Consider the following 61,684-nt stretch of genomic DNA (forward strand, 5'->3'; position numbering starts at 1 on the left):
TTCTTTCATTTGCAGCATTTGCTCTGGAGCTGATACCATTCGCTTTGAAATTGCCCTTGGCAATGTACAGTGGTTATTATGGTTGGCTTTCCTTTTAGTTTAAAATTAATTAAATTTCTCAGTTATGTGTCAATTATTGTTGGTTTATTTTTTAAATGAAATACTTCATTTAGGTTTTATTTCATTTTAAATAAATTGTAAATGCATTAGTAATAGAAATGTTAAAATAATAAGTCTTGGGTTTTTTTCTTCTCTTAATTCCTACGATTCAAGATTTTTACCTTGGTTATTAATATTTTATTTTTTAGTGGGGAAGGAGTTGTCGTGATTCCCAAATATTCAACTATATTTTACAACTCTTGGCACGATTGCAATATTTCCTCCTACTCAAAGCTCACGAAGCCATTAAGCATTTCCTTCTTAGTTTGTAGCCAACTAATTAATAGCGACTTGATTGGAAATCTCACCCACGGTGCGGTGGTTTGACATCGCGAACCACTGCGGTGGATCCACCGTCGAGTACTTTTGCTCTGGACGCCATCGCCATTCGCTGGATTCTTTCTCTGCTGGTGGCATTAATATGCAAAGTATGATATGCTGTTGAGCTGCGATTTGTTGCACTCGATTGGGCGAGCTAAAATTTACATGCAAATATTGAAACGCAAGCCACGTGCCGCACAGCGGGTTAAAGGGGCGGGGGTAAGGGTTAAGGAGCTTTGGAGAGGACAAATATTTGCAGTTCATTAATGTTGTGCCAGCGAGTGTCAATGAAATTGGATTTGTCAATTCTAATCGCATTATTATTGAGCAATGTCAGCGGGACATTTACCCCTTTGAGGCGTTTTAAAACTTTAGTTTACACTTGACTAGTCACACATATGCAATAGTTCACTCAGCAAAAGAGAAATGGAATGAGGAACAGTACTCATTAAAATCAAACTACATTTTATTCAATCTTTTAAAGGAAGGATAACTTCTCCGGAAATTATTTTCAGCGGCTGCCAGACTAATATGGTCAAAATCAAGTATGTATTAAACCTCTTTAAACACGAACTTATAAGTAACGGGTAAACAAATTAAATGCTTACCAAATCCATAGAAGGTTACTTGAGGTAAAGGTGTATTTTAATAAAAATGTATGCCTCTTGAGTTAAAGGTGGATCTTTTGTACAACTGAACGAACGGTGTTTTCAAGTGTGGAGCCCTCGTATTGCATTTCAATTAGAGGTGCACGTGTTTGGCCCCCGTTTTGTGGCCCGCATTCGAGGTTTTTTTGGTGGCCAAGAAGTCACCTGGCGGAGCAGCGCGTGCCTGGCCAAGTTAAGCGGCACACGACCTGCGGGCAGTGCAACAATTGTTACCTGTTGCAGGGACACGTGTGCCGCCTAATCCGCCTCGGGGTGGAAAGGCGGGAAAGTCGCAGGAAAAGAGGTAACGTGCTGTTATTTCACTCCCCCCGCCTTTCCCCTTTGCGACGACTTAGTCCGAGGTGCGAAAATGCAATGAACTCGGAAAGTATGCCCGGCATGAATGGATATTCATTCAAATGCCTGGCATATGACGCTTAGCCAGGGATTTGCATGAGATAAAAAGCATTTCAATATCGCAGCTGGAGGTTATTCCCTATATTTAAATATGCTTCGGGAGGCATGCGAGGCATTCGAGCGAGTGAAATTGCACTGGCTTTAAGGAAGGAGGCGGCAAGTCATCAGGTAGCCGTGAATGCAAACAGGATGCGCATTGTTTCAGGGCAAACGGCCGCACAAAGCCACACACAATTGGCCAGGACTTCGCCTCACTAAACTGGCCAAAGCCCGTGTAAATCCCCAGGCACTAATGTGTTCCTCATGACCTATTGAACATAGCCGACGCTCGGCTAATAGGATTGCAGGACTCTGGCTTTGAGCTCTGGCTGGAGTCCCGAATCCTGGGTAGTGAGTCCTGAGTCCTGGTCGGCATCATGAATGGAGCGGGCAGAACGAGGAAGTTGTCTAATCTGTGAGCGCTCGCCTTACGCTTTTGTAGCTTACACTCGCATTTGCATTTGCATCTGAATGCAATTTTAATTATACAATGCCTCCGGCAGGACCTGTATCTGCAACCTCTACCCGTCGCTTTCCCTGTTCGCATCCTTGTTTCGTGACTCTGTGTGTGTGTATGTGTGTGAGGGTGTATTTGTGTGGGGGCCCCGTTCGTTATCCTTATGTTTTATGCATGCGGCAACTGCGCGTTAACCGTTGCCGGTGGCTGCCATTGCAGTTACCGGTTCTTAGAGCCGCTCCTTGTTATCCCGCTGACCTGCTTCCTGTCCGCCTGTCCGCTTGTCTAGTGTCCAATGTCCCGTGTCCTGTGTCCTGTGTCCTGTGCCCCGTGTCCGGGGTCCTTTGTCCTTTGGCCCGATTGCCCTTGCAAATGCATGCAAATTTAAACAGTGATTTCTGGCCATTCAATTGACATACAATTTTCCACTCACTGCCAAGACCAGCAAACAAGCCACCAGTGATGGTCAACGCCATTTGTGGCTTTTTGTACCCCAACCTTAATTTTCGTACTTTTTTTAGTACCTTTCAGCTGAGGTTATTGCGATTAACCATTCCGAAATTTTATAGTAAATCGAATTTAGTTGTCGCTGTCACTTCATCATAAATTAACATATTTTTATTGACTTCCTTCTTACAATTTAAAATAAATATTTTTATTAGAACTGAACAAATATTGCAGATAAGTATGAACATAATGTTTATTTATGTATGAACATTAAATCAAACAGACACAAAAGTCGCTTTCGTTCGTCAACATTTGCCAACCTATCCTAGCCAGACCGTCAACTTCCTAATTAGGTTTATCACATATACGATTTCATATAACAGAAATTGGTTAGATGTCCCAGCACTACCCCTGAATATTCATATATCCCAAAAGAGAGCTGGGCCAAAGCTGCAGGCGAAATTGGAAGCGTTAATCAAACGCTAATGAAAGTAAATCCTCCTTCGAGCGCTCAATTTGTTAACCCGGGGGGCGGGGTGACTGAAGCGGGGAAATGGTATTAAAAAAATACACAACGGTAAACTTCGCTAATTACATCAGGAGTAGAACGCAGTCGTCGTCGAGCAGTAGAGCGCAAAATAAATTGCACCACCCACGCACACTAACCCACTAGCGAACGCCAAAGGATGTGGAAGGATTTATCCGAGTGTGCCGTTGTGGGCGGTTGCAGGTGGGCGGGGCCGCCGAGAGTGAGTTATAACTCGTCGTCGGTGGGCGCAAGGACATCGCGCACATGCGACACAGGCAAGGACGTCCGACCGACAAGGACCCTCTTCGCGTGACGCGACTGTGACATTTTCACCGCCTCCTCATTTCAACAAACTCCACAATCAAACCTCGCTAAGAATCGAGTGCTTGAAAAAATTCAAGTATTTAAAAGAATCAGTGTGTTTCTTATTTCAAGGACGCCTTTTAGCACGTGTATTTTAATTTGATCTACGATGCGAATTCTCAGTAAAATGTCTCTTCCATATCAGCTATCCACTTAATGGGCATATTTACTTGACACAAAAGGGAATGTAAGATAAGCTAGCTTCTCTTCAATAGAAAGCCAAGACTTTTTCACTGATTCTCGAATTAGAATTTCAATTTTAAGATAACATTTGTGTTACATTCCCTTGGAAAACACTGCATAATTTGCAATGCTAAAATAGAGAAGCCTAAACGAACAGAATGGATGGGTGGAAATGGGAAACCACGATGGTGGGAAGTACGAAAAGGAAGTTCTTTAGTTGCAATTTGCTACTGCCTGATTAATGATGGTTTCAACGGATCGAATTTGCTGCATGACGATGTGCATCGGTGTCTGTGGAAATATGTGGGCGGACGTGGCTGTTTTGGTGGGTGCACTTAACCCACTGACAGCAGCAGCAGCAGCAGCAGTAGTAAAAACTTTTGCGCTCCGCTCCAATTGCTTCGGCAACTTTAAATGCGTTTTTTCAACGCCTTACCCTGGAAACTTTAAATAAGAGGGCTGCTGGAATGTAATGTAACTTAATGCAATCTAAAGATTAAGATCCTTTTACCTAGTTTTTTTTATTTATTATTTAAATTATTTAAAGCTATTGAGATAATTTAAGGTTCCAACAATCTTGCAATATTAGAACATTATTTTCTCAATAAATATTTAACTCTATGATTCCTAGTGGTTATTGCACAAAAAAAACTTAAAACTCATGGTCAGGATACCAACAAATTCGATACCAACTTCAGATATTTTTCTTCCCTGTTTTGTATGTTTCCTTTTTTTCTGCAGGGAGAATTACTTTCCTAGTATTTTTCTTTGGCTGTTAATGCTGCGTAAGGATGTTGCTGGAGTATTTGTTGTTGTTGCTGTTGCTGTTGCTTTGTATTCATTATTTATACGCAGGTCCTGGCAGTCAGAGGCTTTTTGCATTGTGTCTGAGCTAATAAAAACGCAGCAGCAGTAGGACCAGAAGCAGCAGCAAAGTTGTGTTTTCTAGTTGAATTGAATGCCTGCGGTTAGCTGCAGCGTCGTCTTCAGAGCGCAGGAATTGCTCTTGGCCAGCAGGACTCTTCCCTGTTCAGCTGGCTGGGTTTTCCTGCCCCTTTTCTACTTTTTGCCAGCACAAAGTTTGTCCTCCGGTCAGCAGTGCGTTTTGACCACGACCATGTCTGCATCTTGTGCAGCCAATGAATTGAATTGTTGCTTGCTTTTTTGTTTTTTGTTTGCCTTTTGCTTTTCGTTATGTGCTTTTGTTTATGCAGGCAGAGCATAAATTTTCTAAGGTTTTAGTTTGCGGAAAATTAAATTTTTTTATATCTCTGCCCTCCTGCTTTTGCTGTATTTGCTTTTATTATGTTTTATGTGCTGCCCAGCGAGGAATAAAAAGAAGGAGCGATGAAAGGGGGGAGAACAAAGTTGACCGCAAGTAAATTAAAGTTTTGTTTCGTTTCGTCTGTCTGTTGGCTTAAATAGCCTGCAAAGTGTTTTCGTTGTCAGCTCAATTGGCCCGGAACGAGTCAAAGAGGACCACAAATAAAAATCTGGCTTGAATGCAATTGCACAAAAGAGACATAAATTAAATAAAATCAAAACCCGCAAAAGTATGCCAGATATTCTGAACCGTTTGAATCTCCGCAATGTTATTGAGTTTCCGTTTTGGGTTTTTGTTTTTAAACTCAAACGCTCGGTAATTAAATTGCAATTGTTTGCGGGTCTCCTTTGTCGGGTTAATGAGCAATTATGAGCCATCAATTGGCAGTGGCAAACAAGCCTGACACGGCGCCCTTACGAGTGGCTCAAAACAAAGAAAATCCGCCAAAATGAACAGTTTAATTGGCTACGGCGGACACTTGCAAACACCTACGGATCGAGATGTGTGTATGTGGCAAACAGCTGGGGTCAAATATTGACAGCGAGTTCATGTCACCAATATCATGTAACAATTAACTTTTTTAATGAAAAATAATACTTTTTTCAACATATTTGAAAAGAACAAAAATGTAGTGAATAGTAGCCATATAACCAAAGTCCTAATAATTTAATTAGTTGTTCACTTAATATGATAATGTGCTGAACACGAAACTAAACAAATGACTTTTGAGATGGCATATATAATTTGGTACAGCCGCTTTGAAGTTTTCATTTCAGTATCAAAAAATCTTGGCTTTACTAGTATTTTGCACGCAACTGTGGTTAGAAAGGGGCACTTACACACACGCAACTCAAAAAGCGGCGACAATTGCGAATGGCTTTTCTCGATGGCGCAGGTGGCACAGTTGCCTGGCAACAATCGCAACCGTTGGTTCTGGCCAGGAGCCTAATCGGAAATGGCGATTTCCTGGCCCCGCCCCTTCCCCTCTCCCCCAGTTCCATTTGGGGCCATCGTTAGGGGGACACATTAGGTGCATATGTGCGAATTTTCTAATTAAAATTTTTTGGCAACTCATTTCCCGTTGCCTGGCGAAGCAGCGAGCAGGTGCAAATCGCATAATGGGTCGGTTGAGGCGTTAAAGCGAGTGAAAAATCAGTAGTTAACACAAGTTCCTGAGTACTTTGGGAAGTGAAATTAAAAATGCATCGAGGTTGCGACGTGTAGAGCAGCAAAAGACCGCGTTAAAATATAATTGGAAGCGGCACGTACTTTTAATAACAGCATTTTGTTAAATATTATGTAGGTGAAAATGGCATATAAGCTGTGAGCAAATATATTTCTGATTTTTTATTGAATTTTCTTTGGTAGGTGCATAAAATTACTTTAAAAATGCCACGAGCAAACCAGAAAGAGTTGAACATCCAGTATATCTTCTTTAAATTTAGTAGATGAATAAATAAATAGGTATAATAAGAAGCAATCAAGCCAAAAATAACAAAGAGTTTTTGCTGAATCAACTATAGCAAGATTAGCCATTTAATTAGCAAATTATATATCCAAACTAGGAGACATTAGTAAGCCCCAATAATAGCAGCTGCTCTGTAATACCTTCTATTACCATCAAAGGCATTAGAAGAGCGCTTAAATTAAATGCTTTTTATATGCCATCGGGGACCGAGTCCTTTCCAGAATCACACACATGCACTTGAAGGAGAGCCCCTCCTTTCTCCAGTTGGCACCATTAAGCAGATGCGTAGTTTCCTTAGAGTTAAGTGTTGGCCCCGCCACGCCCCTTTCTTCTGCCCTCGCCCCTTACATCCATTTTGGGGCCCAAAGCGAAAACGCTTTCGAATCGAGTGTGTAATTGGTTTTGTGGCCACCACACACACAACACACACACACACACACACAGATGCAATAAGACAGTTTGGAAAGTGCAGTAAAGTAGGTTCACCATTTTCCAGGACATTCATTATGCAGATGGGTGAGTGTTTGTTTATGCACGTATGTGTGTGTGTGTGTTGCAGGCACAAACACTTGAGGACGTCTATAAGGCGCTCTAATTAATTGTTAATGAGTCATTTGGACGGATTATTAGTCTTGTAACGATTTGTAATGACGCCTAAAACACATCTCTCACTTGTGAATTATTAAATGCCACGTTGCATAATCTCGTTTGAATTATTGAGCCTGGCCTTGAATAATCTGATCGCCTGATTACCTGAATAATTTGCATGCATCGATACTAAAAGGGGTTTTGATTTAATTAATGTTTGCCTAGAGGTTAAAGCTAAGTATTTTTCGAAAATATTATTGATGTGCTCTTCCTTTTTCCAAACCGTTCGTAAACCAATTTAGTTTGCTTTAATCTCTTCCACTTATCTGCACATTATCGATTAATTGGTAAATAATAAAAGCTCAAAAAGGATCCTTTTAACTTTTCCCCCAAACTGAGTTTAATAAACTGGCTCCAAGGATTTGCGAAGGGCCTTCTCGTCCTTCTTCTTATCTTTTTCTTTTGATTCTTATCTAACTGTCAACACTTTTGTGGCAAATTAAATTAAATCATAATTTCAATTACCAGAAAATTGACCACAAAAGCGGCCAACGGTCATTACTCTGGCCATCAAGCCCTTCCCCTCGCACCCACCTTCGCCCCATCTAGCCATCCCGCTCCCGCTGCCGCTCCATTCATTAACACTTCAAAGTTTTCTGCCTCAGACGAAAAGGAAAGAGGGAGACAGCAAAGCGAGAGAGAGAGAGAGGGGGATAGCACGCAACAGCACTCGAGGCGTTCGTTAATTTGTTAGATGAACAACAAGCTGCTGTCGCATCTAAGGTTTTTCCGGAGACCCCACCACTCCAAACATTTCCTACAGAAAAAATTTCACAGCCTCCGGCAAAAGGCAAACAATAAATAAGCGCAAAAGAGCAAGGACTACTGTGCGAAAGAGGGAGAGAGTAAGGCGGAGAGAGAGAGGGAGATATATAAGGCACACCACAACCGGAAGAAACTATTGTTCCGGAAAAGTATGCCCAGCTAGTTACGGAGCGAAAAAAAGGGAGCAAAAATGATTTCGCACAAACTTTTCTGTTTAGTCAATCATTTTAATTAAGTAATTTTTTTCGCCTACTTGTCGTAAAAGTTTTAATAGACGACCAGCGGAGTGTGGGAGTTTCCGGGGGGTCAGGGGGTTGCGGGGGTTAAGGGGGTTCAGGGAGGTTGGAAAAGCCCTCAACTGCATTTTGCGGTTAATTATAATGTTGGGCCTGATTACATTTGCCATGTCGACGTCCGCGACTCTGGGATTCTGCTCCCCAGTCGGTGACTTTCAGTTAATTGCCGAGATTTGAAGTTAGTTAAATGCGGCCCAAGTTGTTTGCCGACGCCCTGTTTTGTTCCCAAGTCGAGTTCAGGTCATCAAAGTGCTACAGAAAAAGTTCTTCGAAACTTTTATTACCTGCTGATCAGACTTCTTGGGCACTTCTGCCACCTCTTCGGTCCGCGAGTTTGTTGCACATTTCAGCCGACCGCTAAATTAATTTAGTTTGGTTCTTGCATGAAGCGAATTTAAGTGAAATCAATGAATCAGTCATGGTCGAGTTAAATCCGAGTTTTTCACTCAGCCCCGGGGAAACTATCTGCGGCACGCCCACTATCGTAACGCCCACCGCCCGAACTTCCGTCCGCCGATGATGTTGAGGAACTTTTGCGCCCTGCCACGAATCGAAGTTTAAGCCACCAGCCAGCCAGGTGCATGCGCCTTGAATTTTAAGTTCCGACTGCAGTCCTCCCATTCCGACTATCCATCCCACTATCCATCCCCGCAGCCATACGCTCGATTTCCTAACTAAGCACGCAAATGAAGCGTGTGCCCATCAAGGATGCGACTCTATCTCCCTGCGGTTGCACATGCCATTTATACATATTGCCGTGGATGCGTATATATCCGCCTGGCGGAGCGGACTGACGCAACAAGCAGCAGGATTCGTGGCACGTGAAGACAACCGCAGAGAAACGGCACCAACAATCCGAAAGAATGGGGGAAAAGTGAGCGAATGGAGCTCAATCCGTGTTTAATCGGAGAAATTATGCAATTCCCAGACAGTGGGCATAGACCGGTTCGCACCAGGCACAGTGGTGTTGAATACATCTTCACCACAATAAAATAGAACTGAGCATAAAATATTATAGTTCCGAAAAATAGTCATCATGATCATTGGTGTTTTATAAGTATCTTAAAATGTTGATTTTAAAAAGATTTCAATATTTATAAATTTTGTTGATTCCACAGTTTGTTTACTTTGTAAAGATTAAATTCTAAAGCCCTTTTTGTATGAACAGATAAAGGAAATACATTTCAAACTACATTTTAACATTTATTAGAGCAACGACATCAAGTTAATTATCAAGATGTTTCTCACCCTTCATCGTCGTAAGCTTACCTCTCTGAAGGTTTCAGAACAAACCAAATTTACAGCTGCTAGAACAGGGGGCCCACAAAGCCCGCATGTCATCCCTTTTATTCCAATGTCGGCATTAGGGCTCAGGAGTTGTAGCCAAACACAGCTGACAATTTGGCAGCGGGAACTGTCGCCAAAGTTTATTAGAAGGCAAGGGAGCTCAGAGAGGCGTTTATATGGATACACTGGTGTGGGTTTGGAGTACGTGATGTGGCAATTAGCAGATCGCACATCTAGTTCTGACACCTCTCCAAGTTCGCCTGAGGTGCACCATATATATAGGCCAGATCACACTCGCCACCACTCAGTTGATGTGTGTGGAAGTTTGTTTTCTCTAATCGACCGGCTAACAGGAACCAATAAGCCATGGCGGCCACCAAGTACGATAGTTTCGAGAAGATATGGTCGGGCCCGAAGGACAAGGAGTACTACGGCCCTGATATGACGCTTGGTGAAGTGGCCCTCATCATCCTGCGTCTCTATTCGGATAAGGTGATGCAGGTGTTCGATCCCACGGGAGAGGCACTCACGGGTGGACAGTTGTTGGACCAAAGTCGTCGTTTAGCCCACGCCTTTCAACGCCTCAAGTTGCAACGAGGAGATGTGGTGGGAATTTCGGCCAAGAACACCACTTACCTAACTGAAGTGGTCATCGCAGCCCTGCTGAATGGTACACCCATTAACCCACTGCATCCGGACTTTGATCCTGGTAAAGAAAAGTTGTAACTATATAATTTTCATATGCTAAGTTGTAGTTGTAGTTCTTCTAGATGCTTTTACGAGACACCTTTATATAACTTTAATTATAAACTGAAAACTATAAGTGTGTATACTTTCTTAACCCCCCAGAAACCACTGCATATATGTATGAGATCACCAAGCCCAAGGTGATCTTCTGTGACCTGGACAATTTCCAGACCTTGAGTGCGGTCAAAAGCTGCCTCAAGTTCAAAACGGAGATTATCCTGCTCACAGGAACTCTGCCTGGAGTGCGTAACGTTCAGGATCTTCTCGCAGATGGTTGTACTGGATACGACGAGAAAACACTGTAGGTAGAACTTACCCAGAAGTTGGAAAAAAAAACCTTTAAACTAGTCCTGATCCTTCAGCTTTGCCTGTCCGCACTTGAGTGGCGACGATACGGCCTTCATCATCACTTCCTCTGGAGTAACCGGTTTGCCCAAAGGAGTAACCCGTTCGCATCGCAGTCTCCTGAACAGCGCCAAAATGTGAGTGAGAATCGAGTCCCAGTGAAATATGACCCCTAATGAATGGTAAACAGCCCACAGTTGCTCACCTCGGAAACAGTTCTGTTCTGCAACAGTCCACTCTACTGGGTTAGCTGCATTTTCACCCTGCTCGCTTCCCTGGTAAATGGATGTCGCAGGATCATTACCAATCGACCTTATAGCGTGGAATACTTCGCGGCCCTTGTGGAGAGGAACCAGGTGACCTTCGTGCTCACAGTGCCCCATCACATGGCTGAGTTGGCCAAGAGTCCCAAGAAACAGGAACTGGCTGAAAGATTACACTCCGTAAAATCTTTCGTGTGCAGTGGCTCGAAGGTTCCTGTGGGAATCTGGAGGCAGTTGTATGAGTTACTTGGTGCTGATAGGTTTTCCGTGCTCTATGGGCTCACAGAGTATGGAGCCATCTCCAAAAATATTGGAGGACCATTGGGTAGTGAGGGTAAGCTACTGCGCAATGTTCAGGTGCGCTTGGTGGACGCGCATGGTCAGTCCTTGGGTCCCAATCAAACGGGTCAGATCCTCGTGAGACTGAATCTTCGCTGGGGTGGCTACTATCACAATCCGCAGGAAACCCAAGTGACCGTGACTCCCGATGGAAAGTGGTTGCTCACCGGGGATCAGGGATACTTTGATGACGATGGATGGTTTCACTATCAGACTCGTGACAGCGATGTCTTCAAGTACAACCAATTTCCGGTTTATCCCAAGCAAATCGAGGACGTCATACTCCATCTACCGGGAGTTCATGAAGTGGCTGTCTTCGGAATTCCCGATGAGGTGTCCACCAATCTCACTGCATGTGCTGTCGTCCGGGAAGACAATGAGCTGGGCGCCCAACTAACCGATGCGGATGTCAAGGAAATTGTGAAGCAACACCTAAGTGAAGCTTTTCACATTCGCGGTGGCGTGTTCTTCGTGGACGATCTCCCGAAGACGACGAACAAGAAGATTCAGCGCAGGAAAATCTGGCCTCAATTGAGCGAGGCTACCACCCATTTGTAAGGTTATCTTCGTTGAAAATAAATATCAGCTGTTGAAAAAAGTCGTGTTTTATGAATGTAAACAAAGTGATTCATCTGGAAAGACGTACAAGAAGTAAAAAAGTTTCCACATCTGCCGTGTCTGGTGCGTTGCTGGTTTCGATTAGCGTGATCCAGAAGCGGGACTGACACGCCAATAAGTAAATCAGCATCTATTTTAAATGACACTGGCGACAAGCACGTCTTTGCGTGGCCGACTAATTAACAACTCCGCTTTGTTTTCCTATGTCCGGTGGCATATAAAACGCCAATGAGGCGCCATAAACCACTTATTCGATCGCCATGAGCTGTGAGGTTCACTACGATGCCGCTTCGCGGACTTGGTTTGGCCCCCGGGGCAAGGACTTCTACGGTCCGGAGATGACCCTGGGCGAGGTCATCATGCGGGTGATGCAGATCAACGCCGATAAGGTGATGCAGCACTGCGATCCCACGGGGAAGGAGCTCACTGGAAGCCAGCTGGCGGAGCAGAGTGCCCGAGTAGCCCAGACCTTCAAGAGGTTGGGACTGAGGAGGGGCGATGTCATCGGGATCTCGGCGAATAACTCCACCTTTCTAACTAGTGTCGTCATCGCGGCTTTATTGAGGGGAATTCCCATTAACCCATTGCATCCGGAGTTTACAGAGGGTAAGTCAATTAGGTTAAACAACTTTCATTGCATTTCCTTTTGTATTAATCAATTTTTTTCGAATTTTATTAAGAAACTGTGAAGTACATGTATGACATTACCGAGCCAAAGATTATCTTTTGTGATGTGGAGAACTATCATATAATTAAGACGGTCAATGAGAAACTAAAAAATCCCGCCAAGATTTATCTGATCAATGGAAAATTGGAAGGAGTGCTGGATATTAGTGATCTGCTCAACGAGGATGAGTGCATCACAGCTGCGGCGTAAGTTCCTTGGTTCTTTATAAAAAGCAAACAATTTCTATTAACAAGGCTTAATTTTAGATATGTACCCTGCCCAAAATTACACGGTGATCACACGGCGTTTATTGTTTGCTCCTCGGGAACTACTGGAATGCCCAAGGGTGTGACCCGATCCCATCGCAGCTTACTCTGCAATTGCAAAAAGTAAGTAGTATTTTATAATTTTTATAAATATATATTGGTAATCATATTATAATTTCATTATTACAGTCCAAATACCTACACCAGAGACAGCGTGCTGCTATCGTTCAGTCCGCTTTACTGGATATCAGGAACCATTATTCTTTTGGCCTCACTTCTAAATGGCTGCAAGCGCATCATAACCAATCGGCCATACAGTGTGGAGTACCTCCTCCAACTGGTCGAAACGCACAAGGTGACCTTCCTGTTCTTGGCCTCCCACCAGATTGCACTGCTCTCCAAACACGACAGGGATCTGGTTCAGCTGAAGGCTCAGCTCCAATCCGTACGAGTTCTAATTGGAGCCGGATCCAAAGTGTGTAAGGCAGTGGCCCGGAGAATGTACGAGCTGATTGGAAGCCAGAGGTTCGTAGTGGGCTATGGACTTTCTGAGATGGGAGGTCTGAGCAAGAATGTGGGAGGACCTCTGGGCTGCGAGGGCAAGGTCATGCGAAATGTGGAGTTGCGAGTGCTGGACAAACTGAAAATGCCGCTGGGCATCAATGAAGTTGGAATTGTCTACGCCCGTTTGCGATACAAGTGGGAGGGATATTACCGAAATCCAGAGGCCACAAAGAGAGCCCTCAGCTCGGACGGAATGTGGTTCCGAACCGGAGACATTGGCTACCTCGATAGCGAGGGCCACCTGTACATCCAGACCCGTGACACCGATGTCTTCAAGTTCAGCAACTTCCAGATTTATCCCGAGCAGATCGAGGAGTTTATCCTGAGACTGCCCGGAGTGAGTGAGGCCTGTGTCTTTGGTATCCCGGATGCGGTGGCCACCAATCTCACTGCCTGCGCCGTTGTTCGAACTAAAAGTTTGGAAGGAGAGCGACTGACGGCAGAACAAATCCGAACCAAAGTGGAAAGGCATTTAAGCGGAGCCTATCACATTCGAGGAGGTGTCTTCTTTGTGGACGGTCTACCGAAAACCCCCAATGACAAGCTGCAGAGACGAAAGGTTCTCGGACTTATCAAGGAACTCCAAATTGAAGCTCAGTAAAAATGTTTTAGTAATTATTATTCGTAAAAGTACAAGCGACTGAAATTCAATAAGTGGAGCAGCCGAACCTAAAAGTAATTTGTTTATTGGAAATTAGTTTTGAACACTTGAGTTTTATTTTATGATTTTTTTTAAAGCTTTTTAGTTAGTCAAAGATAATTCAATAATATGTTCACTAAAAACCTTTATTTGAACCACTGTGCGTGCCTAGAAGCTTAGATGGCTAACTAAGAGCGGGAGCTCAATGAATTCTAATCGAGATTCGAATTGTAAAAGCCCTGTCTGAGGCCTTCAGAGGAAAGGGGTCGACTTCTCCGTAGCTGGGGGCCCTGGGATCCTGGCAATGCCAATGACAAGCAATTTGTTATTTGTGGCACCCCTGCGGCTCCGACTCCAGTTGCCTGGGCGTAAAAACATCGACTCGGACAGATATTCTACATAAAATGAATTGAAAAATTAAAATTGCAATATGCAAGGGGCATTGGGCACTGGGAGACTGGCGAAACATACATATTTTATTGGTTTTTGTTTCTGTTTGGGGTTTTTAGGACTTTTAGGATCGAAGCCAGTCAGTACAGCTTCGACATTTGACAAATTCCAAAATGAAATGCTCGACAAAACATGATTCAATTTGCCTTTTTCTCCCCTTCCACACTGCCAGTGGAAATATAGTAATAGCATCGGTTAGCGGGGGAGGGGGAACTAAGCCCTATAGCCGAATGGTCCTGCCGGATCGGGTGGGTTTTGGCCTCCTGGTCCCCGGTCTCATTCGGTGTTTCTGTGGCCGTCTGCATTCTGCAACTAATGCGGATTATCCCGGGGCTTTGCCAACTGCACCCAAGGTGTAAATTTGTGTGCCAGGGATTTGCATGACCAACGAATAACTGAATGAATCAAGGCAGGAGTAAGTCGGTGAGTGAATGAATGAGTGGGTAAGTGAATGGCGAGTGAGTTGCTTAACAATTTCCGCTTAGAGGATAAACCGAAAGAGGTCAACATCTCCATTGCCGTCTTCTAAGCCTCTTTCACTTCCCACTTTTAAGGCATCCGATTTTTTTGAGTCCCACAAACCTCTAGTAACAAAAAAAAAAAAAAAGAAATCCTCTTCAAAGAAAACAAACTTTTTAGCATACGAAGTAGCCTGTTTTAAGGCTGAAAACATTTCACAAGCAGCGTAATTAGTTTGAATAAGCTATAATACTTGTGCAGTTATGAAAAACATTTCATTTGTGCACCTATAAACCAAACAAGAAAATTGTATGCAAAATATTTGTTTAATGACTTTTCAATTAATTGAAACCCTCTCCATATTAATCCTCTTTCAGAATTGTACTTGCGGTTTTTATTTTTGTTTTGTTGAGCAAGTATAAATATCTCTTTACCAAAAAGACTTTTTCCTTTAAATTATCTTTGCCAATACAAAAATATATTCGTTTCCTCGCACTTGAATTTTTATTTTACATAACATCTTTAGGATATAATACTTTTTTAACAACCTTGACCACAAGTTTGATTGTGTCTACAAACTTAGTTCCGAATTTTAATTGCCTTTCCTAAGTGGCTTACTTTAGAGAATTGAAGTTTCAAAGCCGATAGAGTGAGCCAATGTCACAAAACAAAATGTGCAAAACCAAAAACATTTCTACTTCAACAAATAGAATTTTTTAGCCATTCTTAAAACTGTTTTGCAATGCCATTTCATTTGACCAACAGGTAAACATTATAAATACACACAAAGTTATACTGTGCCCATTTTATTTGCTGTTGCATTCAACAAATATTTGCCGGAAACAAAAAGCTGCAATTTATGCTTTAAATTTTCATCAAGGAAATGCGCAGCATATGTAATCGTGTAAACAAGGGCAACCATAATACCAACAATAACTGTACCGTCGGATAAGGAAAGTGCAACAACAACAGGACCGAACCCACTCAACCCAACCGAATTCGGGATATGGAGAAGTTTGTTCTGCTTCCACGTTGGCTTGTAATCAAACAAACATATTCGTTAGTACCCAGGGTTGATCTACACAGGACCAGGAAGGAATATACATATTCCTATAGAAGGGAGAGCGAGAACGGGATATCCCGCATATGTCCTGCGCCACGGAACATGTCCTGTGCCTCGATCGCTGAACTCGCACATCTGCCGTGCGTTGATTTCGCCTCGGAGGGTTGAAATGTTTGCCCAGTTCAAAGTGGTGGCAACTATTGCTGCCACACACAGCAGTTGGGCAAAGGGCCGTTACTTTCGAAGCTGCTCGCCACACCACACACCTGGACTCTGGGTGCTGGAGAACCCACAGCCCTCACTCACTGCAATTGAAATTATGAACTTGTTTGTTATCATGTGCTTCCCATCGACTGGTAATTAAAATGTACAGACACCAAAAAAAGACTCTTGAAAAGTTACAATAGATTAACTGAAGGGTATTTTTTAGTCGATTAGATATATCTGCACTATAATTTATTTTACAATGGATTTGCATTTGATATATACATATTTTTAAATTTTTTATTGTATTATATTTTGAGTTCTTAGCAATTAAAATTGAATTTAAAATTTTAAGACTTACTTTTTGAATTGAATACTAATAGAAATATTATATTTATGCATTTACCAATGCCATCTTTAGAGAGAAATCTTTAAAGAATGTTCTAAGCAAAACGACTTAAAGGTAAGCACAATTTAGTTGGTATTTTATATTAACTCATCGGTTAAGATATAATTTTTCAACAAAACCTTGCCCAAGGTGGCCTTCGGAGGCCAGTTTAACACCCGTTACAGAAACCACAATAGGTGTGCCAGGGACATGGGTGGATGCATTGCAAATCGCCTGCGGTAGGGTAATATTTATCTCAGTTTGGCCACCTTGAGGGTCCCGCTCGGGGGCCACATTCAAATCAACTTCAAGCCCATGCAATTTTTATGCCACGCCCCCTGGGCCGAACCCCACCACCGCAGCTGCCACCCACCGACGGACCTACACGTGCATCTGACTTGTGGTCATCCGGCAGGATTCCCCGAAGAGTGGAGCAAGTGTGCGGTGCGTGGCACTGGCGTTGGTCAGGGACATCTTGCCCGTGTTTGTCGGTTAATAAAATGTATGTTTTTGTTGCCTTGCGGTTGCCTAGGTCCCCGCCGCGCCCTCCGCCCCCAATGACCACTGTGCATACATTAAGCGCCCTTTATTGAGCTTTTTATGCGATTTCCCGGTGTCGACCTGCTGCGGCTGATGCTTTTATCTGCTCAATGCGCTCGAGCGTGCCTCGGCTGCCAATGAGGCATAAATTCTTGATTTCACGCACTTTTGATTGATGGGAAAGGATGTGCGAAAATCCCCCGAACACCTAAAAAAAATGAGAGCCAAAATTGACCATTAACTTAAGTTATTCATAAAATATGGGATATGTGGGAAACCTACACCACATAAATAACATATTAAAGAACTTTTTAATTCCTTTTAATATGTGAGTATAAATTTTATATTTAAAATTGGTATTGGTACTATTGCTATTTTCTGTGTGCAAAATGAAAAGATGCTGGCTTGAAAGTTGAGGGCTTTTGCAAGGCTCTTTTAAATCCCCAAAATCGGCAAGAACACACAATATTACAATCGGATTCGATGTAAAAGCTGCGGGCCCCAAAAGATAAACAGAAAACTTATCCTCGCACAATAGAATCAAAATTCGTGTAAATTTTGTGTGTTGGTGTGACAAAAGTGGGCTTGATAAGATTTTGAATGGAAAAAGGTGCTTCTTGAATTCGGCAAGAGCCGCAAAGTATTTAAAGCGCGCTCACATCCGGGATTAGATACGCCCTGGAAAAACATTTGTATACTTTTACGAACATTGAAACCGAACACTTCATTTTCTCATTTTAAATTTAGTTCATAATATTTTTAAAAAAATTGCAAAACAACAAACGTTTTTTAATCAAAAGTGCAATATAAATTCAACATACAAAAATGGGCTACAAATTATTTTGGGGTTGGCTATTATTCCTGAAAAAAATACAAAAATAATTGTAAATAAAAACAAGAAAATAAGGTACAGTAAAAAAATTAACACAAGACAATCAAGAATAGGAAATTAGATATGCATAATTTTGAATAAAATGTATCCCATAGATTCACACTACCAAAAAAAAGCCGAATTCTCGAATTCTTGTGCTGATGGTTCCTTTAGCCGGCCCACGTGAGGATCTGCAGCTGTTGTGCTGGCTTTAATATCCTTGGGACAGGAAGCCCACCACCGGAAAACTTTCTCGGCCTGAATGGGAGCACAACGAAAACAGCAACCGAGGCGGTAGTTGGAAAAAAGGACGCGTGTCCTAACGCCTGCCAGCCGTCTGTCTGGCCACGCTTGGCAGCGCCTACGCAGGATAAGGGCTGCGGAGGGATGGAGGTCCTCGGGAAGAGGTGCCAGGATAGGGGTTGGGCGAAATAGGTCCGTGGGGGTGGGGTTACCAAGAGGTCTTGGCACACGCCGCCGGCGTCTCAGTTGAGCGCTTCTTGGTCAGGGCCCACTGAATAATAGTTCACTTTTCATCGCAGATAAGGAAATATGTATATAAATAAGCATTCACGAATGGCAGATCCACTCCTCCCCTTCGAGCCCCTTTCTCATTTGCCTCTCTGCCCTTCGCTTTTTTGCTCCTTCTGTGTGGATTATAATTTCTGAAGACACGCAACCGAACGCCCACGTTTAGGCTAAAGTCTACATTGCCAAAAAAAAATATTTTTTGGGTATTAAATAAACTATTTAAGTTAACTACGATCTAGTTATGTTACTAGTAACCTATGGAGTTTTGTACAATTTTTGTTTTGGGAATTAATGATTAATTAATAGGGAACACTTGATACCCACTCATAGAAAACTTTATTTGTAATTTTTTGTTGAGTATTTTTTCGTTCTCTCTGTGTAGCAGCGAATTCATCATTAAATTACGTCTGGTAAGGAAAAGATGAGGAGGAAGCCGCAGCAGTAGAAGATGGAAAAATCATTTATCCTGCCCTGGACCAAGGCTGTTGAAAAGAGCGAAATTTTCATAGAATATTCCTGCCATGTTTGTCATGCAATGCGAGGGAAAAACAAACGCCCCGCCTTCCAATTCCGGACGGAGCTTAGTTCATTTGCTGGCAGAAAAATAAGCTTGCCTTTGCTTTATTTAAGCAAATATTTGATATGCTCCAGAACCCTGCGATGCAGCACGGCAAACGTTGAAAGCTTAAAGCATAAATCAATATTTGTCACAGCGAATGGGGAACTCATCACATCCAGCGAGGTTTTTAATCGCATTCAGGAATGCCGAGGAAATGGGGAAAGAAAAGCGGGGGTTTTCGAGCTGGCTGATAAGATAGGCCAGGTGAAGTTGGAGCTGGGCAAACAATCGAGGCCCTCTGATAAGGCATATTAGCTCTCGAACTCGAATCGCTTACGAACTCCTCAAACAAATATTTATGGCATCCAAAACGATACGGTCTTATATTCAAATTAAACCATATTTTCCGTTGATTTTTTATTTGTTATCAGGCACGAACAAACCAAACACGTTTTTTCATCGCGAGAAGCAGCACAGCAAAAAGGGATTGCATTTTTATTGCTGACTGCATAAAAGGGAACATGGGAAACCATATTTTCCCTGTTTAATCTATAATAACTTTCTGATTGCGATGATTCGCGGTAGAACATAAAATAAAAAAGACATAAAAATTTCACTACATTTATGCGTTCTCACCCAATAAAAATTACATTTTCATTACTAGTAACACCATCAATAGCAGAGTCGATTTCGAATTTTCTGTCCGTCTGTCCGTCTCAATCTGCTGGAAAAAAGGATTTATTTTAATAGCTTTAGCTAACTACTTAGTTTATTATTATTTGCATGGGCGAACTTTTTAACACCTAATCTTTAAATTTCACAAAACAAATATTTAAGTGGCTGCTTAAATTCATGAATTTATAAGACTCAAAGTCAGTATTCTTACAAAAATAAATTATTTCAAAATTCTTTAAATTTCATTTACCTTCGAAACTTACATTTTTGGTTGAGCTTTAGAAATTACTAGAAACCACTTAAGTGACTTCTTCGAAAATAATTTAAATATTGTTATCACTAGTCAAGTTTTGCCAGGGTAAATGGTAAATAGTTTTTGTAAACATTATCAAGTTTACAGTTTTCATCGAAACGACACTTTTTGCGTTTTCCTTTTGTAAGTCATTTCAGAAGGGTTTGGTAGTGCTGCACTTAAGTAGGTTTGGCAGCATCTAAATTACATGGCCCACTGGATGGCTGGCCGGCCAGATCCTGGCTTACATCCGTTTCTGGCCATCTGGGCCTGGTCGGGTTGGACTTGCTCAGTGCAGCAGCAACATTCAATTAATTTTACACGATGTAGCGAAAATCCAGCCCCAGAAACATGAAAGAATATCCTGGCGGGCGGTTGGCGGGCAAAGAAGTAAGCAAACTAACGATAATTTTCCAACGGAGAGGATGAAAACGGCAGAGTGCAAGGGAAAGTTTAAAGCAAAAACTACGTTGTAATAACATTTTAACGATATTAGCACGAAAAATGTGGCCCGGCATACAAAAGCGGAAAGTGGAAAGCTTAACGATGCTAAACGAGTGCAGTCTGTGCGTGTGCCTGTATGTGTATGGGTGTGGGTGTGCGACAGAGAGGGGGCTGGATGGAGCGAAAGAGAGGCCAAAGGATGCGACACTCACACACACACACACACATGTAAAACGAAGGCTGTTAGCTTCGCTTTTGCGGCTGCCAAAGAAATCTGCAGCGCAAATTGTTCAAATATTTTGGCTTTGCCACGCACACAAACACATGCAACCCCGCCCACTTTCCCCACCCCTCAACCCTTTTCTGTCCCTTTTCTTTTCGCTGGGAGATCTCACAACAATGGAGTATAGGAAGGGGGGCAGGTTGGGCGGTAAACATTGTTCAAATGCAGCGAGTTGTTACATAATCCACGCTGCCTCGAAAAACATATGTTATTGCACAGAACCCTACTGTTTTGACCCACCGAAATCCACCCACCACCCCGAAAATACCCACTCCCCCCGAAAGGCAACCGCATAATGGCAAAGTGAAAAGAGTTTTGCTTTCGGCGGCCTTCTTTAAGCGCCAACTCGCGAGCTGCCATCGTATTATGCGCTGCGATATAAATCCATTTATACACTCAGAGAAAATCGAGTGACTTAAAATAAAAAAAGGGAAAATATGGTTTGTATTAAAAGATTTTCATTACCATAAGATTTAAAAGACTTAAGGATTTTAAGGACATATTGCTCACGTAAGACATGAAAGTGGTTTGAAATTTCTGTTCTAAAATAACAATTTCCAAAATAAAGTTTTGTAAACTTAAAAAAACAGCATTTTGCAAGTTAAAATTTGGGATTCCACTTGCTTATTAAAATTTTTGTTTCAATAAAACTTTCTTTATTATTATGCATTTTTGTCTCACCTAACAATGGGGGAAACTTATTTCATTAAAAATGAAGTGCAAAGAATTTGCTAAGTGTTTACCGCCACGCAATCTGCAATCCCTTCTGCCCGCCTTTTGTACTTCCACCAACGAGCCCACAACATCTCTTTCGCCATATCGCTATCTCACTTACTCATTCGGGATGCGTGAGCCCAAGTTTATGCAATGTTTTTTCGCTTGTTTTGCGGCAATGTCAACAGTTTTATTCTGCCCGCCCCCCACCCGCTCCCCATATCCTTTCTCCTGTCGCGCTTTTTCTTTCAGCTTGTTAATATAAAGCAGACGCCATCGCCGCATTGTTGTTTTTCCAGATAGGCCAGCTCCACTGTGTCGGTCCACACTTATAAATTGTGTGATTTCCCCCCAGCGCCAGTTTAAACAACAATGTGCGTCAAGTGAAGCGTGTCCATGAGAGCTTCGTCCTGGCTGTGAGTGCGAAAATGGGTGTCTCTGTGTGTGTGTGTGTGTGTGTGTGCGAGGCGTTAAAACAAAAGTCAACAAAGCCGATCCTCCAGTGTGTCTCCGTGTGCGTGTAAGCTACTAAAATAGTAAATTATGAGAGAGCACACACAAAGGCAGCCGCAGCAGGAGCAACAACAACAACAGCAACAAGCTTGCTGCATTTACCGCTTAAGACAAACAAAAACGCGTTGCATACTTAGGTGGGCGCCAAGTGCCTTTGAACTTTGCCCTCAGCATTGGCTATGACTTAATAAGCAGCCCACTCGAGAGCAAGAACATTTATGTTAATCCCAAAGTTCACAAAGGGGATTGGGTTAGCGGACAGAAACATAGCACGGTCAAGAGTCAGATGGGTGGCATGTGCGACAAACCACTCTATTATCACGGCTCTTATAAAAATAACTAAGTTATAGAAGAAATAACAAGGTTCCCAAACAATTCAGTAAGATGCCTAAACCCTTTCGATGGACTAAAATTGCTTTACCAATATTTTAATAACCGAATGTATCTTTTATAAATGCAAATTTTGTTGATACTTGTATGTATCTTGGCTCACAAAAATTAATTACGTTTTCTTAACATATTTATGTAGGTTGATATATTATTTCTGAATATTATACAGAAACTACAATGCAGGCCAGTTTAAACTTAATCCAGTTAACAAGCTTTCTGTCTGTGGGCCCTCCTTTTTTAATTGTTTTTAAGACAACGTATAAGTAAACACGTTTTAGTCTATTTGAGAAAACCAAAGTTAGGAGGAAGCACTTTTCAAGCTTTTTTGTAAAGTTGAATTAAAATAATTAGGGTCTTACGTAAACTGAAGAAAACCCGAAAGTTTTCTTTCTCTATCCCCACTTTTGAGAGCCAAAGCATAGAAATTAGCTAATGAAGTTGTCGAATTTGACTTGGGGCACCCCTTTTACTTTTGCTTGCTCGCGAGAAGACTTTGAAAAGCTGCTGGCCATGCTTTCAAAACAACCACAGCCAAGCGGCAAGTGCAACAATGTCAATGCACTGTGCGGCTGATAAGAAGTGCAGCTGGAAGTTTAGGGTTTCTGCTGGCGGCTCGGTTCCGCTGGCTCGGTCATCTAACTCAAGGTAAACAAGCGGGCGACTCCCAGCCAGCCAGCGACTTGTTGCTATCTTCTATCTCTGAGCTGTCGCGATTTCGCTGGGTGTCGTTAAATTATTTTCTTTACTGCTGCGGCGTGCTCTTTATATTGCTTTATATTGCTTTCTGATGACACAGTCGCGGCGATAAGGAAAGCAGCTCCGCGAAAAGCTGAGCCAGCGCGAAGTGCAACTTGAGGCGCCTGCGGAGGCGTCGGGTTTCCGCTTCGATTCGAGCTATTGAATATTTTCCTTATTCCTCCCGTTTGCGATTTCCGCAAATTCGGCACTTCGAAAGGTGAATCTGCTACTGTCAGATACAGAAAGTTAATCACTTTGCCGATCTCCGCTTCTCTGTTTGTCTGACACATGAAAACTTCGACGGTGACTCACGATGCAGAGAGTGGTACTTATTTGTTTGTTCAGAGATATCTCTTTGAACTCATGCTGCAAATATGCCGCTGAAAGTCAACTCGAGCACAGCTGGCTCTCTGATTAACTTGGAGCTTTCAAATTTTCTATGCGGGAGTTAATGTATCTCTTAATTTGGAGTTTCAAATTGACTGGCTGTCAGAGAAAATAATGTTGGTGCAGCTGTAGGTAATGAATGAGGTGATTAAAAGTTAAAAGCTACAAAAAAGAATAACATTCCGAAATTACTGCATTTTTAGTATGTGTAAGTTTTTTAATCTATTGTGTGTCGTCTGAAAGTTTGGTGGCTATCAGCAAAGCCATCGATGAGTTACAATGCTACTTAACTTTGGTTGCTTTACATTTTGGTATGCAGCTGTTTGTCCATGTTATCTTTTAGTTTTTTTCGAATTTGGTGACTGCTTATAGAGCCAGCGTTGAGTTACACTTGAGTAGAGCTAAGATAAAAAAAATTTACATTCTGTTACTCCACCCCGGGAGCTTAGAGCCTCTACAATTTCTTGTAGAGGATTCGTTATCAATGATTTTCGATCGTACCGGTGATAAGCCAGTAGCGACTTATCCTAGCGGTGGGGATGCCACCTGGCGCCATCTAGGAGTGACGAAAGTTTTATTGTTGGGTCCATAGTGACGTGGACGAGGGGGTGTGCGGGTCCGGGGAGCCGAAATTTGTTACTAATGTTAAGTGAGCGATAGAGCATAGAAGTGGTGGAGATTTGGAAAAAGAGACCGTTTCTTTTTCTCGGGGAGCCTGGGGCTCGACTTGAACCCGGGCCTTCCGAACCGGAGGCCAGCGCTCTACCTGCTGGGCCACCGTCCCCGCTAAGATAACACTGATAGTTAAATGCCATTTAAGTGGCTTTTTGCCATTACTCATCAATAGCTCACAACAAATCTATAGCAACCCCATTTGTCAAAATAAATCTAGAGTTCTTTCGACACTGGCCCACTAAACAGTATCGTAATCTATCCGTTGTGCCAGTTTGATAACATTCGGCTAGGGGCAATCCAATTTAGGTAAAGGTAAGGTTATGAACTCCGTCTCTCCAGCAACGCTCCTCCATTAGTTCAGTCTATAAATAGCTGACAAATGCATTGGATCATAAATTTCACTAGTGCAGCATATCGAAAACGCCGTTGCATGCGATAATGCTCGACTTAATTACACATGGGGGTAGGAATGTGCAAGAGGGAGAGGCTAGAATTTAGGGGAAAGGAGGGAAAGAGACAGATGCAGGGGGTGCAGACAGCTGGCAGACGACGCGACTCGCAGTGGCACAAATGCACTTAAGTTTTCTTCGCTGCGGACTCTGCTTTTTCGGGGAGGAAGTCGTGGCATAAGGCACACATCACTGCCAGCGAAAAGAGAGATCTAGGGGAGTACTAGTTCCATTTGCGATTGAGCAACGGAATGGTTATGATTGCAGTACCTACTCGATAGGCATAACAAATACAAAAAGAAGGATAATTATTTTACATGGAACTAGAAACTCACTCATAGGTCATGGAGATTTATGTACCATTAATTATCACTTAAAAATTATGAATCTTTGAATGCAAACTTGAAGAACTCAACAATAATTCAAAATTAACAAATATAATATGGTATGATTCTTAACACAAATATTTTTTTATGTTTCACCTTTTTTTTTTAAAATTAATGAGTTTGATATTTTAAAGCTCTAAGCCTCTCATTATGTAAGATCTAGAAAATCACCATTTGAATAGCATTAGTTGCCTTAATTCTTTCAGCTGCCCTCCTTTTCCTTTTCGGTGAATCACAGCAACTGCAACCCTCGGAGAGTCCTCACTGTACCACAATTGCAGCCTATAGCTCGCGCCAAAGTCTGGCAGCTGTTGCCTAGAATTCGGCACTCAGTCTCAGCCGAAGTCTCAAAACCCAAATCTGAACCAGAATCCTTCGCAGACGCAGACGCAGACTCATTCGCCGGTTCAGTCAATGCTCATTCAGCTCTGGGGATAATTGCTGCCAAGCGAAGTGACATTTCTCCCTGACAATCCTTTGTGCCTCTGCCCAGGATTTGGACCCATTCTTCTCCGTCATCTGCAGTCGTAGTTGCCGTTGTAGTTGTAGTTGTAGTTGTAGTTGCAGTCATACTTGTACTTACAGTTGTTGTTCCTGTCATGCCGTGCAAATTCAGGCAGCTCGACAAACAGACTAAAAGACAGACACAATTTATGTTTGCCAAGCGGTGAAAGGAAGTAGTAAGAATACACTGAAAAAATCATAGATATTTCTGGGGAAAATAAAATGAGCTTGTAAAGTTTAGATCTTTAAATTCTTCTTTGAGGAATTTTACAACAAAATATAATTTTACATAATTTTAATTTTGTTTAATTCTGATACCCTAAGGCCAATATACCATATTAGGCTAATTGTTTATGCTGATAATTTTCTTTCTCTGCATTTAAGGGCAGCTGAGCCGGCTGAACTGAGTTGAGCTGTGAGGCTCGTGCATTTCGTTAACGTGACAAAAATACATTGATTACATTTTTTAGCTGCACTCGACTCAGAATCTACGTTCTGGTTCTGGTTGTGGGCTCTGGGATCTGGGCACACGTCCGCACACTTGGCACATTTGTCAGGGCAGCGCCGCCATGTAAACATCTTGCACGTAGGATCCGGGTCCTTGTGCATCCCGGTTACATGGTATACAAAATACGGCAAACGGAGTCCTCGTGTCGCCCGGGGTCTTTGAACTGACAAATTACATTGACAACGAATGGGGGAAATTCCATTCGTGTGCACTCTGAACTCCTTTTTCCCCCCAAAAACTGTCTCTTTTTGTAATGCTCCACACTGAAAAGTTTGAGGGTCAATGTCATGCCAATTCGTATCAATAAAAAAGTTAAGCTTAGCTGTCAACAAACAAATAAAATAAATAAATGTCAGTGAAAAGCCAATTCATTTAAGTTTTTAACTTGGTGAAAGCTTTTACAAACCGAACCAAACCAAACCATTATCGGATCCATACCAATTTCTAGTCAGCTTTGTGTTTACATTTTGTATAGTATAGTATGTACATACTCTAAATACATATGTATATTATTAATCGCGTATCACAATGAGCAGAACAACTGGTTAAATGGCGTCAATGAATGTGTTTTACAAGAATAGGATTGTGCATTTTTGTTATTTTTATAATCAATTTAAAAACGTTAAAAAATAGTGGAGCTCACTAACTTTTTTAACCAGACATCAGACAATAAAAAATCAAATCCTAAATTAGCTTATTATTTTAGGTTTCAGTGCACCTTGCTCATCAGATGTTTTCGGTTTTCAGTGGCGGATACAGGGGGGGGGCGATAGGGGCGATCGCCCCCCCTCAGCTTCTGAAAAAAGGTGCTTCACTTGAATGCGTCCGACTCCTCAGAAAACGCGTGAACCGAGTGAACTGGCGTGAACTTCGGAAACCTGCGTGTTACAGCGTGTCGCCAGTCCTTTCTTGCCCTACTTCTTCCCTTGTCTATCCCTCCTCCTAAGACTAACTAGCCTATCATTGCTACATACGCATTCCGAAATCAGTATTGACATCGAGAGAGTTATAGAAAAGTTTTTAAAAAGAGGGAAAAGAAAAATGGAATTCGCCATTTAGATTAAAATTAATTAATTTATTTGTACAGTGTGTTTTGAATAAAACTGCGTACAAATTTTGATTATTTGCCACCTGCTACTTGCATTATTTAAAAAAAAATTTTAATCGCCCCCCCCCCCAGGCAGATACCTGTATCCGCCCCTGTCGGTTTTAATTTGCTTACTTGGCTTTCTCCCTCCTCCGCCTCCTTCATCTGTTTATGTTCATCCCAACTGTTTTATCTACTTTCGCAATTTGGAAATGGCTTCAAATTGGCAACGACAAAAACAGCAAGCACGGTGTGGGTTGCTCTTAATTATTTTCACCGCCGGTGGGCGTCTCTTAAGTCTTTAATAATGTTTGAACCATTTGTTCAATTGCCTAATTGCTGCCGATTGCTCATAATTTCAGAGTTATAAAAGCAAATGTGTTCCATTTTTCCGTTTTATGGCCTTGTTCGATCATGAATGGGTGTTATTTACTGGCCCTTACAAAGTTTTGGTAATCTTATCAACCCCTTTAAAAGTGATCAAACTTGCGCAAGTTGGCAAACAAATTTCGAAACGGAAATTCCAAGGGGTTAAACTATCAACGTATAAAAATAACTTCCCTAAGATTGCGCCAAAAATTCGCATTAAATCACAGCAACAATAACAAGAGAACCCAATTAAAAACACAAAATCTCAGGCAGCTGCGCATGCGTAGAAGATGAAAGAGAGGGGGGAGATCGCACCTTTGGAAATGCTACCGAACAGCTGGTCAGAGAAAGAGAGTGAGAGAGCGAGAGGGTGAGTGATAAGAAAGTAAAATAGCAACAAAAACATAAACCACCACCAACTACTACAACAACGAACGCGACAAAGCGAACAATGCTCAGCATTATGCGACCCGTGTGTACATTATGATTAAACAAACATAGGGAGAGAGACAGTCAGAGTGAGAGAAAGGAGAGAGTACGGAGAGAGGGAGAGAAGAATAGCCGGTTGGGAAGAGAGAGCAGCTGCTGATAATGACAATTTAAAACTTAGCTATAAAATAGCTAAGATCCGTAGCTCCATAATAAAAAATGATAAAGAAAACTTATTATTTTTTAAGCTTCATGGCATTTTGAATATTGTTTTAAATTATATAGCAATATTAAAAATAACTAACATTCCATTGGGTTTTATTTTTGTTAAGATCCCTAATTGTTTTTTTTTTATTTATCCCCTCTAGCTGCAAAGTAGCGAAGTTGACAGCACTGCCTACCTCACCCAGGTAACATGACTCCCGCTCTCTGGCTCGCTCGTCTCTGGTCACCCTCCCTCGGAATCAGAAGTCTATAGCCCCTCATTCGATTCCCAGCACTCGAAGAACGCAGACGCAACCGCAACTGCTGAGATCGTCGCGAGTTATTTTTGTTTCGTACTCGTTCTGCCCGTTTTTGTTTCGTTCGGTTTAAAGTGTTTATTAGGTGTCGCGTTGTGTTTACCGTTGTGCAGTGTTAAACTATTTACGCTTTGTCTTGTGGGTGCACCACCCCGTCAACCCATACACCCACTCACCCACTTCACTTGTCAAGTTTTGTGGTGACCAAAAATAATCAAATGACACGTGCTTGAAATATAAATTTTACTATCCGTCAGTGGCCAAACAACAATAACAGAAGCCAAACTTGGGATTACCTCGGCATTGTTTATACAAGAGAACGGTAAGTTTCGGCCACCATAAACCGCAATGGAATGCCATTCAAACAGATAACTGTTTATTGTCCCCTTTGACCCCAATAAGCTTATCAATAAACACAAATATTTAATAATATTCCGCATACGCCCCTTGTAATTACACATGCTTTTATACACATACTATATAAACTACATATATTTATCTCCGCCCATTTATTGAACTCATAAACCAGCTATGCGAGGCTCTTCCTTCTTCTCGGCTATAATGTTTTTATTTTTCATATTTTCGAGGACTTTGCTAAGCTCGCTTTTATGACTCAGGAGCTTCCCTGAGTCGTCAGACCGCAAAATGTTTTCTTGCTGCTGCTGTTATTTTCGTTTTTTGTGCGGGTTTTCTCTGAATGTTCTTTATAACGTAGATCCCCCCGGTGAGTCACCAGCGTCCCCAAGCTGGCGGCCAAGTGGATACATAACTGAGATATATAATTGGGGGAGGCGTTGGGTAAAGGTGACTGATCAGGTTGATGGTGAATGAAATGAGCTTGGGGTGTTGGTGACTAAGCCTCGCCTTTGGATAACATTAATTGGGTAGGTAAAGGAATATGGGTGTGATAGGTCCACATACGGCGATTGTGAATGAATTCCAGCGAGCAACAATTAAATAATTCCACAGTTGTGTTGACAGTTTACCTAATAACCCCATCGATAATTAAAAACGTTTGTTTTGTATTGCAAATTAATCGAATACAAATGTGTACAAACTACTATAACGACAATAAACTTTTATTTAATTCAATAAATATCACTTATTAAAGGCTCTAACTCTTCTATAAATGATTTTACTTATCTGCGCTATGTTTTTAATTTGTCTGATTCCTAAACGATTTTTTTGGCAAAACGAACTTAAAGGTTAGCAAATACATACAATACAATGAAAGCTCATTTAAAAAACTGTTTAATATATCTCAACTCAGTAACTTAACGTGCTTTCACCATTTAGTATGCGTTGAAACGATTACTACTAGCCACGCAGGAATTTCAGAATGCTGGTCAGTCGATTTCAATCTCACCGCAATCATCCGTTCCCAGATTTTGCTAATTTCAGTTTGCCCAAACCTAATTGTAATAATCAGGGGAACACCGCATAATTGCACTGATCTAGTTCCAGTTTGAGAGCCTTCTGCGGTCTCGGTTCTGCGGCCGGGATGGCTCCATTAGAGTGCTAAACACTGGCCATTACACCGGTCATCAGGAGAGGTGTTATTAAGGCCCGTTCCCCGAGACGTGGGGCTTCAAATGGAAACCAGTCTGGGCCTCGGAGTCACTCACCTGTTGCCACTCAGAGATCGATATCATTGACACAATTGGTGTCGACGGCAGCGGCAAACACATAAAACAACTCCGATATGCTGCCACCGTTAGATTAGTTAGGAAATGCCAAAGCAACGATGATTGTCTTCTAATTGAATGGGATTAGCGTTTAATTTGGCTTGCTTTGTTGCTTTTCCATCGAATAACAATGATGCGAAATGTCAGCAAACGCCGCAAATGGAGCAGCTCAATTGTAATCCATTCCACCCAACTCTTTTCTCTTGACGTGTCGCATTGACATTTGCAACAATGGCCAATTCTATTTAACAGTTTATGGTTAAGTGAGACTTGAATAATTGCGCACTTTTTACGCAAAATCAATTCCACTCATTCGCTAGGTTTTTACATAATTAAATGATTGTTTAAAACTGATTTATTATTTAATTGTTTGCCACTCGAACGACAACAATTAATTATGCAATAACAAAAAGATGGGAAATAAATAAATAATACTTTCATTATAATCAATGCAACAGCTGCCATTGAGGAAAAAAAAAACGGCGGGGAGCCGTAGTGACCAGCAATTAAAATTTATTACGCTTATTTTGCATTTATTCCATTTTAATTTGTCGCTTAAATGTCAAAACTATTAAAATAATTATGGTCGATGGCGGATTAATCAATGAGCTCTATGGTTTGGCGTTTTTCCAATCGAATTTGATCTGGTTGGGCCTCACCTTTCGGTTAATTAAGAGGGGTTACCTTCCTTCCTTTCTCCCTCCGATTTTCCAACTTTCCCCGCTGAACCTCGTATTCAATTCGATTTGCTGACCCCATTGAGCCAAGTTCAGTTAACACTCATCCACCCCTCTTATTAACTTAATTATCATGATTAACATTTACAGTGTAATTTCTGTTTTTCGTTCGCCTCCCTCAATTTTACGATGCAATTTCAATACATTGACTCGCATTGCAACTTTTTAAGCTCGCCAGAACTTAAATTTTTGTTCAACTCGTTTCTCTCTCTCTTTTTGCCCATTTCTTTTGATTTATATATTATGAAATCTTTTGATAACAAAACCATTATCATATCTTCATGCCGATATGGCAAGCAGTTCCGTTGTTGTCTTTCTCTTTTTGTGAGCTTGAACTGCATAAATTATGCGCTCCCGCTCGTTTTTGTTTCCAAACTAATTGGCAGATTGTCACAGACTTGGGGAATAAATTTAAAAATTCTATTTGGCCCGAAACTTGTTTGCTGACAACTCTATTTGCAATTTGCATATGAATTTTGACTGCCTTTTGTGCTTAATTAACCGTCAAGCCAGCATTTATATGGGTCCCAAGTACAACGAACTTCCAATTCAATTTTATCCGCCACGATCCTTAGGCGGAATTAAATTTACATCAATTTTTACACTATTCAACTCACCCAATTAGGTGCAATTTGCGGCTGGGGCATTCGTAATGAGGCAAACTCATCTCAGTTATTTCTTGCTCGAAACCGGATTGTTAGCTAAACATTTTTTACATTTTTCGCCTTTGCCTACTAATGAGAGACGTCTATTAGAATTACTCACGGCTGGCCATAAATATCGATTAAGGGGCGGTTTTTCAATCAATTTAAGCGCTCTTCTGGATGGGGACGTGGTAATGAGACAGACGACCAACAAAAAATATACGGTCAAGGGCAGAGGGTCCTGGAATTCCTCCATGGCTGGCTTCGATTACTAATCCAATTAGAATTACGCCGCCGGCTGGGAAGTCGCCTTTGTAGGTGCTCCTAATTAGATTTTCGCCGGTCAGGCGTTTTTCTATGAAAAAATTAAATTAATATTTCGTTAGAATATGGACATTTTTCTTTCAGAAATCAAACGAAAAAGTTCGTTTCGTCTGGTTTTTAAGAATTCATTGTTTTTTGTTTCTGTTTAGTGTTCACTTTTTCTTTTTGGGAAAATTGTAAAGTCTTGTTAAGACCTAAGTAACCATTTTTTAAAAAACAAAACATAGATCTTAAAACATGACTTACAACTAATTAAGTGATTATGTAGTGTTTTGTTTATTTGAAAACTTTTTCAGAAAATTCCTTTCTACATCACATATTATTTTTACATTTCTATATTAATTTTAAAACGAGTAGATTTTGCCCATTTTCAAATTTTAGTTTACCGCCAAAACATTTTTATAGCGCTCTTAAATGTTTTATGGCAAGCGTATTTGATGTACTTTCCAGCACTGAATTCCCGTACAGATCAGCAAAGCCTCTCTTCTGGTATAAAACTTAGATGGCTTAAGAATACAAACACAACATATACAAAATTTGAGGACGAATAAGTTTTGCAGAAGAAAGTTTATATGTTTCTGTTTGAAAAAATATTCTTAAAAGTATTGTGTTAATAAGAGCGCGATCTGAGACACCAACCAATGCATTGCTAGGTTGAAGAAAAAGTTTTGACCGATAATGCCAACTGCAGCCACTGGATTTTTTAGGTAGTTCATGGTTAAACGGTAGAGGTTGGCAGCCCTGGCTGCGCGAACGACTCATCAACGGCAAAAAAACAGTTTTCTCCTTCTGTTCCGACGTATTTTTATTTTCACCTTGTTTTAAGTTCGCGAAGTGCATAGCTGAAGTGGAAAAGTCGTGGGAAAATCGGATGAACTTTTCCGGGCGGACGTATGTTGGTCCGTGATCGGCAAATTAAGTTGGAAAATGCAAAAGTGCGGCCGCTTTGAAGTGGAATTTTGTCGATTGCCGCACGACGACGTCACCGCCAGTCACAAATACATACAGACACACAAGTAAATAACCAGGTGTGCACGGAGAATTCAAATTCGTTGAGATTGTTGTAAATTATGAAAGCAATTTATCAAGCGGAAACTGGAAATCGAGAAAAGAGTTGGAAAAAAGGGGAAGGAAAAGGAAGAAGAACGAGAACAACAACTGCTAATGAGGGAGCGCGAGTGATAAACGCGCCTTGATCGACGAATACACAAAGAGAGCGAAAGAGAAAGAGAGAACTACCGAACTACAGAGAGAGCTCAAATAATAATCTTTTAGCTGGATACCTTCGGGGTTATTCTGACCTTTGGCAGCCGCATAATATTTCCTCGAGCATTTCTGTGTAAGTACGCTAATTAATTATCAAATAAAAAAGCAAAACGCTGAAATTGCAAGCTCTTAAAAAAAAGATACTGTGCCCAAGGCAACAGCGACAACAACAACAGCCAGCTAACAGCTCTTCGAAGGTTAACAGACGCATAACAGAGAGGGTTAAGTAGGAAGTTGTTAACCCTAGAAGGACTTATTTCTTTATTTTATGAGCCATACGTTAAACTTTTGTTCCATTTTAAGTGCTAATAAAGTAACTTATATTTGCACGTTTTCGTTTTTGTTATATTGAAACTAAGCAGTCCCCCCTGGGGTTGAGCACTCAATGGGAATATAGTGTAGTTTTTGTCAGCCTAAGGACGCCCACAAGTTCTTGATATTCATTCACTGAATTCATTCGCCAAAAACTTTCCGTTATTAACGTACAATTATGGTTTTTGTTTTTATTGTCTGGCCTGTCATGCGTGCGACAAATATTAAAAAAGACACGAGGAAAGATATATAGGAGATGCCGCCGTTATATCCGCCGAGCGACAATCTAAAATTCTACGAAAATAAACACACACGAGCCAGCTGAATGGCCTCCCACCGCCCACTTATGCGGTGGCCCCTTTTCTACGTCCATGACCATGTTTTGGTTTCATTTTCCATTTTTCAAAATAATACCACATACACAACATAATGACTTTCCTATAATAATTTTGTGGATTTCGGCCTTAATTGTTTGTGTTTTCAGCAAACGCTTGCAAACGTTGGTACACTGAGAACAAAAACTATTTTTTGTTGTTGAAATTTAATCAAAATGGAAGCGGTATCTTATCTTAATTGGTAAACTTCAACTTAAGTCAGTTTTATGTTAGAGGCAATAAAGAACTTAAATGGGTATAAAAGGCTTTTATAGGTGATAAATTACAAATTTGAATGTCAAAAGACAGCTTCAGTAAATATTAGAATAGCAATTAACACGTCTGTGATATGTTCAATAAATATATGTTTTATTATTTTTGTTCGTGATTTTTGTATTTTACTTTTAGTTTGTTTATCGAATTGTATGTAAATAGTTTTTATAAAAGTTTTTTTTGGATAAATATTTTTTTTGGTGCAGTTGTACGTTTATTTATGCATTTGAACGTGTCTGCCGGTTATTTAGGACTCCCATTCCATATGCAAGCAATCAAAATTACGGTTGGTCCGTCCGTTACCTGTTTGGATGCGTTTTTGGAATTTCGAGTGATTGCATACGATTTCATACAATTTTCTCTGTATCATGCACTTACAGTTTGAGAATCCACAGTTTTGAAGTGACCATGGGCCAATTACTTTACCCGATAAATGCCCGATGTTTGCCTTGTGGCTGGTTGTTGTTGTTTTAGCTGTAGCTGCTCTTCGCTGGGTAAACAAAAGATAGGCAACGATTGTTGGTGGGCAGCAGGTGCTCGAAAGTCTCAAGTTGCTCGCAAATACATAGTATTACTAGAGATATGTATTTGCGAACGTGACAATTGTTGCCCATGGCTTATTCGCTTGCTCACCCTCTCGAGCTTAATTACTCATCCACAAACACACCCGCAAATTCCATTTATTGAGCTGCAATTGAAAGCTTTTTGTACAGTTTAAGCTGCACTGCAATAAGTGGTTTTCTCCTCCGCAGAGAGCAGAAATCGCCGAAGGAAAATGGACACCCGCGTCGAACTTGAGCTGGAGCCGGTTGGCAAGCAGCGGCAGGAGGAGCAGCCAAAGGATGAGCCGGAGGAAGATGAAAGGGAATCAAAGGAAAACCAGCTGGAGATGGAGCAAAAAAGCCTACTCACTCCGGTGAAGACCAACCTGCCACCCACCGGAAGCCCCGCCGTTCAGGAGCTGGAGTCCACGCCCAGGACACCGCCGCCACCGATGAGCGTGCAGCCGGGAACGTCTCGCCAGCTCTTCAGAGAGGCTGCAATGGCCCATGGAGGCCAGGAGAGCACATCCCTGCTGCAGCAGGAGCTGAACAACATAGCCGCTACCCAAACACCAGTCACGCGGCTCAGAAGTGCCAGTTCCACGCTGGACGCCAGTGTCTCAAGAAATCCCTCAACCACCGGTGGCAAACACGAGAAGAAGCTCGGCCATCGGAGAGTGGCGGAGGGTGGCGAAGTGACCTACAAGAAGATCCAGTCCAAACAGATCATGGGATCCATCCAGCTGGGCATCCAACACACTGTGGGCAGCCTGGCCAGCAAACCCAAGAGGGATCTGCTGATGAACGACTTCTGGGAAATGGAAACCATCTCGTTTCCCCCAGATGGTTCCTCCATAACACCTGCCCATCACTACAGCGACTTCCGCTTCAAGGTCTACGCACCCATAGCTTTTCGCTACTTCCGGGATCTGTTTGGAATCGCACCCGACGACTTTCTCATGTCCATGTGTGCCTCCCCGCTGAGGGAGCTCTCCAATCCGGGTGCCTCTGGCTCCATATTTTACCTGACAACCGACGATGAGTTCATAATAAAGACGGTGCAGAAGAAGGAGTGCGAGTTCCTGCAGAAACTGCTGCCCGGTTACTACATGAACCTCTCGCAGAATCCTCGAACGCTGCTGCCCAAGTTCTTCGGCCTGTATTGCTTTCACTACAACTCGAAGAATGTGCGGCTGGTGGCCATGAACAACCTGCTGCCTTCGGATATTAAAATGCACGCCAAGTACGACCTGAAGGGCTCGTCCTTCCGCCGCAAGGCCTCGAAAGCGGAGCGCCAGAAGGCGAGTCCCACGTTCAAGGACCTCGACTTTGCGGAGCACCACCCGAACGGCATCTTCCTTGAGACGGACAAGTACAATGCGCTGATGAGCACCATCAAGCGAGATTGCATGGTGCTGGAGAGCTTCCAGATCATGGACTACTCGCTGCTGGTGGGCATCCACAATCTGGACCTGGCCGCCAAGGAGAAACGCGAGGAGCGGATCCTGAATGCGCGCGCCAAGCTGCAGCGCAAGGAGAGCGCCGCCCAGGGTCCTCCGTCCTTGAATCCCGATGACGATGCTCCGGAGGCAGATCAGAATCAACTCCATGCGGTGTCCTCTTACGCCTCCATTCCGGGCACTTCCGGAGGAGCCGCTCTGAACCGCACACGCAGTATGAATCGCCAACGGTTGGTGGCACATTCGACGGCTCTGGAGTCGATTACCGCCGATATGGATGTGCCGTTGGAGGAGGATGAAGACGTACCCGCTGGCGGTATACCGGCTCGTTCCGAGAACGACGAACGGTTGATTCTGTACATTGGCATCATTGACATTTTGCAGTCGTACCGCTTGGAGAAGAAACTGGAGCACACGTTCAAGAGCATCCTGTACAACGGGGACACGGTGTCCGTTTGCCGGCCCTCTTTCTACGCCAAGCGCTTCCAGGACGCCATGGGCAAGCAGGTGTTCAAGAAGACGCCCACATTTCCACTGAAACATTCCCCCTCCAAGCGGAAAACGTCGACCACCCAGCTGCGTTCGCCCGCCTCGCGAGTTCCGCTGCTGAGCACTCCGATCCAAGGGGCTCGTCAGGCGGTGCCGACGATGTCCGGCATGTCGACGCCACCGCCGGCCTTCGACGACATCTCCGAGGAGGACATCACCGCCACACCGACGAGCACGCTGCAGCTGCAGCAGAGGAGCAGCAGCCAGACGAACAACAACCAGGGTGAAGCGGAGGTGATCACCGCGAGGGGCGGGAGCAGCACGACGGGCGGCAGCGGGGAGCCGAGCAGCACCTATCACACCCAGTACTCCTACGACAGCTCCGGACGGACGGGCAGTGCCCTGACCAGCGACTACAGCGACGACGAGTCCACGGGCACGGACCTTGGTTCCCGGTCGCCGCATCAGCACCACCGCACCCATCGGCTGACCAAGACGAGTGTCCAGGTCACGACGGTGGGCTACGTGGAGGAGGTGGGCGCAGCACCAGCGGGCGAAAAGGATCTGGTGCACGCGGATGTCAACGGCAAGGCCAGCTTGACGACCACCACCATGTTGACGACCACAAAGACGGCCCACATCCAGGCGCCCAGCTACACATCCACACTCGTGCTCAACGACTTGCCGCGTTGATATTCGGAGCGGGATGGCGGGGTCTAAAGTTAACCAGATGAGGAGGAGGAGCGATGTTCGTAGCCCATGTGTATGTGTGTCTGCAAGGTGGAAACGCCACTCCCCCTCCAAAAAAAAAAATAACACAAAAACGAAATACTGAAAACGAGCTCGTTTATCATGATTAAACACAAAAACCAAAAGCGAATACGTATTCGATATTAAAATTTATGTGGCGCCCGTGCTAATTGACTGCCAACCAGACACGCCCCCTCTTACACACACACACACACACACACATGCAGCTGGGGTTTCCCCCTCACCCTATTAAAATTTATAATTATTTCGCTTCTTTTTGGTTGTTATTTCCGTTTTTGTGTGGCCTTAACTGAAGTGTGTTTTAATTTCTGAAATTAGTGTGTACAAGGAACAAAACAAAAACTACTCGATTGAAATTGGGATTATGGTTGGAGAAAAGACGATGTGAGAACACAATTACTGTCTATATGTGTATGTTGCTGTATTATAAAGTGCGTTTACGTATTCTAAGATGCTCATGTAAATAAAGGAACGAGAATAAATATATTAACGATATATGGGTATGGGTGCATTTCCTACCCTTTGGGCCCAATGTCCTCCGGTGGTTTTTCAGGCTTTATTTGCGGTTGGGCATAAATCACTTAATGATTTTCAATGTTGCCTTTAAGTGCCGTTAATTTTTATCGCCTTGCTGCATTGTTAAGCCTCTTTCAGCCAACCAGCGTCGATTGTTCCATATTTATAGTGGCAGAGAAAGGATTTTGCAAGGAAATGAGTTCGGGGCTTCCCGACTTAAATGGAGGATGCCCTGGCAGAGCTCTCCATTAATTAGCCCGTGTCCTAGGGGCAGTGGTTTTAATTTGTGTACCCTGTAATTCGGGATATCGATGGGGAAGTGTAATATGTGTGGAATGAAGCTTTCAGAGGGCTTAACAGGTATAATTAATGCAATTTAAATGGGGTACTTATGTCGAAAATGAAAGGAAAAAGTCAGTTGGATTAAATTCTGTATGGTTTTTGAAAAGAAGATAGTTCTTTAATTGCTTTCATTTACAAAAATTGTCCTTTATCCGTAACCAATAAAATTAAGAGAATAAAATATTCGATAAACAAATATTTAATTTAAATAACTGCCCAAAAAAATAATATTGTAAAATGCGTTAGAAGCATTAAAAATTGTAAATTAAACTGAGAGTGACCGCAAATATTTGTTGGTTTTTACAGCCGTCCTTTTTGTGCTAATTGAATATAATTTTAATTAATTGCTTAATGAATTCAATAAATATGCGTTCGGCGAGGTGTGAGTTGTAATGTGTGCGAAAGTAGTGGAATAAAAAACGTTTCGTCGTTTATTTATTTCATTTTGTTTACTTGAAAGAAGCACTTTGTCAATATTTGCTCTGCACGGGAGAGAGTTGCACATTACCAGTTGACCAAATACCATTTGGGGGCCAAAGAGGAGAGGAGGGCAGAGGTCAGAGTTCACTGGGCGTGCATAACAGTAAAATAAACTTCCCCACTCATGCATAACACAAATAGTTGCTAGGTGCCGCCAACAAGTGCGCATTTTCCCTTTTTCCGTATGGTATATTATGTAATTATGGCGAAAACAAAGTTTAATAAATATGTAAACTGCAAAGTGCAAAAACCGCGCAAAATTAAACAAAATAAAACACGAGTTCGGTTTTGCGATGTCACACGAAAATTGTTTTGCAGCATAATTAGTTTATTCCATTTGCATAATAGAGCCCCAAAGTGACGCACACCAAATGTTTTGTTCATTTTCCATGGTGTCCCCCCTCGGAAAATCATTTGCATTTCGAGTAACATCGGGCAGGTGGCCCGCCCCCCTTTGTGCCTGTAACTCAACAGATTTGGTCTGTAAAATCTGCATAAATGCCCACAATTTGGGGCATTCACATCAATTATTTAGAAATTATTGCACAGTAATGTATACTGGGCCATATGCCAAATGTCATTTTGATGGCCCCAAAAACTTTGGAGCTCCCACTTGAGTACTCCTTAAATTACTGAAAAGCATAAATTTAAATTGAAATGTCCTGCTGCGCAGAACGGAGAGAACATTTCATTGATTAAAATAATGATTTGTATCGCTGGGCGGAAATTTAATTTTTTTGTAACGGATATTAAGTCAATGTTCAGGCATGTGTGCTTCTGCTCCTGGGCGAATGACCCCTGAACAAACTGAACAACCGAACGACCCGGGGGAATTCACGGGTATTGGCAATGAATCCAGTCCAGCCAAGCGGCAATTGCATTAAATTTAATGAATTTAAGCCTGTTAAACGAATGAGTCCAATTTATTTAAATGATGGACACTACTGATTGCCGCTCTCTGTTTCTCTCCATTGCTCCATTTCAGGCATGTCCTTCCAGCGCAGCTACAGCAGAGTCTGGTGGGGATCCGAGCAGGGCTCCTCCCTCACCAGTGGCGGTTTCTATTCGAGCTTCAGCAGTGGGGGCAGCAACTTCGCCCAGCGCCAGCAGCCCTCCTCCCTCGGCCCCCTCGGCAACCTGTCCTGCATCCAGGAGGTGGAGGACGAGCAGAATGGCTCCAAGTTATCCTGGCACAAACACGATAGTCCCGGCAGTCTGCGCAGCCAGGTAAGCATATCATTGGGAGTCATTTAAATCCGAGCCCAGGGGCATTATAGTTTGATGAGGAACATGTGTAGTTCTAATTGGTTTGAGTTTGAGCTTAGGTATAATTACTGAATTTATGCACTGAAATTAGCAATAATTAAATTTTACCAAATCAAAGATAAAAGGTCAAAATGGGAAGTTTGTGGTTTGCAATTAATTTTGAAACTCATATCATATATGTAATTAATAATTGCCTCTCTAATTAACTGATATTCAAATCGCAAACAAGTTTGGGATTTCTGATTTTTTTGTACCTTTATTTTTAAATGTAAGGTAGTGATTTTAAAAGCTAAAGCATCAACATTTAGATATAATGAGGGGTAGTAATATTTTTGAGATTTAATTATATTTCTACCATTATTAAATACAGTACGCTAATATTTTTTTTTCTTTGTGGTTTCCTAGGACTCGGGCTTTTCGGATAATGAGGAATCGCATCAGTTGCAGCATAATCAGCATGAGGCATCTCCGCAATCCCCCAAATCGGACAAGCAGCAAACCCCCGCAGCCACGCCCACCTCTGTACACTCGGTGGCCACGCCCCCAACGGTGGTGCGCCGTGTGGGCAACTCATCGTTTTACTCACCGCTGATTAGTGTTACGCGACGAATTTCCTTCACCAGTGGCCAGATAACTCCGAAGGCGAAATCGGGAGATGCAGATGAGGATGCAGTGGACGCGGAGCTGGAGGCCTCCAGGAGTCGCCTGTTCGAGCAGCTGGACAGCATGAAACTGGACGACGAGGCGCCAGCTGGGGAGGAGGAGGATATCACACCACCACGTCCGGCAATAAGACGCCGCCGGCGTTTGATGCGCAAACCGAAACCGGAACCGGAAGAGGCTTCGGCCAGCGAGGAGGAAGTGGTAACAGCAGCACCACCACCACCACCCCCATACAACAATGAAACTGTTTACTTGGGAGAGGCGCCACCGCCGTACAACAACGAAACGGTGACCTTCGGCACCAGCGAGCAGGACGAAACCCTCCAGTTGCAACCTTCTCCCTTGAGAGTTAGGGCTTTGAGGTTCACGGCCAGCACGAGCACCCCGAAAAGTGGCTCAAAGATAGCGAAAAAGGGTAAGAAGCACCCGGAACCGGTGGCCAGCTGGATGGCGGAGCAGCGGTGGGCCGGCGAACCGGAAGTGATGTGCACCCTGCAGCACAAGTCAATTGCCCAGGAGGCGTACAAAAACTACACGATCACCACGAGTGCGGTTTGCAAGTTGGTGAGGCAGTTGCAACAGCAGGCCCTGTCACTTCAGCAGCATTTCGAGCGGAGCGAGCGGGTTCTCAGCGGACTGCAGGCCAGTTCTCTGCCGGAAGCCCTCGCCGGAGCCACTCAGTTGCTCTCCCACCTGGATGACTTCACCTGCACGCTGGAGCGTCGCGGGATCTTCTTCAACGATGCCAGAATAGAAAGGAGGCGGTATGAGCAGCACTTGGAGCAAATCCGCACGGTTAGCAAGGACACCAGGTACTCGCTGGAGCGGCAGCACTACATCAATCTCGAATCCCTGCTGGACGATGTGCAGCTGCTCAAGAGACACACTCTGATCACACTGAGGTTGATCTTCGAGCGATTGGTTCGCGTTTTGGTGGTCAGCATCGAGCAGAGTCAGTGTGATCTTCTGCTAAGAGCCAACATCAACATGGTGGCTACTTTGATGAACATTGACTACGATGGATTTGCCTCGCTTTCCGATGCCTTCATCCAAAATGAGGCAGTAAGGACTTTGTTGGTGGTGGTGTTGGACCACAAACAGAGTTCCGTGAGAGCGTTGGCACTGCGGGCTTTGGCCACTTTGTGCTGTGCCCCGCAGGCCATTAATCAGTTGGGCAGCTGTGGAGGCATCGAGATTGTGAGGGACATCCTGCAGGTGGAGTCCGCCGGCGAGAGAGGAGCCATCGAGCGGAGGGAGGCCGTGTCCCTGCTGGCGCAGATCACTGCCGCGTGGCACGGCCCCGAGCACCGAGTGCCCGGCTTGAGGGATTGCTCCGAGAGTCTGGTGGCCGGACTGGCGGCCCTTTTGCAACCGGAGTGCTGTACACAAACGCTGCTCCTCTGCGCCGCCGCCTTGAATAATTTGAGCCGCATGGAGGCCACTTCGCACTACTCCATCATGTCCAACGAGGCCATCTTCCGACTGATCGACACCCTGGAGCACCAGACCTGCGGCACCAGTGTCTTCCTCTATGTAAGTATCTAAATAATAAATAATAGCAATATTTTTAATTGAAAGTCTTAAAAATATAGTGTATGGTGTTATCTCATGCTCAAATAATTGTTTTATGCACAATTTATTATTATTGCTCTCATTTATATTTGCAATTTATTATTATTGCTATAATTGTCGGAATTGAATATTCCTTTATATCAAAACAATTTTTATTTATATTTTGATTTAATTAATTGGTTTAAAAAGCATTTGGCTGCGCAACTGTATAACATTTTATTAAATTTGATTATTTATTTTATAGCAATAAAATATCGATTACATAAAGTTGTATTTCTTTAAAATTTAAAAATGTTCCACAACATAAACAATATTTTTCTGTGTAAACTACTAAAGCGAACCTGACCTTGGATGCCTTCTGTTCGGATCGATTTCCAACAATTTTTTGGGCAATTTTATTGAAAGCATCCCGGGTGCTGGCTCGTAAAATTTATTTGTGCATTTGCAAAGCAATTTTTTCTCAATCTTGGCCACGATTTTTCATTCCCCAATATATATATAAGCGAGCACAGACGCACACACACACATCCAGACATCCTCACCCAAAAGACCACTTTGAGTTGCTTATTTTTTGCTCATCAACATTCTCCCCCTCTGTTTTATTTCATCCGAACAGGAGCAGATCGTTGGGATGCTGCACAACATGTCGCTGAACAAGAAGTGCCACAGCCACTTGGCCAACGGCATCATCATAAATTTCATCACGTCCGTGTACCAAACGGAATTCTACAAGACCTACGGCTCACGTGCGGAGTGCGATGCCCAGCGGCGGAGCATCAAGACCATCCTGCACACGTTGACGCGGCTGGCCAGCGATTCGCCCACCCTCGGAGCGGAGCTCCTGGAGCAGTGGCATCTGCCGGATCTGCTGCGTCAGTCGCTGGCCCTCAAGCCCTCGAATCACCAACAGCAGCAGCAGCAGCAGTATCAGAATCAGGAGCAGCAGCACCTGGACAGCAGTTATGGCGGAGACATCTCCCAGTTGGCGCGACAACTGCTCGGCGGCGTTTATCGGCAGGAGCAGCAGCTGCTGGCCACTCCAACGCAGGCTGGATCCTTCTCCAGCGGTCACCAGACGCCCGAGGCACAGACCCAGACCAATTCCAGTGGCGTCTCGAACTCCAGCAGCAGAACCAAGGCCACGTCGTCGTCGCATCTCAAATTCAATTTAACACGTCAGGAGAGTTTCGTCTAGTTTTCACCACCTGAGAAGAGGATTCGGAAAGAAGGAGTTTTTCCGCATCTCCACATGAACTGCAGAGAGAAAAATATGTCAAAGTTGACTTAGAATGTGTACAAATCTGTTTGCTGATAATATGTTAAAGAAATTAATGTCCCAAAAAAGTTAATTTATTGATACAATTATTGTTGGAATATCACAATTTGTAATTTATGTAAATTTAGAAACCTCTTTTGAAGTAATTTAAAATGTATCAGGATTATCTTAAATTTTTCCATTTTGGCAACCATATATTGCTCATATTTTCTCTCTGTGTGGACACGTTCTGCGAACGGACACAAGCCGGAAGCTCAGACGTGCGTCAAGTGTTATTACTTTGTCTAGAATGTTGCGTGACCCGTTTGGACTCGCTCTCCCTCTCGTTTCGACCTTATCCTTGCTGCCTGCTGGATGTAAACGAAGTAATTTTTATATTTCCACTCAGGCAAACAAAACAAACGGAGAGGCGGAGCGAGGAGCCGAATAAACAGAAATACAATTTTTCGTTCAACTTGCTTTTGCTGTCGCCGAGGAAACTTTTGGTATTTTTGTGTGCTTATAACAAAAATGCTCTTAAAGTGCTTTCTCTCTCTCGGTAGCCAGATTTATTTTATATTTTATTCAATGCAAATGCAACTTTGACATTTTGCATTCTCTCGTTGTAAATATTTTCACGAAAATCCTTAACCTAACCCCATACGGCTGGCAACTTTAAAACCAAAAACATGGAAAATTCCTTAGCTGTAGGAGAAATGTCCTTTGTGCCAAATGAAACGAGAAAGAAATGCAAGCAATTTTTTTGTATTGTACTTAAAGCAATTGTATTGCATAACATTGTATTATATATGTATGAAAATATTTACGCTTTCAACTATTGTTTGAGACTACGGTTAAGTTATTCGTTAGGCTATCAATTACACATTGCTTACATTGCAATTATGTCGCTAAAATAAAACATAAAAATATACGTTTACACAAAACCTTGTTTTTTACCTTTATGAAATATTTACTGATTATTTGAGGAGGCGAGGTGATATTAAATGCGGTGTTAACTTATAACTATTCAACTTAAATTCTTTTTAATAGTTCACTTGTTTGTAGGTCACTATCATCAACAGGATTATTTATTTTCTGTGCACTAAAGCTGGACGAAGAGTGCCCTGAAAATGCCCCATATTATACCATAATAACAAGGTATTACTCGCGTATTCTTCAACATTGCGTTTTACTCAAAGATGTTGTGTTTTTCCCAAACTAACTCGGACCATAGTTCTTCCCTTGTGCTCAGCATTAAATGTGTTTTGTTACAGAAGAACAAGCTTACGTTGGTTAGACATACTTTTACTGTTATCCTTTGCATTTTGTTCCTTATCTCGCTTGTTTTTCTTTTGTTCTTGCTGTCGGCAAGGGTTCACTGTCTATTCGCACACAGTCTCGGTCGAAATGAAAATATACAAAAGTAAATACTGCAGTGATCACCATTTTGGCGTGCAAATCCACAGATACCCACAAACCCACAGACACTGACATTTGCACACTTTATCGAGCATGGAAAATCAGAGCTTACAGTCTGCTATTTGTAGTGTGGGGCCCTAAGTGGTTGGGGGAAAACGGGTGGATGCCGAGCGGCTCTCGACTTAAACATGAAATCGTTTGCTGTTTTGAACCAAACCGAAATGAGAAATTCCTATTTGGAAAGTAAAGCGATTGCAAACTAGTCCGATTGTTTCGACGTGTTTGAAATTTAATTACGTACTTAAATAATAATTTTGTTATTGGAGTTTGTTTATACATAATTGGCTACCAATTTACTGAAGTAAATTGGAATCCTATATTACTGGATATTTATTAAGTTCAATAAGATGTTTATATCAGAATACCAAAAGAATTTAAAGTTTGGGTGTTCAACTTTTATTCGTGTTTAATGATATTTATGGTTGGTTTCCCAAACGCTTTTGCATTTAAAACCTGTCGAAGCCATTCGCACGGAATCAACTCAAGCCCCTATTGCATTCCTGATTTAAATATAGCAGCCTTAACTATTCGTCACGGACAGCTGAAATGTATGCTATGCAAAATGCGTTGGCCCGGCTCAGATGTCAAAAAGCATACCGACTCTATATCCTGCTGAGTCCTGTCCTTTCCTTACCCTCCCCTGCCCTCTCCACAGTTCCCATGGCTGTCGATATCCGAATCAGGCATAAACAAGTTCTTTAGAGTAGATTGAAGTTTTATAATGTTGGCATATTTTGCATGGCTGAGCCCGGAATGAGAGAATATATCCTTTGCCATTCGTGGATGTGTGAGAATGTGTGCGAGTTCCCATTGAAGAGCCTTACACACACACAGATAAGTCAGGGGTATCTTGAGTCCTGTGCCTCGCGTGTGTGAGTTTATGTGTGTTGTTTGCGGCATGCGGAATGCCCGGCTCTGATCCAAAGTGTTGCGGCATTTGATGCCTTCTCGTCCGTGTGTTTGTGACTGGCCGTCTATGTGTGCGAGCGTATTATGACAAGTATGGCTGACGTTTGTGAAAGCAAAAAGGATAACACACAGAGGTGCACACAGGACATATGCTAAGGAATGGCCAAGAACGCCTAACTTTTTGTGAGGAAACTTTTATGGCGATAGTACACAACTTTTACAGTATGTTTTAGTGCACCTCAACTTAGCAAAATATTTTATTTTAGGAATTTGTTTTTGTCAAAACTTTAGCTTCACTGTTTAGGTTTTAATAAAAATATCATAATTCCCTATTCATATCTATCTTTAGAAAATAATTTGATATTAGGCAAATTATTTATTGACAAAAATATTTAATTCTAACTAAATTATTATTATTATTATTGTATTAAAATATGACGCTCTTATACATTGCTTATGTCCCACGTTTAAACCTGTTTTAAAAACTAAATATTCCCATGTGTAGGATATTATAGTTATATTTTTTAGGCTTCACGTGATCATCTCTGGCGTTTGGGGCATCGACGAAGCGCCTGGAACGACCCATTGACCTCGGTTCCAGACTAACGCTCGTTTATCGTGCCCGGCTTATCTATGTGTGGATTTTGTAGGTGAGTGGCGTTTCGTAGGTGTGGATTCAGTGGGTGGCTGTGGCATCAGCGCCAGCACCAGCACCATCACTCGCACTCGCACTCGCCTCTTTCATGATTTTTATAGCATTTGTTGCTGGTGCAGGAAGTGCCTTTAGTGATTTCCGCATGTGGCCGCCTCGGCCCTGTTTACACAGCGAGCATATTGCGGTTGACACATTTTGTGCGTTTATGTTTTTGAAATGTGTTCGCTTTTCCCTCCTTTCTTCTCCGTTTTCCTTTTTTTCCAGCGACTTTAAAGTGCCCAACCGCCAGCAGCCAAGCCAAGCCGGGCAGGAATAAAAATGCTTCAGACAAATGCCATGAAAAATGCATAGCCTGGGGAAAATATGGTAAGGAGTAGGGGAAAGCACATGTGGAAAAGGAGCGGGTTGGGAAAGCTGGCAAGTGAAGCGTAAACAAACGATTTCTGACAAAAACCAAAAAAAAAAAGAAAAACTATGGGCTAAATTGTTTGCGGGCAGGCACTCCCTGAAAGTGGGGCGGAGTTGGCGAAGTGGGAACTAGTTCTTAGTTCTTGTGTCATAATTAGGGCCTTTGCACGTGCTCTGGGCGGCAACGTGGCGATAACAGTTGGCCCAAAACTTTCCCGACTACTATCAACAGCTAAAAGCGTTAAAAGTTGCTAGTTGGTCGAAAGTTGCACCTCCGTAGCGCCGACGGTGCAACAATGATGGTGCAACAACGGCAATCAGCCGGAGAAAACTACCGCTGGAGTACTATAACAATCGCGATACAACGAAGACAAGTTACTCTGACAGGTTTTTAAGTGTATTGCAGTTCCCTTTAAAACGAAATACAAATTAACATAATACCACTAAATAAAATTCAATTTAAACCTTGAGTTTTAAAGCTGATTAAATTGAAGCTTTTGCATTTATTATTGTCTAGTATGATATCGAAATATGATTATAAAAAACATTCATCCAATTAAAATCAAAATGCTGGAAACATATAATACTTTGTTTCTTTTCTACGCTGTTTGAATATTTATTAGTAAAACTATAAAAAATAATAGTATTAAAAAATTTTAACTTGTTGAAACTTGATAACGTTAAAACGAAATCATAATATCCATAGAGAATTTCGTTTCTCTGTTAAGTGTTTTTTATTTATCTCTGAGCTGCAAAATTATAAAAGTATTTTTAGTTCATCAAGTAAACATATCAAATAGTAGAAAGTGGATTTCACTGAAATGAATTTTTCGGCTTTCATTTGAACAAGTTCTGGTGTAAGTAATTCTACTAGTGGCAGAAGTGGCTTTAAGCTTGCTGAATTAATGATGATGCAGAGGTGCATGCCCTATCTGGTAGATAATAAGGCCTGGGATAAGTTTTTACGGGCACTCCACTTACGGGCTGTAGTTACCATAGGCACTTACGCGAACATCCCCTCCTTATTTAACCCCCACGCAGGAGCCAAGGACATGCAGGATGTGAGAACTGCACTTAAATGCAACTCCTGCAATGTTTTCCTTACACTCTCCTCGTTGTTTTTGTTTTTTCATTTTTATTTTTGTGAACTGCCAGCTTATCAGACTTTTGCCGGCGGGCCAAGCAAACACCCATACATCCGCAGACACCCTCACACCGACACCCTCACACCTACAGCTACGCAAACTCCCACGCACACATGTGAGCTTTTCCCGGGCTTCTGGGACTCCAGTGCAATTAGGATGTGGAGCGCGAAGGGCGAGTTTGAGTGCTGGGCTTTGGGCTCCATTTTGATGCGGCCATAAACGAGTTGTCATTATTAATGCCGCCACGCCCACCCAACCACCCACCCACCGAACCCTTGCAATAAACCAAAGCATTATTAACTGCCTGCAAAAAGCGTTGAATGGATTGCGTATACGCAGCGTGTCCCACGAGTGAGAACTTTTGCCGCAGGCTTTCGGCTCAAATCCTCCGGCATTATCATGCGATTATTAGCCAATATTTTATTTCGCACCATTTCTTACACCATTCCATGCCACGACGCACACATAAGCATACACATTACTTTGGCTCCACTCTGGGCAGAGTCATATATTTTTATTTGTTGCAGCAAAGGGTTGTAAAGCGTCGCCATTATGCTTGCTATTTTTTTCGGGTTCGATCCTTCGTGGTTTCTTTTTTTTTTTTTTTTATTCGATTCGCACAGACGTGCACAAGATGCGTCAAAAATTGGTGGGCGGAGGTTTTCAGCTGGGCGTGGCAGCTGAATTTATGGCCACAAATTGATTGTAAGTGCATAACGAAAACTGGTGAATTTCCGACTGTTACTGGTTGATTCCTGTTCGAGTGTCGGTCGAAATGTGAGTATTTCGTTGGCATTGTTTACCGCCGAGAGACAGCCGTTCAGTTAGTGGGGGAAAATGGGGAAAGGGGGAAGGGAAAAGGGAAAGCGGTTGGGGAGTAAGCGGTTGTTATAGGCTGAGCACCCTTGGCTTGGCCGCAAAAACAATCAAAACTGTTGACCGCAATTCGCAGCAATTGGTTTTGCCATTCGTTTTGTCAGTTTTTAGCATTGCGGTTAAGTGACGCAGGGTTTTGGGGGGCGAGAGTTATGTTTGCCACAGTTTGCCAGAGATATGAAACAAGACAGGCAAACAGCTTCATTGTTGCTCAACTCTCTGTTTATTGTTGTCTTTTTCTGCTCGGTTCTGGTTCTGGTTTCAGATTTTTCTCTATCATTTTTTCTTGTTTTTTCTCAACCATCAGAAGCTCGGAAAATGCATATTGAAAATTGTGCAAACAAAACTGGGGAAAATGCAGTCAATTCTCCGTTGTGTTGTGTTGTCTTCGGCTTGCTTGTCATTGGCAAACTGTGTCTGACGTTGCCTTTTGTTTTGCCACATCTGGTTGCAGTAGCTACATCAACATCTAGGAATCCCCGCTCGCTCCTCCCGTTGTCCTGCTTCGAAAATTGACACATTGAGCGATGAGGTTTGGTTAATGTGGCGAAGCAAGTGGGGAGCTGGGGGAGGGGTACTCAAATAATTGCAAATAGTAGCAAATACTAGATATTTAGTTTCTTGGCATGAAATGGCAGGCATCCACATTTTAGCTAAATTACTTGGCTCTGAGTGCCTAGATGCACCACAAATAAATAAATTGGTTTTTATGAATGTTTATTATTGGATTAATATTTGAAGTCATCATTTAATTAGTTCGGATGAGGGGTACTTTTAAAAGATTAAATTAATTTGAGGTCTTCAATGCTAGCGCTTTGCAATGAATTGAATAATGTATTTTCTTAACCATATTTGATTTTGAATATATTTCTAAATTATTATTTGTTTTCTTTTTAACTAAAAATGTAATTAGAAATAGGACTCAACTGTTGTTTACTTGTTCAAGCTTATAGATGTGTGCGATCCAATGAACCCTCACTTGACATTCTATTTTCAGTATTGCTGTCCGGGAAAACAGCTCACCCACTTCTTCCTCCCCGCCATTTGCACGCCCATTAAATTGTATTTTATCTCAATTAGCGCAAATATTTTGCGGCTGCCATTGGCAATGCCAAAGTCAAAAAGGGGGGCAAAGTCGTTAGCCCAGGGGGCAAAGTGCCAGTCAGGAAGCTTCTGTTGCTGCATTTGCATTGCAGCAGAGCAAATTTGATGCTGCTGCCTTGTATTTGCTTGGCAAATGCTTTTTCTTTCGTTTACCCACACTGCTACGAAAACTAAAATACCCAGAAGCGAATCCTTTTTGCGCAATTCCTATCACAAACATTTGGAGAGGCTTTTAGCGCAGCATGGACACTCACACAAACACACACAAGTATAAAAAAAAATCAATTGCAAACGCATTAAAAATTGTGCAAAATTAATGACATCATTAGCAGTTTTTGGACCACGAGGAGGGGATTTCGAGCGGGTGGTGGGTGGAAAGGCGGGTGTCCAAGGCCGGCGGAGTTTGTCATTTGTCAAATGCAAACGGCACAGATCTCGGCCGTTGCTGATGGCAATTTGAGTGAGCGTTTGGTTGGCCTGGACCGAAATGAATGCATGTAATGAAGGCTAACAAAGCATTAGAACCGCACATAAACACAAACACCCGGAGAGCTCGCAGCACGTAGGCCAATGTCCGAGTCCGGGCCAAACACCCGGCTCCGGTTCGGAGACCCAGTCCGAGTCCCCGGGTTCCAGTTCGAGTTCGAGCCGGGATCCCGACAGCTGATGCTGATGCTGATGACGGACGTGACAGCTGAACAATGACCGACCCACCGCGACCCCGAAAGTAGGCAACCGAAATGAATTCTTTATGTGGAAAAGGTTTTCTTTTTTAAAATAAATGAATTCGCCGAGCCCCGAAAATATCACACGGCAGGCGGAAAGTTCAAATTGTTAGCCGCAACAACAAGAGTCGTAACAAAAAGAAGCGAGCGAATCAAATGGAAAACTTTGTGTTTCAGATTGAGGTGGAGTGCATTCACTATCAGTCTGGTCTGGTAAAAAAACATCCACTAATTGATTGGATTACCTGCGAAAGATGAAGTCAAATCAGAAAGGTATAAAATTAAACACCCCACCATTTTCCATTAAACCTAATGTTCACAATCGATTCTCTCATTTTTAGTCTGTCAAAGCAGTCACAAGAATATTTCAATAAAGATCGAACAGCAATAAAAGCACACATATTTTGCAAATATCTACCAGTATATTCTCTCTAAATTGTCATATAAAACAAAGGTGAAAATTTGTTTGTTTCTATCTGTGTTATTTTTATCGAATTCCTACTCGCAATAAAAATTTGATGAATGCAATAAAATTGTATTTCTAAACCTAGATGAGTCGGAAATCGAGAGTGAACTCTTCAACCTTGATAAGTTTGGTCTGTAAAAGAAAGTGTATCCTCCGATTCACCCACTGAGTATCCGTTTTATGTTTGCGCTAAAAGATTACCAAACTGAGAAAGTTACACAAAGCTTTATCCCAACGCTCGCTAACATTTTGTGTGTCTGTCTGGGTTGGTGGCTGTAGATGGGAACTGGAAACTGGGCACAGGTGGTCAGCAGTGGCAAGCAAATGATGTCAGCCATTACAATGCAAGAGTCAAAAGTTGAATTTTAATCAAAAAAAGAAAAAAAGCGATGGGAAAAAAGGGAAAGTGGAGCGGGAAAGGCGGGAAAAGCGGGAAAAGCTGCAGCCCACAGAGACACAAAGAAAGAGGCCACATGTTGTCTCTGTGGGAGTGGAATTGTAAGTCAGTGTGTGTGTGTGTGTCTGTGTGTGTGGCCAGCATGATTAATGAGACGGTGTTGAACGTTTGCTTGACATGACCCCAGCCACACACACACACACCCACAAAGGCCAACCTCACACACACACACACTCAGCCAGAAGGACTCGCGTTGGTCTGCAGTAGAAATTGAGCTCGACTCGACTGCAGGCGACATCGCTCAATTTGTTAGCCTTGAGCTGGCTCCCCGGTTCAATTGTTCAATTTGTGAAAAATACGTTTCTACTACGACTAAGCATTTAGCGGAGTGACCTTGCGGAACTTGTCGAACTGAAATTGAAATTTAATACGCAGAAAAATAATAATATTTGCCTAACCTGAAAAGCCCCAAACTGGTAAATAGACCGTGGACCTTGCGCTGGGATATCTGATTACACACATTTAATTTTCCGACATGTGTTATTTGACTTAAATTTACTGTAAAATATCAGCAGTGAAAGGGCCAGCAAATTCAGCTGAAATTTCTCCTGCTCCTAACGTATCAATTTTATAACCTTAGACCGAAAAGCGTACGAAATCATAAAATACAAATTGAAAATAGAGCAAGGAATGTGCGAGGGGGAAGGTCCTGAAAGGACGAGTAGTGAAATCGAAGTTCGATAATTTATTTTCCTGCCATTCCAAGCGATTTCTCTCATGCGGCGTAGTACATTTATTACTTATGCTAAGGAGCGTCGGCCGCCCACACACCCACAACTATATATGCACACACACACTAAAACGAGTGTGTGTGTGTGGCATTGGAACGGGAACTGAAAGTTGCATGCCTCGGATTATATATGAGTGCGATTATTTTAAGTTACGTTGCTTAAATAGCAGCCATCGAATGGGGGCGCATCCTGCCACTCCCATTTTGTGGCACCGATGCCGAGGCATCCAAGCAATGGCAACCTTGTCTACATTTTATATTGAAAATATATATACACAAGGCACCGGGGCGAAATACGTATAGAACGTACGTCTGCCTTAATTTGCCTGCGGACGCTCCCTGTGAAATAAAATCCATTTTCTTACTGCCTGTCAGATTTTCCCCTGAGTTGCCCGAAAAATATTGATAAATGAAGGAAAAATCGGAGCTGGAAAGTCGAGTACTCTACGTGTACCAATATTTATGTTCCTTTTTAATTACGGAGAAAAATACAGAAACTGCAAAATCCAAACATTGAAGTTATTTAACAATTAATTTTAGGCTAATCTAAGTGAAACACAATAAAGGCTTAAGTTGGATTGAGCAGGTAATTCCCTAAAATACATCAAATAGTTTGGTCCTAAAGGCATTTTAAATGTTTTCATGGCGTGAGGCAGACATAAGCAAAGATGTGGTATTGGAGGATATTTAAGTAAATATAAGGAGCACTGCACTTAAAGTAAGTATAAAAGAAATTAAAATGTCATATTTTAAGATAATTTGTTGCTGAGATTTGGGGATGTTTTTAATAGCTTCATCTTGGCTGTAGTGAAAAGTTACATTTACCGTGGCCCCTTCTACTTTAATTCTATTTCAATATGTTGATGGCCCCATTCAGATCCAATCAACATTGTAGCAGCCCTTGACCGTTTCTTTCCCGGCAAAATTGTAGCCGACAGCAGCTTTGTAGACCGTTAAATGGCTTATGAAAACTCACTCAACTCCATTACACCACTGAGTCAATGACACCCTATAGAGATGGTCGCCAACCGCAGGATCCACCATTTCACCACTCCACCATTCGACCGCAATTTCCACAATTTTAATGCGCTCGATGGAAGCAGGGAATGGGTTTTTTCGGGGGAAGCTCATTAATATGGAAAACTTTTATGAGCCAGTCGCTCTTGTTAACTTTGCTTGTTATTTTCTCCATTTAGCAAGGTATAATTTTAATAGCATACTTCTCGGCGCTCTCAAAGCCGAGCTCCTCGCAATGGGAAGCTCAGCGTTTCGCGTTGCATCCACATTGTGCGCTAATGGAGCACGCTGCAGCAATTTCGACGCGTCTGCAAGAGTATAAATTTCGGTTTGCATACTTTCTGGTCATTAGATATTTAGTATAATGTGAGTTTTATGCCCGCCGTGAGCTTAACAACGATATCAAAAATTGTATTATGATCGATTGCTCACCTGGCCGAATGGCTGGAATTTTTACGAGCGAACCATTAAAAAGTATTTCCCTTTTCGCCACCGAAAATCATTTAATGGGAGCCCTTCGTTGTGCTTCGCACAGGGAATAATTGAATTTATATGATAATTTAATGGGGGACTCTTCGGTGAAGGAAGAAAGTCACGAAGAACTAATTGCAAATCGAGCAAAAAGTGATAGCAGCCGCGGCAATCGGCGAATATTTTGGCTAGACCTTTGATGAATCGTCTCGGATCACATCGGCGATGGTAACGTAGACCAACCCGTCGGATACATGATTTATCCGCTCCCAAACTGTTCATTCTGAAACACAGACCATAGACCGACCAGTCTCGACTGATTTACTCGCTAAACGTTTGATTGATGCTTCGCCCAGTCAATAACCATTTCCAATTTTGCTAGCCAAAATTCCGGAACACTAGCCTTCTCCCTGTTCGCAGCTGCAACGCTTTTTTGTTTTGTGGAATTTAATCGGAGAAATACAGCAGACACAATGCACTTCTCCCCATCCCAGTGGCCCCTTTGCACCTGTGCCCTTGTTTATTGGCGCAGGTAATTTCAATTAGGCTGCAACAACTGATACCAACCACTGAGTGAAGTGGAAGTGGCAGCTAATTAAATTACAACATTCACTCCGTCAGCCGGCTCCGGCTTTATGCAAATTACTGTGTCTGGTGCCCAATCCAGACCATTCAGTTACATCCCCGAATTTCCATTCCCCATTGTTCTGCATTACCTCAAAATGTGGTAAATTACTAAGTTTGGGGTCAATGGGGGCTTGATAAGTAGCCATAGCAAAACAAATTATTACAATATCTACGGAAAGGGTACGAGATTGATCTGAAAACAAATTTATTTTGAGGGAATAGTACAAATTTAATGAGTTCAATGAAGTTCTCCTAGGTTCAATAAATAAGTGTACGTATTACAACAACATCCTAAGAAATCCCCTCATTAATTAACGACTCTCTACAAGTTGCAACTGTGAGAGAAATGGTTGACAGCATTTCTAAGATGTTGCATGGATTTGAGCAGCACATAAAGAGGGAAATAAATGAATTTCGTTATAATTAATTACGCTGAACACCCGACCAACCCGCCCACGTAAACCCATTCCGATCCCAAGTCCTATTCCTGTACTTCAATTCTATCTCACTCGCTTAAGCAGCTTAAGGCAGAACAATTCATATTAGAAAGTGAAATAAAAATGCCGCACAAATAGTTTGCGCTGTCGTGCGGAAAATGGCCAGAATGACAAAGGCAAAATGCTGTAAACAATTCTGCGGTGCTGGCGAAGGGAGAAGCGAATGGCGAAACAGAAGCCAAAGCAAACAATTGGCCAACAAATTAATGATGGCTGAGCACAGAACAATGAACCGAGCAAATGAGGAGCTAGATGCTCGGCAAAGTCCAGATCAGCTTGATTAATTGCCTTTACGTTGGCTTAGAACCGAATTTGTATGCAGATTCTGTTGCTATTGCTGTTGCAGTGCAGTTGCAATTGCAGCTGCATAAAGTCAAAGTGAAAGCTTGGCTTTGTCACACCCCATTCCAATTTTTCACCTACTTCACCAAGGGAAGAGGTCTTTTCATAAGCAATGGCGGCAGCCTTTGTCTTGCCTGGCGAAATAACTTGCATTCCAAATGGAAAATAAATGTAAAACGCCCACCATTTGCTTCCCCACAATAAAATTGAAGACGAACTGCAAAAGACGTCAGATATGTACAAATAAAATGCAGAACGATGGCGGGAGAAAAAATGTATTGAATTTGCTGACGATTCGCTAGGCGAAGTTTGAATTCTCTCGGAGGAGTTTGCCAAAAATTCAAGAAGTTTGCGCCCGAACATAAGACAAAGTTTGTTTGCGTGACAGGTGATTTCTAAGCACCGAAATTTTAATGAGAAAAACCATTAATTTAAGATGTCTCCTAACAATGGATTGTTTCTCACAGTTTGTTCGGAGCGACACATGCTGAATCTGCAGAAAATCTTTAAGAAACAAGCAGGAATTCAGTTTGAATTTAGTTTTTAATCCATTTAGCATTATTCATAATTAAAAAACTAACAACTGGTTAAAGACAAGCTTAAACCCTCAATTAAAGTGAACTATCTTCTGGAAGGGTATTAAAAGTTATGCCGCAAAAGAGAAACGCCTTTCCCTCTGCGGAAAAGTGAAGCGAGAAAAGAACGGAGGAATAAAAAAATAACGAAGTATTTTCCAATAAATTTGCATAAGTTGCATTGGCAAGCCAGCAGGCGCAGTTCTTCGAAAATCCAGAGGATGGGGCACAAATGCCGCAAAACGTTGCCCTGTGCAGGTTGAATTTTTTCCTTTCTTCGCCGGCGTTCCAGGACCTCCGCCTTCCGCGAATCCTTTGCCTTTGTCAGCGTGTGGCGTTGCTAGTTGTGGCCCTTTTCAGGTGAAGACTGGTGGGCGTGGAACTCGATATGAGATGGAGACGAGCAGATAAAGAGGCAACACAGCTTGAGTAGAAGTATTTGAAATAATATATATTTACCCTGCTCCTTTTCGCACAGGGTAATTTTCTGCTCGCCTCGCAGGCGGCCAAGGATGTGACAAATGTAACGGGAAAATCATGAGCTGTTTGAAATGTTCAACATTTCCATTTGCATTTGATTGGATCTGACTTATACACAAGCAATTATTTGCATTACTCAACGACCGCACGAAATCCAATTGATAGCTAAGCATATTAGACAAGAAGTATTCAAGAGGTAAAACATAATTGAGCATCAGCCGCAGAAATAAACAAGTGAATAAATCCGAGATGAGGATTTTGACCAAATGCAAAAGGTGAAATACACGTTTTAAGAGACCAATTAAAATTTACCAAAACAGATTAAAGAAATCTAATTTATATCATCATAAAAAATATAAGATTAAAGAACTTTAAATGTGCAATCGATTTGTTAAAAAAAACCAATCAGAAAGTAAAACTGTTTCTTTTAAAATATTTAAATTCCTCAAAATTTCGTAATCACAAATGATGATGTATTTTGTTTTATAAGTGATTTTATATTCAGTAGTTCATATTGCTTTGTTTAAAAATCTGCTACTTAAAATTGGAAACTGATTAAGGTTATAACTCGTCTCTTGTTTTTTACGGTGCATAGCCACTTTATACAAACTCACAAGCCTCATGGTCGACTGGCGAATTATAAATTTTCAATGAATTGACACTTAAGGTCATGTCGGACTAAGCTCTTAATTTTGCACACGTAGCCACGTTGAAGGTGTCGTGGCCACCAGTGCGTATGCTTGTTAAGTCTATCACCAGGCGAGGCCTTCAAGGCAAACTGAGTTCGATTTGGCCAAAAAAATCTTGCCATTTTTTGTGGCAAACTTTCATCGTCACCGTAGCCCTGAGGCACACACACACACAGCCTTTCCCTTTCCCTGGAAACTCTTTTACAGAAATTGATAGAAAAATGTAAAAGTTTTCCTTTGGATTTTTGCGGTTTTTTTTTTTGTGGTAAGAAGGCTGTCCAGAATGTTGGAGGTGCGGACTTTCAAGGACACAGCTTGCACGGAAACCAACGACACCCTTGGTATTTGTTATTACCCCGGGGCAGGTAATAAATGTGCATTGAAATTAGTTAAACTCATTTGTCCACAGCCAAGGAAGAGTGGAGTCCTTGGCAGTTGGTAGTTGCGCAGCTGCAAAGAGCGTGGAGAAGCCTTAACCACTGGGAAATTTTCTCTTCGGTTGGGGAAATCCTTTCGTTTCCCATTTGCGATAATTGAATACAAAGTTGCAATCAGAAACAAAGCAAAATTAATGTAGTCACATATATTCTGGCAAATTGAAATATCACTGGGCCATAAATTATTAAGGCTCACACACACACACGCATGGGAATTTCCTCTATTTGCCGTCAAACGACAAATATTTTGTGTTCTTCGAAATCTATGAAACTGACACAAGACAAATGGTAATCGCAACATTTATTAGCCGACTCTCTCATCATGGCTAAATTGGCCAAAACACACATGGCCATAATTGTCCAAATACCGATTGATGTCCGAGACAGCAAAGATATTGTATCCAGATTTTGGCTCATCAAGTTTAAAATGGAATATTATGAGTTTAAACAGATAGAGGCGTCACACTTCAAATTTGTGTGCGATGTGTTGTTATTAAATATTGGAACTTAAATTGTGTCACAAATTTTCTCATCTGATTGACATTTTGATAAAGTATTTGGGACAGTCTGCTAACATATTTAAAAAGTTTCTAGGCTGCGCTATTTCGGAATAACGAAAATATAACTCATCATCATCCAGGGTCAGTAAACCTCAGGCTGCGCAGCCAAAGAAAGTTTCATGAAGTTGCCGCTATTTAGTTTGGTTATTTAGAGCATAGATTCTAGTAACAACATGTTGTTACTAAATGAATCCTCCGGAAAAGTTGATTTTACAGGCAGGCAATTTCTATTTTCATTTAATAGCCAAAGTTTTTATGCAACATTCGAAATTTGTGCCAAAAATATTTTCGGTGAGCCAGCAAAGTTTCTCGTTTTGCCATAAAAGTAAAAGGTGTGCCAGCGGGCTAAAAAGGAAGAATTTCGGCTTGAGTTTTTGGGGCCGGAAAAGGCAGAGGCGCCATAAAGCAGAATCAGGCCCAGATTTGTGCTCTGCAATTCGATTTGAATTACATCCGTGTGCTGTTGTTTTTTCCTCTCTCTTGTTCGACTTGTTATTAAAAGGCTACAATTTCAAACTTCACTTTTGCCGAATTTAATAACCAAAAGACGAGCCAAATGCGAAATATTTATGAGGGGAATTTCGGTTCGCTGGGGACAGACTTCCGAAATTTATTGGTGGTGTCGCCGGAGTCGCGGGGTTGCGTTTTGAATTTGCAATTTCAATTTGAAAACAATAAACTAAGTCCATCGATTAAATCCTGCGCACGTAAGGCCGCCCGGCTTAGTTATCCCCGGCGTTGTCTCCATTGTTGTCCTTCGTCCTCTATCCTTCCCGATTGCCTCGCTTTCGTTCCGGTTTCGCCTCGGCTCGCTTGTGCCTTATTTATGCGGGGTTCTCCGCGGGGAGGTCCTTGGTCCTTGGTCCTTCATTATGCCAACGATAGTATCGGGCCGGCTGAAAAAAAACAGCAGCACAAGAGGAATGGCCAGCCTAATGCGCTACGAAGGATATGCGGCGTCGGCTGGGAACCAAATTCAAGAACAAGAAGTTACGGCAATAAAAATCTGCTCCCTCACTTTCACTTCCTTTTGGACTCGGGCATATTTCACCGGTGGTGGGTTGTGGGGGCAGGCTGGTTTTGGCCTGGCCAAAAAATAAATTCAGCGAGTAATCAGGGTTTAATGCTGAGGCTGGCCAAATCCACATAACAGCTGTCAATTAAAAAGGATAATTTCCCTGATATCCATCACACTGCAAATGGCAAACTAAACGAGTGGAAATGCGGATGGGCCGACTTGAAAATGGCTGAGCGTTTTTCGCAGCGTCTACGCATTTGGCTTTCGGTTTGGTTTCGGCCGGCCCAGTGAATTATGGCCAACAAATTAGTGCGGATTAACACGGCTGTGTGTGAATTGTGTAAATGGAATGGAGCGTGAACCGAAAGCCCGATTTCGCTTCAGTTCGTAGGGCCTTTTAAAGCCAAAGTCGGCCTGATTCATTGTGCACACAAGCGAGATTTTGATAGATTTTGAAAGATGCGGCTTTTGCGTGGGAGTGGGCCCTCCAAAATAAGCGAACGGCCCAGTAACTTGCCCATTGGCTTGCCCAATTATTTCCTTTTTTCGGCTTGCCACTTAAAAGAATGAACGGGAACCTTTAGCCGGGGCTTTGAAATCCTGCCAGGGACTTTATGAATGGGAGTGGATCGCCATTTTGTGGCGCTGTCAGAGTCATGTCCCAACACAATGACAGGCACACTCGCATACAGAGCGACAGATATATACCCGCACCACTAATCCACTGAACCAATTTGCTAGACAAGAGCGATGTATGAGCACCACAATGGTTATTGACAGCCGACATTCATATAGAAGCAATCGCTCTGAGAAAATCAAGAAGGTTACGTTCAGAAGCCAACATTGAATGCTCTACTTCTAAAGGATAAAGAATAACAATGTGCCTTTCAATTATACTCCATTTTTTTTAAATCTCTACTATGTACAAAAGGTAAGCTATATTTGTTTAACTACAATCAAATAGTTATTTGTTCAAAAATAGAATTTTACACAAATAATTTCTTGCCACCTAAACTCCAAATCAAATAAACTTTTAAAATAACAAAAATACTAATGCTGTTTTCAGTTTCGTTTACATATTTAGCAATTCAAAAATTCTACAAATATTTCTAAATATTTATCTGGCAATTTAGCAAGAGTCAAGTTAGAGAGAGTAAATAATTTATCAAAGCTTTTAAAATAATTTGCCCCGAGGCATTAGAGCCTTTTATTGCTTTAACCACAGCAATGAGTACAACTTCTCATGTGTCGGCACAGAGCTCAGTGTCAAAGCTAACGGTGAAGGACAGCTGTCCCAGGATCACGGAATGCTGCATGTTGGCTAGGATTCCTTTGGACAGAAAGTCTATTAAAGTTGCATACGCATTCCACTCGCTCCCGAACTCACAAACACTTTAAGTCCGCAGAGGGAAATTTGTAGGCGGCAGCAATTCGGTCAGTGACAAGCCAAACTCAAAGGACTCAGACAAGTTTTTTAGCCACGATGAAACCTTTTTGCTCTGCTTGGTTTTTTCTTTTGGCTGGGCACGTGCTGTCTAGTGCAGGCACATATGGAACCCCGCACATTCGCATAAAAGTTCTATATGTAACTTAGATATAGAGGACAACGTCGAAGGGAAAGGGCGCACTATTAAAGCACAATCACATTTTAGCATTTATTGTGGCAATTTCGCCAAGAAGCGATTCCCGTTCCTCCTAATGTCTTTTTTTCGGGCCCTGTTGCTATAACTGGACCCTGGTTATGAGGCCATTGTTGCGGGGCTGCGTATCAGTTACTAAATTCAAATATCCAATGCCAAAGTTGAGGCAATCCAATGAACCATCGCCCGTTTTGATGGGATGGCATGTAGCATGTTCTGCTTATGGCCCCATAACCATACCAATAATAATAATAATAAGGAAGCGAGCAAACCATTCATGTTTGAATGCTGTATCCTAATTGATGGTGCGTTCTTATTGGCCGAAATGTATCGAAATTCCACGAATGATGCATTGCCCCAACCACAACAGCGGGGAAATTGGTATTTGTTCAATTCATCATGCAATTATATGGGAAATTATAACCTAAATCTCGGTTTTGATGGTTGTCTGTTCATGTCAAAGTCGCTGCGATTGTTACTGCCCAGTTGCATTATGCCAAGCAGCGTTAATCTGGTTCGCAGAACCAGGCACCGCATTTTGGCCACATCAAAACGAAATGAATGCAGTCCCCACCCAACCTCCCATCGACCAAATGAAAATAGTGCACAGACCATGGAAATTCGCTGCGGAACCCATAATGAACTGGGCGGGAAACGCCGAGTAAATAAAGTGCTGAGTATTCAGTGCAATTACACGGAGATGGATAACATTTTACTGGTGGCAGGGTGAAGCTTTGTAATGGGTTTTCTATAGGGTGGTATATATTCACATACGATTACACAAGTTAGGAATTAATTGAATGATCGAATTCGATATAAGAACAATCGTATGTTCTAATCCAATATATATTTCCTAGAAAGCTCCATGATAACAGGGTTCTTTGGAGCTAAAAGTCATTGTATGATTTCGGCTATTTGCTAATTGATCCGTTAATTTTGTGCTACCGAAACTCGGTGAGTAACTAATTGGAGTGGTGTACAAGACCCGTAATTAAATTCCGATTTCGAGAAAACTACTCCATGCATAGTTTATCCGTACTGTTTCCGAATTTATCATGGGGTCGCCATTGTGAAATCATGGAAAATATTTTTGCTTTAGGGGAACTATTTGCCCAGAACAATGGATCTATAGAGTTAGCAAAACTATTTCGCCAGCTAAGTTTCTTAGAAAAGAATTT

General features: G+C 42.2%; 4 protein-coding genes across 4 annotated transcripts; all 4 read left to right on the forward strand.

The window, feature by feature from the left end:
* Window positions 1–9,645: 9,645 nt before the first annotated feature.
* Window positions 9,646–11,642, forward strand: LOC108095116 (luciferin 4-monooxygenase). The gene is made up of 4 exons (XM_017196054.2): window positions 9,646–10,059; window positions 10,200–10,398; window positions 10,460–10,579; window positions 10,633–11,642. The coding sequence occupies exons 1-4, from the start codon at window positions 9,717–9,719 to the stop codon at window positions 11,600–11,602; spliced, it is 1,632 nt and encodes a 543-aa protein (XP_017051543.1). The 5' UTR covers window positions 9,646–9,716; the 3' UTR covers window positions 11,603–11,642.
* Window positions 11,643–11,922: 280 nt separating this feature from the next.
* LOC108095115 (4-coumarate-CoA ligase 1) lies at window positions 11,923–13,853 on the forward strand. The gene is made up of 4 exons (XM_017196052.1): window positions 11,923–12,268; window positions 12,343–12,535; window positions 12,596–12,718; window positions 12,785–13,853. The coding sequence occupies exons 1-4, from the start codon at window positions 11,923–11,925 to the stop codon at window positions 13,758–13,760; spliced, it is 1,638 nt and encodes a 545-aa protein (XP_017051541.1). The 3' UTR covers window positions 13,761–13,853.
* A 14,340-nt stretch (window positions 13,854–28,193) lies between these two features.
* On the forward strand, window positions 28,194–44,142 carry LOC108095162. The gene is made up of 4 exons (XM_017196120.1): window positions 28,194–28,550; window positions 39,429–39,670; window positions 40,115–41,905; window positions 42,561–44,142. The coding sequence occupies exons 2-4, from the start codon at window positions 39,431–39,433 to the stop codon at window positions 43,137–43,139; spliced, it is 2,610 nt and encodes an 869-aa protein (XP_017051609.1). The 5' UTR covers window positions 28,194–28,550; window positions 39,429–39,430; the 3' UTR covers window positions 43,140–44,142.
* LOC108095163 (phosphatidylinositol 4-phosphate 5-kinase type-1 alpha) lies at window positions 32,333–37,600 on the forward strand. Its single transcript, XM_017196121.2, has 2 exons — window positions 32,333–32,957; window positions 34,596–37,600. The coding sequence occupies exon 2, from the start codon at window positions 34,619–34,621 to the stop codon at window positions 37,025–37,027; it is 2,409 nt and encodes an 802-aa protein (XP_017051610.1). The 5' UTR covers window positions 32,333–32,957; window positions 34,596–34,618; the 3' UTR covers window positions 37,028–37,600.
* Window positions 44,143–61,684: the final 17,542 nt, after the last annotated feature.

Source organism: Drosophila ficusphila, unplaced genomic scaffold (genome assembly GCF_018152265.1).
Source record: "Drosophila ficusphila isolate 14025-0441.05 unplaced genomic scaffold, ASM1815226v1 contig_414, whole genome shotgun sequence".
NCBI classification, from domain to species: domain Eukaryota; kingdom Metazoa; phylum Arthropoda; class Insecta; order Diptera; family Drosophilidae; genus Drosophila; species Drosophila ficusphila.

Coding starts and splice junctions, on each gene's coding strand:
- LOC108095116 (XM_017196054.2), top strand. CDS start 9,717: ATGGCGGCCACCAAGTACGATAGTTTCGAGAAGATATGGTCGGGCCCG. Junction 10,060..10,199: donor GCATCCGGACTTTGATCCTG/GTAAAGAAAAGT, acceptor TTAACCCCCCAG/AAACCACTGCATATATGTAT. Junction 10,580..10,632: donor CTCCTGAACAGCGCCAAAAT/GTGAGTGAGAAT, acceptor AATGGTAAACAG/CCCACAGTTGCTCACCTCGG.
- LOC108095115 (XM_017196052.1), top strand. CDS start 11,923: ATGAGCTGTGAGGTTCACTACGATGCCGCTTCGCGGACTTGGTTTGGC. Junction 12,269..12,342: donor GCATCCGGAGTTTACAGAGG/GTAAGTCAATTA, acceptor AATTTTATTAAG/AAACTGTGAAGTACATGTAT. Junction 12,536..12,595: donor GAGTGCATCACAGCTGCGGC/GTAAGTTCCTTG, acceptor GCTTAATTTTAG/ATATGTACCCTGCCCAAAAT.
- LOC108095163 (XM_017196121.2), top strand. CDS start 34,619: ATGGACACCCGCGTCGAACTTGAGCTGGAGCCGGTTGGCAAGCAGCGG.
- LOC108095162 (XM_017196120.1), top strand. CDS start 39,431: ATGTCCTTCCAGCGCAGCTACAGCAGAGTCTGGTGGGGATCCGAGCAG. Junction 39,671..40,114: donor CCGGCAGTCTGCGCAGCCAG/GTAAGCATATCA, acceptor GTGGTTTCCTAG/GACTCGGGCTTTTCGGATAA. Junction 41,906..42,560: donor GCACCAGTGTCTTCCTCTAT/GTAAGTATCTAA, acceptor TCATCCGAACAG/GAGCAGATCGTTGGGATGCT.